The sequence below is a fragment of the Anopheles gambiae genome, chromosome 3, assembly GCF_943734735.2.
Source record: "Anopheles gambiae chromosome 3, idAnoGambNW_F1_1, whole genome shotgun sequence".
Taxonomy (NCBI): domain Eukaryota; kingdom Metazoa; phylum Arthropoda; class Insecta; order Diptera; family Culicidae; genus Anopheles; species Anopheles gambiae.
In genome coordinates this window covers 74178631-74250719 of record NC_064602.1, presented here as the reverse complement: position 1 = coordinate 74250719, position 72089 = coordinate 74178631, and the positions used below count along the sequence as shown (strand labels likewise).

At 44.5% G+C, this 72089-nt stretch overlaps 1 protein-coding gene across 1 annotated transcript; it reads left to right on the top strand.

Annotated features, from left to right (window-relative positions):
* Positions 1-15028: 15028 nt before the first annotated feature.
* On the top strand, positions 15029-60202 carry LOC5668029 (uncharacterized). The gene is made up of 10 exons (XM_061656918.1): positions 15029-15447; positions 15815-16074; positions 38339-39901; positions 40792-41018; positions 41303-41456; positions 41718-41987; positions 43071-43361; positions 44677-44877; positions 55789-55967; positions 56614-60202. The coding sequence occupies exons 2-10, from the start codon at positions 16014-16016 to the stop codon at positions 57130-57132; spliced, it is 3465 nt and encodes a 1154-aa protein (XP_061512902.1). The 5' UTR covers positions 15029-15447; positions 15815-16013; the 3' UTR covers positions 57133-60202.
* The last annotated feature ends 11887 nt before the right edge of the window (positions 60203-72089 follow it).

The window sequence follows — 72089 nt, the reverse complement described above, 5'->3', positions numbered from 1 at the left end:
CACAGCACACAAACACACACACACAGTAGGTAATTTGACAAAGTAACCCAAGTGAGAAATGAGGTTCATTTTATTACTTTGCTTTGGGACAGGGACGAGACTAGCCAACAAAAACACACGCTCACAACCAAGACAACGGCAAAAAAAGACTCCTAACGAAGCAATGGCGGTCAATGAAAGCAATAAAAAAGCAAGAAAAGTGAAACCAACAAAAAAGGGACAAACCACACCGAAGGTGTAGTATAGCCTATAAATTGTGTCCTCACTTTTTCTTCGACGCAGATTGAAAGCGTTCCACATTCAAGGCCCGCTCCATTGTTAATGCATTTAATGTACGGTTCAGCTTCCGCCTTTTTTGCCTAGCCCCTCTTCACAGTTGTCTAATTCGCTTAGTGGGGCTTTCATCCCTTCCATCGAGGCTGCTTTTTACGAAACACGATGAAGAACCATTCAATTTCAGTTCACATTATGTGTTACGGCCGTTACCGCCGTATAAAGCCGTGCACTGATTGAATGTGAGTTGGCTGACATGAATATTGGGCCGAATCCATTTCTTACAGCATTGGAATAATCGTTGCAAAGCAAGCGCTAGAAGCACAAGCTACTTGTTAACAATCGCTGTAATGGGAAGCGACTTATCTGCTGTTGGGGAACTACAGCTTGATGAACCGGAGTGTTGGAATGCTACAAGAACCAATCGGAACGACCTTTCCCTCTGTCGTGTGCTATTAAGCGAACCGGAACAAGCTTCTCGCATGTCGCTGCTTGTTCGATATAGACCGTGTACTTTGGCGGACTCGTTTGGTACCAGAAAAAGCCCCAATTGTAGGATAGTTCTGATTTCTTGGAACACAAAACATGGCTTGGATTTACACATGGCCAAGGGAGTTGTTCTACGGTTTTGTAGGCAGAGGGGAATAAAAACAATCTTGAGTAGTCGTTGCATGTTTTACACAGTGCTCACTGCATGAGTTAAGTTTAGCTCCGTGTTTTGTCACAGTCAATTGAGAGCAGGTCATACATACTAAATATGAAGAACATCGTACAGATAATACTGCATCCAATCACTTTGGCAAACGCTTTTCTTTGCATAACTATGCTTCGGTTGCGTCGGTTCTTTTAAGACTTTTATATTCCACAAATAGTTTCGCCTCTAATAAAACGCAACGGTGCATTGTTGGTGCATAGCACCACCTTAAACACCGCTCCCCATGAACTGCAACGAATCTCCTCCTTCACTTCACTGTGCGAAATATGCGAACGGGTTAAGGCTCCACTGGGAAGGAGCTCCTTTCATTTGTTCGTTCGTTTGTTCCGTCCGGGAACGTGTACAGACGTGCTGCGGCCGCCGCCGCCGCCGCCGCTGCTGCGCTATCATCATTCAGGTGAAATAAAACAAATTTCACAGCTGATGAATTCATTTCCTTCATTCATTTCCTTTTGGCTTGAGGCAAATTTCACACCTCTTTGCATACTTTTTCGCCAGTCGGTGGGGTATGGATTCTATTCACAAACGGTACGGCTAGGTTGCTTGAACGCATGGAATGTATTTTTTAAAAGTAAATTTGAACTTAAACAGGAGTTTTGCTACCAAAAGGACTACTTTAAAAACTGTTTCCTTTGCATGCCCCATGGAAATGAGGCAAAACTTGCTCTAAACACATTTTGATGTACATTTCTATTCCTTAAGAATAAACAAATGGTAATGGACTACACCTAGTTCATATTTTTCCAGGGTGAAGGTTTACTCTTCTGTTTGTTCTATCCTCGCATACAGACCATTTTTACCGTAAAATAAAAGCACTAAAAAGCGTTTGAAGAGCAAACTTTCAAGCGAGATTCTTTCGAACATGATGTCATCTCAAGTTTCAAAGCACCACTTCCAGGTGAAAACCTTGAACGGGATCATGATACGAATAGTTGTTGGACAGTTTTTTGTTCCCATCGACCCACACGTGGTCAGTTTGTGCATTAAACTTTGGAAAAGTCTGATCACACACGAAAAAAACCCTAAAGTAGGGTAAATGTACCAGTATTGGGCAGGTTAGTGCAGCAGTTTCACTAAAACAGCTCGTACACTTACAATGTTTATTATTTTGCTTGAATGTGACATTATTATGGACGATAAACTATTTTTTATTTGCCGTTTCAGATGCATTTTCTAGCGATATTCATGAAAATGCAAAAAATGTTTTTGTTCCTATTTTCGGCAATTTGGTCCTATTTTCGGCAGGCTGTGCTCCTATTTTCGGCAACGCGAAAACGGGTCGGTAAATGTTTTAATTAATGCCAATAGGTAGACAAAAATGTTTACAGCAATTTTACACTCTCACTTTCCTAAAATTAGTGTTGAAAAGTACTTAACTTATTAATTTTTTGTTGCCTATTTTGGGCATTTTGTTCGCAATTTTTACAGGCACTTTGATGTGAGTTACATTCAAAGTAGGCATTGGAGAAATGAGGCTGCCTACCGGCTATAGAGTACGGCTCTGACCGGATCGCAAATTATTATTATTTTCTCAAGTTATTTGATGATTTATAGTGAAATTGGTGATATTTGATACAAGAAATGTCGTTTTATCTGTCGCCATACGCATTGCAGTTCTCTGATAAAGTTTTAAATGAATACAGTGGAGCGCCGTTTATACGGGTACCTTTTATCCGGCTTTCCGTTTATCCGTGCTGTTGAGAAATGACAGTTCAATACAAAGGTGACATTGCGTTATGAGGAGGATATTTAAAAAAGCGGTTATAAGAGCACATTATCATAACAAAAAACACTATAATTCATGGCAAATTACAAATATTATCATGGAAGAAACATGAAGTTAATAAAAACTGGGTTATTTTTATCAAAAAATAGGAATTTTTTAAAGAACTAATCAGAAATTGGTGATTAAATATATCATTTGACTCATTATCCGTGTTATTCGCTTATCCAGTCGAGGTCAAGTCCCAAGAAGCCCGGATAAACGGCGCTCCACTGTATTCAACGAAATCAAAAGTGTGTTTTTGTTTCAAGTTTCGGCAGGAACCAACGGGCTAGAATAACTGCTGCAGGCATAGAATCTTTCATTAAAACCACACTTCAATTGTGTTAGTGCTCTGGTTCTCTTAATAATGAAACCTGCCGAACTATCGGCTGACAGCAAATCTGCCGAAACATGTTGAACTCTGCACATTTTGTTTGATATTTTGGAAAATTTGCAAGGAAATGATGTGAAATTTCGTGTATGAATAACAAATAAGCATATCTCTATTTAGAAAATATGTATTGAGAAAATTTTCAACGCGTTCTTGCGTAATTACACGTTTTTAGTTACACTGCCGAATACTGGTACAGTTACCCTAGTTTTATACTATAACAAGGATTTTGAGGTTCAATCATGCACACTATATTTACTAAACAACGAATGTTCATTTCATCTTCGTCAACGTTCATTCCTGGAAGTCCTAAGGTTCATTTCTCGAACCCAACCAAAAACAGAACTTGCGACTCCGCGTGTGAGTGTGTCACTCGCCCATTCATCTCGTTGTCTCTCACCGGGTGAATAAAAACAATTGACAACTCGCCACGCCACGGCGAACATTCTTTCAATCCATCTCCCGCGTGGCCCTTGGCAACGAGGGGACACCCAGTCAAGCGTCCATTATCATTTCCAGGAACAAAATCATCCCATCCTTCGCTTGACTTACCGTCCCGCAAGCTCCAACCAATGGGCACAGCATTGTCCTGTGCGCTTCACCGCGGGGCTGAAGGTCGCGATTTTTGTTTTGACAAGCACAACCGGTGATGTGCATTTTTCATCCTCGGATAAACTGGCGCTTGCGCCCTACCGAACCCCCCCTCCCCCGCGCTCTTGCTCCACCTTTTCAAGTGCGTTCCCGTTTGGCACAAAGAATCGTTTCACTGATCCCAAGCCTCCGATAAGCAGCGCCAATGATGCGATGGAACACAATATTTCCACTACAACAGCATGCGGAACTGTTGGGGAAGAGGGTTGATAAGCGAAAACGACACCCTTCCCTTGCTTTCTCCCACGAGAACCTTCTCATTTCAGCGCATTTTCTTCCGAGCACAGCGATGGGGGTTTCGATAACTTTGTTTCAATTTGATGTTCGCTGTCCAGCAATGCATAAATCAGTGTCAGTGTTCTTTTAGCAGTAAAGAATAGATTACAGTGAACAGCACCGTAGAAAAGTGATTCCTTTATTCGAGTTTTCAATTGAATTCAATTCTCGCTATCTGATGCATTCTATTTACATTCCGCTCGAAAGAAAGCGTTTAATGCCATTAAGATGGAAGCAAAAAATAGTGGCCAACTTCAGCAACAGCAAAAATGCAAGAGCTCCTGCTGCTTGATCCATCGATTCATCGCTCGCTGTTTGCTTTGCCACTGCTGCATTCTCCCGCCCAACAGCACCGATAATGGGATAATCTAATGAGATGAAAACAAAAGCTCGTCAAGCGAAAGCGAAAGAATGAATCAAATTATCTTCTGCTAGCGAAATAAAACCGTTCATTTGCCAACCTAGGATTGGCACCGCGAGAGCGGTTAACGGTCACTCACAACGCTCACGCACACGCCAACCCGGTCGCTGCGGCACGCAGTTTGAGCAAGAGAGCGAAATTTTCGCGTGCTTTTCCCGCAGAGAGTTCCCGCTGCTCGGTTGCGGGGACGCTCGTGTTTTCCCAGCGGCCTATGAGAAGGTGTATGGGTGTGTGTTTGTGTGTAGGTGTGAGAAGATTTCCAGAGGACACGGCGAGCATCCCGGTGTGGTTTGTTTGAAAACATACAAAACATACTCTTGCTCAAAAATCGACACAACGATTTAGAGAGAGGGAGATAGCGTCCTCTATGGAGAGCCATTCACTGCGCTACCGGAAAACAAAAATCGGCAGAACGCATTCCGAGAGAGGGAAAACATTGGCATTGCAGCGCACGCACGAATCAGTTTCGCAATATCTTGCCGCGAGGAAAGTCCGGTCGCGAGAGATCCGCTGAACCCCGCAAACCGAACACACTCGAACGCGTCTTACGTCGATAATTACCGGACAGCACGCCGGGAAACGCCGGGTTTGTTTTTTCAAGGTAGGAAAATAACGGACGGAAAATAATCATTTTCCTCGAGTAATTGTGTTACTTTTGTTGTGAAATACATTTGGAAACGATAATCGTGAAAAGATTTTGAGGTAATACTTGTGTCCTTTTTTTAAAAGTGTTGTGTTTTCCATGGGAAGCCCTAATCGTGTTGTTCTCTTTGCGTGTACCTGTAACTGTAAAGACCTTTCCAGCATTTTTCAACATGATTACTTCTGTCGGTAAATCCATTAAGATATCTGTTCTTCTTTTGTGTGAGAAAAATAAATGTGAAAAAAAACGTTCGCCATGCCTGGCAGAAGATAAATAGCACGTGCAAAAGGAAACGCGCTGTCTGTTTTCTGTACATTTCCACGAGCGGCACACACCGCTGATGGGAAACTTTTCCACCGATAAGTTTCCGTCTCCAAGGCAAACGAATTTTGTGTCCGTTTCAACCAACACGTGTGTGAGTGTGTGTGTGTGTGTGCTTCCGTATACCATGTGCTTCAAAGTGTCCCTCTGGTAGTACGCAACCCTCTCAAAAAAGGAAAAAAGAAAATGAGTTCAAGGATTAGCGCACTTGATCCTGTTGTGTGGAGCAGCTGAGGGGTCGAATTCTGCCGCTTACAAAACATAACACACACACAGAGAAGATCTCTAATCCTGTGTAGCCGTGACACTGTGCGCGGGTGAATTATTGGGCATCGTGGAGCACTTGCCCACCCCTTTGCATATTTCACACGAAGTAGGCGAGTGAGCAATGTGGTGAAAAGACGATCGTCGGCTGCTATTGTGTGATGTTTTGCACCGAATGGTGGGTTGAACTTTTTTTCTGCTTCTTCCTTTTTTATTTCTATTTCCACTCTAATGCCATGTGCAATTTCATCGCTCGCGGAAACAGTAGTAAGTGTTCGGGGGTGTTGTAGGTGGATGGGGGTGGTGGGTGGGTGGGTGTTGTACCCGGCCACGATCAACGAACCAGCCCGTGAGCCGCCGTGTCTGGCTGTCTCGCTAGACATTATTCTTCGTTTCGATGAAGAATTGCCCCGGAGCGTATTCGGTTTTGTGTGTGCCGGCATTCGAGTGTACGTGGATAAAGCGTAACACGAAGCAAAAAAAAAAGAACCGGGGAACAGTGCAGATCCGGCAGTCTCCAGTCTGTCTCTGCAAAATGTGAATGAGCGTGTGTGTGCGTGTGTGAGTGCGTGTTGCATAGATGAAAAGCGAATGGCGCCACTGTTGAGGATTTGCTCAGCCGGCTTCGCCAGTGGCAGGTCCAAATTTGGGTGAAAGTTTTACCGCCACAGTGCATACCGATGAGTTTTGTGCAATCAAAAGGGCTTCAAGTTTTTCCGGTGGTTGGAGGTAAGGAAACTATGAAACATTGCACAGCAAATGGTCAATGTCGGTTGTCGGAAAACGTTGGCTTTAAGTAGTTGGCTGGCTGATGTTGAACAAATTTGAGCAATCGGTTAGAAGTTTTTTGGTAGAGAAGACAATTTATATTGAAAATGTCAACTCTCCTTTGGGTAGAACTCGCTCATAGCGTAATAAGTGATGTAGGAATGTGTTAATAACTCTTTCTGATGCAATAAATTCATTACAATTTGAATTAAGTTGAGCATTGACATCAATTACCATCCAAACTATTGCAATACGCCTGAAATTATGCAATTTTTTGTACAAATACCACTTTTTAAACGTCAGCTAAAACTGATTGGAACTCGAAAGTTAATCACAAAACCGAGGACATTCATCGTAACGAAAAGTCTGAGTTTAGCGCAGTTTTTGGAACAAACTAAAACAAATCATTTTAAATGCATTAATGTACACTTATTTTTACTCATACAGCTATCTATGATCTCCACTAACCGTAGCATAAAATAGCAACTTGCTTCAAACTCCTCTCAAAAATGTTTGCTTACAGCTGCAGCTTCCTTTCCCAACTCAAACTCTTTAATTAAAACAACTCTACCAGCTTATTTTGAGCACCCTTACTGTTAGAAAACACTCACACACAGACCAGATGCCACTAACTTCCGATGCACCACCCGAAAACCCGGACTCAACCGTACCTTACCCTTCGCCTTTGCAAGCAAACAACGCAAAGAAACGCTTTTGGGGAACCGTGTGTGCCTCGATGCAAGGTTGCATCTTTTGGGTTTTTACCGGCTAACTAACGGTTTCGCATTCGCATCCCAGCCAGCCCGCAAAGTGTCCGAAAACCACCAGACATTGGCACCGGCTGGCCTTGATTGCCGGTTTCCATGCATACGATGCTGCTCCGTTTGGTGTACCGGTGGACACACACACACAGACACGTACATTTCCGGTGCAGCGGGCACAAAACCCAAAGCAAATAATCAATAACAAACAACCCACCACCAAATGCACATGCACTCGTGTGGTGCAGAAAGGAAGCGTTGGCCTCTTTCTCTCCTCCTTGTGAAGTTTTCGGGAGTGCAAACTTTTTGGCAAAGAAATTTTACGACCCCAAAGGCAGTGGAGAGAAGCAAATTAATGTCACCATGTGGCGCTAATGTTTGTTTTGAAATGGTTTTCCATAAATTTTGCTAACCGCTGCCAGCACGCATGCCAGCGGTTATCAGTTATGGATTGACATTTTCTTCACGGATATACATTAATAAAGTTCCTGGTTGTTTGTTGCTTTGCCCTAGAAACTATCGAATATCGTTAGCTGAAAGGTTTGAGGTATGACGTCAAGCAATCGTGCAGTGTGACAAGCATCTGCCATATCATGTTGGTAAAAGCCTTTCCCATCGTGCCATCGATAGACAATAGTTTCAACTTCCAGTCAACGGCGATGTGTGGGATTAAAATTAGTTCTCCTGTTTCGAAAAAACAAACAAAACCGTTAAGCTGTTCATTAACAGCGGTGCTTCACACACCAGCAAGCTGTTGGCCACCGGATGCTTGTCGCGCGAGGGCTTTCTTTTTCTTCACACTTGTCACTGTCATACGTTGCTGCGGTTTGTGTAGAGCAGAAAAGCTACCTCACAATCCACCTTCGTGAATGAGTGACACCCACACGCTGCTAATGGATTTTCGCACAACCTTTGTGTATGTGTGTATGTGTGAAGAGGAAGAGAAGTGTAAACGGAACCTTGAGGCTTTCTTGGGACCGGGTGACATTGCCACCCAGCTTTACAAGTTATAAATAATGTGCCATTACCGTGCTCAAGGCTGGCAAAACCTCCCAACAAACACAGCCCGCCGTCACGGGCGCACGGGCTTGCTGATGACACGCCGAAGAGCGGTGCGTAACCGCGTAACCTTCACCTCAGGCCGATGGGGATTTATGAAGCGGATGAAAGAAAAAGAAACAAACACACACACATACGCGTCCGCTCGAGTTCAAGGATGTTCAAATGTTTGCACATCCTTTAAGAAATGTAGGCTAAACCCAAAACCGCCTCTCGGCCGAAAGGGACCGAGCTGTTTGCAGCGTTTTTTTTTTGGGTGGAAAGTTTCAAACCACATGGGCACACACACCGAATCGGGACAATCGGGTTAGGGTGGAAGGGTGCACCTGGCACGAGGCTTTAAAGAAAGCCTTCCGGGGAAAACATCCAGCCATTTCTCTTTGCATGCAAAAATAAACATGACTATTCCGTATGATAAGCAGTATGGTATCGATTTCTAAATGCTACTTCCAAGAAAAATCGAATCGAATTTTCTGAAAAAAAACCTCTCACAGCACAATCGATGCTTATCGCCGCTGGTGCACAGATTTTTTGTTAAGGAGGGTTTGGATATTCTGAGGGTTATGCATTTTTCGCAGAAAATAAACATACCATATCATGGAATATTTGTAAGATTATGGCAACCTTTACTCGGGTTTCGATGTACCGGGTCAAAGTGCTAAGCAACCATCCCGTGTGCGTACAATCATAACGCAATTTTGACAACTGTCTACTCAATGATCCGTCACTAATGCTGTTTATAATGCGCAGTTCAAAGTTTGAGGAGAATTAATTGATGGAAATTAGGATATACAGTGGAGCGCCGTTTATCCGGGTACCTTTTATCCGACTGTCCGTTTATCCGTGCTGTTGAGAAATAACAGTTCAATACAATGGTGACATTTCTTAATGAGGAGGATATTTGAAAAAGCGGTTAAAAGAGCATATTGTCATAACAAAAGACCCGATAATTCAAGGCAAATTTCAAATATTCTTGTGGAATAAGCATGAAGTTAATAAAAACTGCGTTATTTTTATCAAAAAATAAGATAATTTTCCAAAAATTAATCAGGAATTGGTGATAAAATATACCATTTGACTCATTATCCGTGTTATTCGCTTATCGGTGCGAGGTCAAGTCCCGAGAAGCCCGGATAAACGGCGCTCCACTGTAGTTAAGAAAAGAAGAACTACTTTAGTTCAAATATATTTATAAGTTTAAGTTTAATTAATAAAACAATAGATAAACTAAACTTTTTCAGAAAGAGTAGCCGTCGAATTGAAAAACAACCCTGAATTAAGGTTTTGCAGTAGTAAAGTATCGCTTACGACGTTGAATTGACTCAGGAAACTCTGCTTCATACATATTCAATTACAATTCTACTTCAATATCATCATTTGATGCAACTTTCTGCAAAAACCTCATAATTTAATGGTTCTATTCTGACCTATTAAGCTTATAAAAACAGAGAGCCAATCATCAAACCGAAGCCAATATTTGCAAATAGGCAAACCGTTAACAAACCAGAACCCACCAGCATTACACTCCCTCTTGCTCTCCCTCTTTCTCTCTTTGCGCCATATAATACCACCGGCAGTGTGCTGTAGCGGGCTGTAATTTAATAATTTAATTTTTGGCGCATGTATACTCGCACACAGTGCCAGTGCCAGCAAAACCAGAACACCGTTTAGCAAATTGCTCAATATTTTTCCACTCTCGCTCTGCGTGTATGTGTGTGTTTGGGGGACCAACCATCCAAAGTCCGGCATGCATGCGGGCTGGTCGAATCTCCTCGCGTTTCGTTGCAGTCAAGGTAACGGTGAAGCGAACAACAACTAAAAAAAAGCCCTGAATCCCTGGCATGAGTTTAGATATAAAATGCAGCAAAAAAGGTACGAGTACGAGATATGACACAACTTCCGAGGAGATACGAGAACAAACAAAAAAACACGAATAGAGCCAACCAATATTCCCAGCATGTACGATTGTCAAGGGAACCGGGGCAATCTCCAGCGCTGTCCGGGTTCATGGAGCATGGAATGAAAACATTTTCTATCTAATGAACCTAACCATAACCATCCCAACGTAAAAACGCAAAAAAATGCTGCACCCACACGGCGGCTTCCTTTGGCTGTTCCCTTTCTACGCTTAAAGCTAACATGCGAAACCGGCAAGTTGTGTTCACTCACACGAGACGACGACGACGATGACGGCAACGACGACGACAACGCAAACCGTGAGTCGCGCTGTGTGTGTGTGTGTTTGTATCCTTGCGTCTGCTGCAAGAGGTCCTACCGAGCACGTTAGCGCGGAATGGCGCGATCGACATTTTATAACATTTAAATTTCAATTAGCCTAATTGTTAAATGTGTGTGAGTCTCGTAGCCGCTCTGTCGTTTGTCGTTCAGTACGTTGTTTGTGTGTTTGTGTGTTTTCCATCTCTCTTCCCAGCTCGGCGTTGTTTTACGTGCCTTTTGCGAACTTGTTTTACTCCCCGGGATGCATCATTCCACCTTGATGATGATGATGGTGACGATCATGCCGAAACCAGCGTACACGGTAACAGCATGCTGATGCACTTTAAGCGTAATGGGTTTCATTTGCATCGCTTTCGGGGACACTCGGTCGTTATTTGTGTGTCAGCGTGTCTGTGTGTGTGTGTGAGCAATTTATGAATGTTTCCGGATTGACATTCCGCTTGCCACGGGGGGGAAACAGAATTAAGCTTCGAGGTGTACGGGAAATCGGCTCGATGGTTTTGTGGCGACCACAACCGCAACCCTTCCAAGCGTGTTGGAAGAGAAATTGGGAAGAATTGGCATTCGGAGAGTTCAGTAGGTTAATGGAATTAATCCCAGTATTCGGTGCGATGAAAATCAATTCTTTTGTGGTATCAATCACAATACGGATGAAGCTAAAGGATTTCCAGGTGATTTCAATCCTTATGAAAGAGAATTTTATGGAAAAACCCTCAACTCAATCATGCACAATTGTACATAAAGTACATTGCGGCAATGGGAGATTAATTGTTCTTTGAAATACCAAAGCATCTCTCTTCGTTATGCTGATTGCAGAATTAATCAATAGAGTTTACATGAGTTCAAGCATTTACGTTTACGAATTCTTGCAAAATTACCTCTTCTTCGTCGAGCAAGTATGATAAAAAATTTACTTTTTACCCTCAAAATACGTAGAAAAACTCCCACATTTACTCCAACAAAATCAATTCACCCTTTCTCCCGTTGAACTATCGTGTTCCCGGTCTGCAAATACAAGCTCACAATCACTTCAATATCTGTCCACCTGCTTGTTCCTTTTCTTCGAATAACTATGAGAGTACATAAGAAGAGCGTTATATGGAACAACTTTCAAGACATGTCCCTGGATGTATGTGAACCACTTCTAAAGAAATTTTCAAGTTGATCATAAAAACTCAAGCACATCTTGACCTGGTGGTATTGCTCTTCAGTCCTGCCTATTAGATACGACGCACTCTCAACAGTTCGTTGTTGACATGTTGCTTAGCGACGCTTTATTTGAGGTATAACTGAGGAATACAATTCTTTAAATTACATCACTGTCCTCATCGTTTAACAAGCATTAACAGTAATTAAATGTCGGCAAAGTCATTTCGCCTTCACCTTAGTCTTTAAATTCACCATTGCAACATCCATCAAACTCAACAAATAACGTCCATTACAGATACAGCTTGTAGCCTATCCATCAGCATTCTCAAATTCAGCTTTCTGCCCACCAAAAACCCTCTCCTAATCGCCCCAAAATTTGCAATGCTGACCAAATGCCTCTGGTAAAGGTTGACGAGAAAGAATTGGAACGCGCATCGCCTCCATCCTAACACAAACACGACGAAGGCTCGACCTAGCTTCTTAACCTGGCAGCCACGCTGGTAAGACACGAAAAACAGCACCAGGGGTTATACAATATTCAGCCCTTGCTTGTCTAAATGTCATGTCGAAAGCGTTACACCCAAAACTTCCCCCCTTTCTTTACCCACCCTCTATAGGCAATGTTCATGTTCGGCTAGGGAATGCTTGTAACGGGAATGGTTTAACCGCCTTCAGAAGCTAGCTGGTGGGAAGTGGATGAGAGCGATAAGAAGACTAAGCTCGTAAAGATAGCACACAAAACGCCGACCCACACGAAGTACTAAGCCGTACCGCTTGTTCGTACCGGCCTGGTGTGTATGTTTGTGTCCGATTGTAATAAAATATGAAAGCCAGTAATTCGATTTGCCAGCTAACGCTGATTGTTATGCTGACTGACAGTCGGGCAGCAAGCAGCTGAACCTCCGCACCATGCGGATCCGACCACTTCAGCTGAGATAGTACCTTCACATGGCATGGCAGCGTTGGGAGTGTTTTTGAGGTTAATCAAATAGACCAAAACTATGCTGCCCATTGTCATCAATTTTTGACCAAAAGAGGGAGAAGAGGTTGCCGGATGAGAAGAGCTGACAATTAAGATGAATAAGTGCATTTTTGGTGGTCACTTTGCCAGTTTTGAAGCGACAAGTAGCATGTGCTGGGAAGCGGGAACGTGTCTATTTGCGGTTTGTATTAAAATCAAATACTAAATCCAGGTATAAGACCATGATTTTCAATTCAACTCAACATTGCACGAACTTCCCGTGATCGTTACTCACAATCATTGAACTTTCTCAACCGTGTCCAATATTCTTTGGACCTCGTATTAAAACTTTTCTTCCCCTACATTCATCTTCTCAAACAGATAAAAAAGGCGAAATAAACTTTCCTTCGCCTGCGCGTCAATTGCCCGCCAGACACGTCCGACCGACCGTCCATTGGACTGTGGGTGAAATTAACAATCAACAGCAAAAAATGGTACCGTGACCGCACGCCTTCCCGGGGCCAGGAAAAAAATGACACAAACACGAAGCAACTGGATTTTTTCCCTCCCCAGTCCACTTCGGTGTGCGGTGGCGCTAGAGGCCACCGTGGCGACCGTTTATCACAAAATATAATTAATCACACATAAATTACTTCGCGTGAATAATTACTACCCCGCGGGCAGAGAGCTACGAGGAGACGGCTCCTCCCCAGCGGAAGCGAGCAAACCAGTGTCTATCGCCTTGCCAATAGACCTGCCGGCTCCTGCATCAACTCCCGCTGGGATTGACTACCAGTTTGCTTGCTTTCCTACAAATACCTTTTTCCTTCTTTAAGCATTTTGTTATGTGCGCTCTTCTTTTCTTTTGTGGCACATTAATTGCCTTACCTCGCCGATGACTTGCAGAGGTGCGGCTGTTTTTGGGAGAAGAAGGAAGGAAAGCGTTTTCCACCTTCGACGCCTGTGCCCAATTTGCTTTAAACGTGCTGCTGGCCAAACGCGGTTGGGCGGGAGTAGCCGGCGCCTCCGGGTGCGAGCGATAGCGATTCCGACGAAATAAATCTTTATGACCAGTTTTGTTTAGGCAGCGAATGAAGGTTAATTTGTGTATGCTGATAATTTGAGTTCACAGAATTTTTGACGCACAATACAATTGTTTGAGTGAACAATGAGGCAGTTAGAAACAAATTATTTTAGATAACTCTGAATGATGCTTTCAAGCACCTAATATAGAAAAAATACAAAATAAATCTGGAAAACTAAAATTTAACAACCATAATAATAAAGTTATTCTCACATCTCCTGCATCGATTAAGGCAAAAAATAAACCCTAACACACTGACAACGAGCCGATCTACTCTCTGGGGAGTTTTTCGAAACTGCCCTACAGTGTTGTGTGGGCTTTGTTTTGCTACTGCTTTGGCTGTGGCCCTTAATAACGGATATCGCTTTCGTCCCTCTGGGCCTGCTTTTCGTACCGAAAGCCACAAGCTAGCTAATTGGTTTTTACGCTAGACGAGGGTCAAATTAAGCCCCGGGATAGGTTTAATCTCTGTTCGTCTTCTCGGCAGGCTGCTGCCACACCGACACACCGTAGTAAATTTGCAAACCATGTTAGTGTTTCCTTGATTTTGATAACCTAAACTAATTTTTATTGGCATGTTCTTAACAAACTAATCGAAGAAAATTAATAATTAACAATTAATTTAATGTTAGCAGATTTAATTATTTTTTTATAATAGTCTTTAAAAAAATTAATATAAAACTGTGATTTGATGTGTGATTACCGTTTACACAGTAAATGAACAAAAAACTGTTTGCGTTCTGTTTCATTCCAGGTTTCACTGCTACGGCAACAATTGAACCCTACTAAACAGATGATTATTAAGCCATCGGCACGCTCCTGGCTCATAAAAGCCCCGGCACACCCGGCAAAAAGCCCCGCAACGCGATTGTAATCAAACCCCGCAACGGTTTAGATAGTGATCGATCGACAGAAAGAGACAGAGCTCACTTGTGGTGTACTGGAACAATTGCTTTATCGTGTATCGGGCTAGCAGCATCTCGCAAAAAAGAGCACGCCTAATTAACATCTCAGCTCATTGTGCCGTCCATAGCCTAATTAGAATCAGGCTTTTTTCATACACTCCCACTCCCCATTAGCCCTGAGCGGTTAGTTAGGACAAATTTGCTTGTCCCATTTTCCAAGCATCAACCCTCTGCACGATGATGGTTCGATGGCGCTTGCCTGGTTTGCTTATGATTCCAGCACGTCAGTAAGTCGTTCCGCTGTTGATCAAACTCATCGTCCCGTCCCCATCGGATCACTATCTACATAGTCTCTCTTTTGTTCTTGTCCCGCCCCCCCCCCCCCCCCCCCCCCGTTTTTACAACCAACACACAACGAGTAACAGCAGAAAAAAAACAAGCCAGAAACCCACTCTACTTCAAATCAGAACCATCCTTTGATGCCTGCTTTGCATAACGGTCTGCTGTCGTATGAACCCACACGGACACGGAGATGGTTATTCCGTTTTTCTGTGCACACACACACACACACACACCGACTCACTCACACGCTGCTAATTATGCTCGGGCAGAGTCGTAAAAGTCCTATGCAAACAATTATTTGCTAGCTTTTTTGCCGGCTAGTGCGGCCGGTTGGTTCGGTTTGCCTTCTTGCTCAGTTGTGGGTTCCCAACAGCCGCAACAAACACGCGCTCTACGCCACTACCTTGGGCACGGCCAAACGAAGTGTTAAGATATCAATACGTCCCACGTATCTTCATGGGTAGGTACTGCTACACGCCTTTAAACTAGGATCGCAGCAGCCACACACCTACACGGCTGCTGCTGCTTGTTTGTTTGTGACCCTATCCTACTGCCAGCGCGATAGAGCTGTTCACTTTTCACTAGGCCAACAAACTGCCGGCTGTGCTACAAATAAGGCCAAACTGGAAAAAAGTGAGATGAAAACTGTACGCTTCGGAAGAGAGACGCTTCATTACTGCTTTGCTGAACTTGCGAGCCGGTTGCGCAATTTGCATCAATAAACATTCAGGTCAATTGCGGTGAAGCATATAGTAGTAGGAGCCTCGTTAAAAGAGGGAAAGAAGTGATGTTAAAAAAAGCCTCTGATCTGTGCTGTGATTTTACAGGTCAACATTTTCCCCCGGGCAGCAATGAGGGAGTAGTGTAACGTGAACCTGTCTGGATATGTGTATCAGTGTTTGATTTACGCGCGTTGTGAATGGTGTGTGTGGTATCAGCATCATCCAGATATAAACAACTACAGAAAGCAGCTACAGATCTAGCTTCCGAGCGGCACACACGCACGAAGTGAAAAGGAATGAAGTCATGATACCGAGAGTTAGTCACCGCATCTGGATTATCGTTTCGTGCTACCTTCTGTTAAAATGTAAGTAAAGGCAAAAGTTTTTAATTTCTCCATCCACGCTTTCACTGCCGTGACGCTTCCGCCCGTCCGGGAACGAAACTGTAAAAATATATTTATTTAAAAACAATTAATCAGGCTACCGGGGAAAGGAAAGTTGTGCGCCGAGCGCGCATTAGACCGTTGCATGATAAGAGGAAAAAGTGTGCGTTTTCTTCTCGAAGTTGCGGTCGTCTCCCCGCTCGTTCTCCCGGTCTAGACGCTCTGTTGACGCTCGTAACACAGCCACTCTCGTGCCACCGGAACTGCTTCCCTTTTCCACCCGGCGATAGAATTAATTCCAATCGTAAACTTTTCCCATCATCAAATTTTTAATTAAATGCAAAATTATTATAGCATTCTTTGATCATTCTGACACCATTCGCTGGTGGATTGCGCGCAGGAAGGATTTGGGACAGGGATGGAAGTAAGTCATTGGTGAGATATACCACTTCCTTCCACGTCGGCACGTGTGGGAGGGAGCCAAGGTACTTAACTTTGCTAGTAACGATGAAAAGAATCAACTCAACCTGAAACACTTGATGACGCATTCGTTTTTCATTCATACGGAATTGCACATTAAGCATAACGTTTTTTTTTACAAACGACTTCCGTCATCACCGGTGGTTTCGGTGCTCGTTTTGTCACGTACTTGCTTCAAAGTTTCAAAGTTCAAAAACTTTTGATAGCGTATTAAAAATAGAATTTAGCATGTTGCTGGAGCAATCCGTAAAACAGTATTGTAAGGCTTTGTAGAGCGTAACACTTCAGTAATTTGCATACTTTTGATTTAAATTTCTGTTATGAATCCTCAAAATTGCTTCAAAACATGGGTCTCTTAAAGAGAATCCATTTTACTCGTCCTTAAGTGTCTGTTTTCTGTTGTTGCTTACTTGCTACCTGAGATACAAAACTTTCCGGGTGAATGCTTTTGTTGAGCTTCCGTCGTTTTGCCGCGTGCGTTGGCTTACCGTCTACGAAAGGTTGAGTAAATTACACCTTTTCAGCGCTTTTGTTTTGAATGTTGCAGGGCAAAAAGGTGATGAATCCATACAACGAGAAGCCTTTGTCTTCGGGAAGCAACGTTACCTGTGTTTTAGTGTGATATACATGCAGACGAATTAAAGCCTTGTACAGTCTTGCTTACTAAAGCTCCGAAACAACCGAATGCTTCATGTTACTCAAGCATTCCAACGACTTCAACGGCTAGGCTAATATATTCCTATAATAGGCCCAACCTAACCCCTCCGGATGCTTATCTCACGCTGGCAAACTAAACCTGGCAAATCCGACACAATCGTACCCAATTGTCATCCTCCAAAGGCAATCGTCCTGGGGCCCTGGGGCGAAACCGATTTAGCCCGACGAGACGGGCCGCAACGGACACTAAACACTAAACCCCGACGGATTACAAGGATTGACACCCGATAATGCGAAAAATAAATATATTACCGTCAAATATAATATATCTTAACCCCTGGCTATTGGCCATCACAGACTCCATTTCTTCTGCCTTCCTTTGAACCAAAAAAAAAAACAACATAAACAGAAACGAATAGGGTCACTTCATTCAATTTTCGCTGGAGATCGCTTTTCCCGAAGACCTTTTATCCCAAAGCCCCCAACCCTCGTGGGTGTGTTTTGCATGCTCGTCTGGGGCACACAAGCAAAGCGACACAACGTCAACAAACGGGGAAAGCTTCGACGGTCGGTTACGGTGCTGGGTTCATTGTCTCGTTGAAAAGTTTTTTTTATTCTTCGGTCACTGGTCAGTTTGTAAACTTGTAACGATGTTATATAAATAGCGCCCGGGCCCAGGTTATGGGACGACACGCATAAGAGCTAATCCTTGGGATCGATAGCTTACAGGCGGGAAAGAAAGATTTGCTTGCCTTTACGAGCGTGCTACGAGACTGGGAAGAGTTTTCCAAGGAAACACCCACAAAGGGGCATGTGTGCTGGTAACGGACGCTGGAAGGAAGATGAGCTGCAATAAACTTTCGCCCAGTAACTTTCCGCATGGGTTGCTGGAAAGTCAACAAGGACAGGCCATCCTGAGCAATAAAATTGCTATCAAAATCGATCCCGAACTTGAGCTTAAGTGTGGGCAAAGATGTATTCTCACCGAAGAATTCAACAAAAAACTTCTCCAAACGATGCACAATGTCATCAGCAATGCTGTGAGTTAATTTGCAAAATTTCACCATCATGAAGCTTTCCAAGAAATTGACTCTTTCTGAAACAACACGAAAAACATCTCCACGGCAATGTCTAATCATTCCAACCATGTCCAACCATGTCATGCGGAACATGTCTTCTAATATTAAAATGGTACGTTACATCCCAAATTTCAGTTTGATATTCCAGCAACTTCATACATCACGCAGCCCCGCAAACCAAAGTACAGTGTGCCTAAGCTTCTAAATTTCCAACATCTACTTCCCGCTTAGCGTTCGATGTGTCTCAAAATGTGCGAGCTTTTGCGATGCATTCGCACGAACCATACCACCCATCATCCCACGACCAGTAGCACCACAATTCCAGTGCGCAAATGAAAATGATTCTCCATCGCTGCTCCAGCGCTGGCGGTACACCAAGCCAGGCGGCGCGCCAAACCACGTGCAATCATGCGAAAATGAACGCAAAACCTTGACAGCCTGACTTCCGGTACTGCTGCTGCTGCTGCTGCTGCTACAGCTAGCACTGCAACCACCACTTCACTATTAATGCTCTTCATTACCTTCATTTTAATTCCAACCGAACACCTTCTGCGATAAATTCCAACAAATCTTATCTGGCAAACCCCACCGGAGGCACCAGCTCCATTTCCCGGGCATTTCGCCTTCCCATCCGGCACGCGGGCAACCTTGTCGGCAGACACCGTGAGTGCACAATAGACCCCCATCGGTGGTGATGGTGATGCAGCGTCGGTGCAACTACGGATAGCACCAGCGCACGTTAGCATTACACCTACCCTCCTCCTCGCCACCCACGTTGATAATGATGATAATCTGGATTAGAGGCGGCTCCCGGCCCCATGTACTGACTCTGGGTCTCATTTTCATTACGCTCTCGCGCTCGCTGTTTTGGAGAAAACGGAAGGAGAGTGCAACAGGACGTCCGCGGATTTGGAATCTCATCCCCCACCGCCTGGAGCGAAGCGAGAACTTTGTGCACTGTGTGCTCATCCTGCCTCATGAGCCAGTGCAGTGCGAGGGAATGAAGTGGAACCGGAACTAAAAACCACCGTGAAACGCATTTCAACCTAAATTCAGCAAGACGATTACACGCGTACTGCAAGCGGCTTATCCATTGTGGTGAGAAGGGGGGGGGGGGGGGGGGGTTTAAACCACGCTCTCCACTCCGATCAAGATATAATGCTCCCCAGCCAGAACGAATGGCGACAAAAACTACTCCACAGAGGGGGGAAAAAGAACGACGACGACCACCACGACGATACAACATTTGTGTTGAAAGTATTTATTTCATTATAGATAAATTATCCTCCGCAAGGAAGGAGATAGTGGCGGCCAAATTGTCTGCAACGTTTCTGCACCACACCACGGTGGATGTGTTGCCACTGAAATATGAGTGTAATCCAATTTCCATAAATCAAATCCAGTGCAAATAGTAAGCGCACCGTACACTGCTAGCCAACGCGACGATCGCAACCGATAACCATCCAAGTGCATCTGCTGTTGCGTTTTTTTTTTTTCTTACTACTCAGCGCCACTTCTCGAACCTTATCTTTGCGCCGAGCGCTCTATGGACCTGTCTCGAAAATGCTGTGAAGAGTAAAAGAGTGCTTGCTGCAGTTTGCCACCGTTTTTTTGCTTTGCCTGCTCACCTGAACCCTTAAACATCCCCACTGTTCGAGGTGTTGTTGTGCAAGCTGATCTACATAGAGCGCAGCTACTATGTAGCCGTGCTGTTGACACACTCGCGTCCCGCGTGAACTACATACACACCGTAACCAGCCAACCGTGTGCTCCATTCATCATTTCTGGCCCCGGAACTACGGAAGCTCGTCGCTTTACGTCGTCGGGGAAAAAACGGGAACCCACACCAACGGGGTGTCCATGTTTCTTAATGGAAATTTGTACGTGCTGAGCGAGTGGAACGATTAATCTTCATGCCGAAACTACCGACTGCAAGCCTTTAAGCAGCAGTATAACACTTTGTACCTTTAACATTCCAAAGAGAAAGAGCACGAAGAAAAACAGCGATAAACAGCGAGTGATACGATTAATTTCCCCTTCATCTTCATCGCAAGCAAACACACGGGACACGTGTGCGTACTTAGTGCGGAAAATGCGTTTTGCTCCTCAGTGCTCCCCAAAATCTTGCTGAAAAAAGGACCCTTCCGTCGTCTTCGACAGCGACCAAAAAGAAGGGGTTTTTACTTTATTTATCGCAGCTGACAAACACGGCTTTTATTTCCACTACATTACACACTTCAAGGGGGTGAGTGCCACTTTCGATCAGTCTCTGCGTGTTTGTGTGTGTATGTGTTTTGCCTTCTGCCTCGGGAAAATAATTCAATCTTAATCCTCCCCTGCTGGAAGCGAACGGGCAAGACGAAGAATCACTCTCCTGTAATGATGCACTGATTTATGCTGATCCTCTGACGCCCAAACAACAACGGCGCCGGGCACGCGACTGAACGACGGCATGAAATTGGAATTCATTCGCGGTGGTTTGAGAGTGTGTGTGTGCGTGTTCGTGTGTTTGTTCTGTAGAAATCAAATTCCACCGTTTGCTAACAGGAAAGAGAACTACAGTGAGGTTGGTCTACAGCTACAACTGGTACACACAAATGAAAAGATGGTTCCCTCTAACCGACACGCACACAATAATTGTTTTGTTGCCCCGCCCGCGCCCACTGTATGGGACGTTTCCGGGACGTTCGGAACCACAATTCGCTCGGAATCAATCTCCTCTTTTCTACCATTACACCCGGTGGCTTCTTCTGCACTTCATCAACACAACGCTGAAGGACCTTCACTGAAGGACAAACATGTATGTATGTGCTATTGAGTTTGAGTGTGTGCCTGTGCGTGTGTGCCTGTGTGTGTGCGTGTGTGTGTCGGTTCAATTTAGTGACACATATTTTACTCATTGTTGTCACAACAAGCTGTCCTTCACAGTGCCGCAGTGGAAAATGAAACGATACCGCACAATGGATGACAATGGTTTTCCGTGCCGTAATGTGTTACAATGGCACGTCACAGTTTGCCACTGGTTCATGTTTCACCATCGCAGGGGAAAAGTGAAACAAAACCAGAGGGTACGAGTGTGGCCGGGAGTACGCCATTATCTCCACAGGAATTGCATCTCGCAGCTGGGCGCATTTCAGCTGACTGGTGGAATGTACCAAACGCGACCAAACGATAAATCAGCCCACGCATAACGCATTATTGTTTCGAGCAAGAGCGTCAGTGTTTAAGTTGCATCTTACTGTTGCGACAATGCACTCCTACAATGTGGCATTGAAACGATACAAACGGAGTCGTGCTTTACGCCATGAATGTCCTCGTTAAAGGTTGAACTTCGAGCACCTCCAGAGATGCTGCATTTTCTTTATAATTTACAGCACTTTTTATTTCAACCTCCCGAACACTTTCTGCCCTCAAATCGCTTTGTCTCATCCCTCCAATGTGTGTGTGTGTGTGTGTGTGGTAATCTGACCAAAGAAAATAAATCCAACAAATTACCCTCCCTCGGCACGAGTCGGCATGCAAATTTTGACCTCCGAATGCTGCTCTTAACCAAAGCGGCACGGAGGGGAGCCGAATGGAAAAGTCCTCAATTTCGCTTACTGATCTCACGCTAAGCTGCTTTAGTTAAACCGTTTTTGACACTTTGGGCTGTGGGAAGGGAGATTGGGAAAAGGAAAAGGAGCCACACGCCAAAAACAAAAGCTGAAGAAAATCCTCACAAACTTCTACGGACGGCGGATGGCGGTTGTGGTGGTCGTTTACTGATACGTTTGCTCACAACTTTGCCCGCACATTGAGCATTGATGGGATGCGGCAACCTAAGAATATGGTGGAAAAGCCGGGATGGAGGAAACGTAGAAAGATACCCCGTAGATTGAAGTTATCTACATTTGAAGGCAAAAAAAGCCCACACAGATACTCACACTAACCACCTTGATTTATGACATCATTAGAGAAAGGGGATTTCGGGCCCGTAAGTTGAAGTGTGTTAGGGCCTGCATTCCTTGCAAGAATCCAATAGAAACTCCCACTTCTTTTGTCTTCCTCTTTCTCTATTCGTGCAACGTATACTTCAAGCTTTCATCCTGCAATAAATCCTTTCAAATGCTCCTCACCCAGACACCATGTCCCGATAAGTTGGGAGAGAGCTAGCAAGAAACAATTACCAACATTCCAACCCAATGTGTGTACCAAAAGCCGAAAACAAAATTAAAGCCACCGACAACCTACGCATTCAGAAGCATTCACTTCTCCACCAATTTCCCATTGAGTGTAGAAACTGAATCCGCAAAAGAAAATCAATCACCAAAAAACGGTGCCTCGTACCTGATTAGGCATTCGCGGTTGGCTTGTCAAAAGCTCAGCACTCCGCCACGAAAATGTGACAGGCAACAATGCTGCCAGCCCAACAAGGTCATTTCAGCTCAACTCCACCACCTCCTGTCAAAACAAATTGGAAAGAAATGGGAGCTTGCTTGTGGTCGTGCGCTCGGCTCCTAAATTTTAACCCCTTTTTCGAACGTCTTCCAGAAATTAATAAAAGCATGTTAGTGTCGAAGGATTATGGCATCTTCAAGAGCCATCAAACGGAAGGTTTTGTTGGGCAAGTGCGGGACACGGGCACAGGGCAAAATTGTGTTTGCGGTTAGCTTTGCGGCCAAAGCGCTGCGAAGGGTAAGCGTAATGGAAAACTTCCGTACCTCTTAACCCGACTCTCCAGCGCTAGCAAAGGGGTTTTGGTGCCTGATCTCGAGCGGGAGCCTTCACCCGCGCACGTGTCGTGGCTGTCCCATCGGACCCGAGGAGCACTGTAACTTGATAGACACGGTAAACATCGACGACGACAGTAAGGAAACAATGTTTTAATTAAAATTGATTGATTTTGGTCGATGGTTTTCGGGGGTTCTCTCTCTCGTCTACCGTCAATGTTTGGAGGGGGGTTTTTTTGATTGACGGCGCACGAGCCGCACGGCCGAAAATCGGGAGTCAGCACGTTCTGGGACCGAAAATCTTTGGTGGGTGGGACGATCCCCAAAAACGACCCACAGAGGCTTGATGAATTAATTTGGTTTTTTGAGGAAGCTGTGGAGTGTAATTTTGTTACGCCTATCTTAGTTGGAGCATTCGTGCTAGAGAAGATCTTCCCAGAAGGGTTTACAACACACGCTTTAAAAATGTAGTAAACAACGTGTTTAAAGCTCGTTACATCCTGCATGTGTTTGAGGCATTAAAACAATTGAGGCAAACATAAATTGAACCTTTCCACATAACCAACCAAAGCTACCGGAACTGACAAAAGACTACTTGTCCATTCTCCAGAATACCTCGTAACTTCCCTGTAGACTTTGGACCGTACCTGGGCTTGTTGTTTGCAAGTTTCTATGCCCAGGCCGTCCCTTTGCTCACTTGCCAGCTTAATTGAATGGGGCTCTAAACACTTCCACACCCCAGCGCTGGAGACAAAAAGGGGATGAAGTCGCCCTTACGCTTAACGCACTGTCAGTCTGATGCGTATTCACCTCGCTAGGCGTGCCAACCTTTTCCACCGTGTGAAATGTGTTACCAACTGCTCAATCCATTTGGCATTTGGTTTCTCCAGCGATGCGAAAATATTATCATCAGCTTTGCTCGCAACATAAAAGCATTGCATTTTCCACCGAGCAAACCGAATCGAATGGCAAGAGCATCGAACTTGTCGGCTTCCCTCGGAATGTCGGGTTACGAGGGTTCCACCTGCCACACTGCAACACGATATTCCACGAGCGCTGTAGAAGTGCTATCTCTCCTGTGCCTCTCTGTGTACCGGCATCAATTTAAAGAGAACGGAATCTCCCAGAGATTGTTTCCGATTCTAATAGATTTGCAAGTATCGATAAACCTGTGCCATCCCGCCGTGCTCGAACGGGGTTTTCACTGGCAAAAGGGTGGTCCCCCCGATCTGCCGGAAGGCCTTTAAGCAAACTCATTCATTCAAGCAGTGAACGACGCTTGGGAAATCCGGCTCTACCCAACCTTCCCTTTAACCATACCCCAGCCAACCATTTCAGAAAATCAGGTGCACTCGGTCGGTTCTCTGCCCGAATGCTTCGGAATATATGCTTATGTGTTTTGATTGAGAGTGATTAGTTTCTGCCTCCAAGGGACGAACCAGATTCCACGACGAGTTGCCATTCCGCAAAAGGATAGTCGCTCACGATGGAACTGCACAACGCCATAATACCTGTCAAATGTGCTGTTCGCAAGCTGATTTAGATCCCAAGTTCTGCGCCCTTACATCTCCCTCCCAACCCAACCAAAACACATTCGGTCGGTATTTGTCGACCGACAAAGTATCCGGACGCTGGAATGCACAACCAAAGCCCCCCCCCCTCAGTTTCACCAACCCACGGCAAGGTACGGTCCGCTTAACCCTTAGGCTAATCACATCGATAAGCGAACACACGCTGCTACGTTCGCTACAAGCCGTAATATCTTCGCAAACCGAGCCTCTGTGCCGATGTGCATAAATCAGGCGATTAAAAGCGAGTCTGATTGCATCAGAAAATCCCGGAGCATATAGACATTGGAGTCTGTCTGCTGTCCCATACCGATTCTCCCTTTTCCAGCTGGTGGTACGGTTGGGGGCGGCGGTGGTGGTGCACGCGCGACCATAATGTGTTAGGATTTTGTGCAATTTATCCGATTACTATCTACATGAGCCGATTTGAGGCAATCCATACCGGCAAGCGTTTGATATGGGCATTAAGTAATCCGGGTTTTTTTTTTTGCTTCCACTTGATTATCTGAAGCTTTGACAAATAAACTTCAGCCGAATTCAAATAGTAGTAGTTCACAAAAAACAACAACACCTATCAAAACAGGTAACAAAGTAGCATTATTATTACAACACTTACATCGATTGGTTGATGCTGTTGTTCTACTGAACGATTCCTAGTATCCGGCATGTTTACCATTTATTGGTGGTTTAGTTTTTTTATTGCTTCCGGCGCGACATTGGCACTGAGTTATTCCAAGAAAAACAATCATGATTAAACGAAAACAAGATGTCCATCGAATGTAACGTATCCAACCACTCGGCAGGACAGACAAGGTCATTCATCGATCAATAAGGCACTTTGCCTGAGGCGTTCGTTGGAGTTGGCGCCATTATAAGGTTTCGTCTAGACTGTTGCTGCATAACAACTGCATCAGAAGCTCGTCAAGATTGCAGCCTGTGCTTTGTATTGTTTGTCTAGCCGCATTGTCTTAAAGCTTTTGCAACAAACTTTACTACATCCATAGCAACTAGAATGAAACCTCTGTTTGAAGTTTATTTCACTCGCTCAAATTATTTTTATGCTCGAGTGTTGAACCTTCCACAACATTGTTTTTTCTTATGATGACTCTCGCGCAGGACGATGCAAGTGATTTGCAAACACCGTACAATACTGATGGCAGCAAAACAAAACTTCTGCGCGCTCACTTGCATCGTCACTCTTCGCCAACCTTTACGCGATAAAATCAGAACGAAAGAGTAACGCTAGTAAGTAGAGAGTACTGGCAAACGGTGACTACTACCAAACAAAAAGACGAACCGTGTAAGCAATGGCCAGGCCCACACGCCTTTAACGATGCAGCAGCAACTCCATGCGCAAGCAACGAGTGCACGCCTGGAAAAGAATCCATCGCTTTTAGCTGGTTAACAAATCGGTCCCCGCCGTCGGTCGTCGGCCCGCACAGGCTCTCTAACGACGGGCTAGAACGGGCTAGAACTTTTCTGAAAGGAAGAAAAGGTTTCCAGTTTATCAAACTCACACTTGTCCCACACATACACACACTCACACCCAAACCTGGTGGCGGTGTTGGAGCTTTTCATCGCAGGCCGTGGAGAGGTGTCGGGTCGTGGCAACGAGTTCTACAAAAAGGATAAGCTTCGTGACCAACCGTCGGCTGCTGTATGCGAAAGGCCCGGTAGTTTGTATGGCGCATACAGACACACACACACGAGTATGGCCGTCGCTCCGTAAGCTAATAACAATATTCATAAAATATATTTTATGAGTAAAGCTGATAACAGTCACATTAGATTGTACGTTTATTACCCCGACATTGTGGCGTTGCTCGGGTTCGGTTAGGTGCATGTTGATGATGCTACGTGAATCGTGGCTGTTTGGCCACGGGAGTCGTTTGGCAGGGCGGCAATTATAGTTTCGCTATCTGGCGAGTTGACTCTCTACCATACACACACATTGGCCGGACGGACAGAACGGTTTGATGCAGTTTCTTTTTTTTTCCTTCTCTTGCTTCTCTCCCCTTTTTCTGAGCGTGTGATGAACGTGTTAATTAACATATCTCATAACTGGGTCGGTGCACGGTGGGCCTTTTTGCCGACCGGTGTGGGTTCAAAGATCGGACTATCGTTTTGCATAAAGTTCTCCCCCACTTCCCCACTGGCACTGCACGTCCCACGGGATGCTCGTGACGTAATTGATATGCACCCACCAACATTGAAGCGATCGTATCGGCGATGCGAAAGCCTATGCACGGCGTGTTTTTCCCCGAGCCGGTCTGCATGTATGATTGCCTTATCGTGGGGTTTTAGTACGAAATTTAATGAAATGATCCGAGAACGTACTTTATGGCAGCGGGCACATGGAAAGGAGAGAATGCTGCTAAAAATAAAGTGATTCTAATTTCAATCGTTTCGGCGCTGGTTTTAATCGTTATAAGAAGGTTGATTTTTGCATAACTTTGCAACATTAAAGCTTGTCATTTGTTCTAGAACAATTATAAGAATAAGAAGACCACTTTATTAGTTTATAATGTTTATAGTTTATTCATGCCTATTTATAACTTATTATTTAAAACATTTATTTCGTTTTGCACTCTCTTGTTTAAATATTCATTTTGAACACATAGGGTAAATGTACCTGTAGTGGTGTTAGTACCAACAGTGGTGGTATTGCACTAAAATGCGGTCCATACGGCAAATTGAAAGTAATCAAGTTATTTATGTTAGTGTGAAATGCTCTTTAGTCTTTTACAAAGAGTTTGAAATATTAATGGGGCCATTCCGTTACTTAATGACAGAAAAATCCATTATTTTGTTAAATGTGTCAACATTTTTCCAAAATCCTTAGGATTTCATAACGAAACTCATATTTATGGTAACGTTCTAAATGAACACATAACCACGCAATTACTAGTTTTTCAACATAACTGTTATGAAATATTATTGTTTTACCAAAATTATTTGCCTTTTGACCATATTTATGCATTTTGAAGTGTTTTTTACCATAGTGCCATTATAGGTACACAAAACAGGCATGTTCCTATAGTGGTTATAGTTATAAAATCAATATAAACAGGTCATTTTAGATTATTTTTTGAGTATATGTTTGACATGTCGTACTGTTTTCACTAAAATAAGCAATAGAAATGAGTTTTATGTAGATAATTTACCAAAAAAATGCCAAAAGTCGCTTATATGGCTGGATGAAAAGTTGACTTCAAATCAAGCACACTCTTTCGGGTGTGGGTTGACGACAGGTATGATGCATCGATCAATAGTCAATAGTTTCATCGATCAAATTAATACATTTTTTACGATCAAATTACGCAAGGAATCAATATTATAGCAGCAATCCTTGCTATTCATGCGAAAACAGCTTCGAAACTAAGTTTCACTGATATTACACACTGTTTTGAAGGTATCTTTGTTTACCAGCACTATAGAAACACATTATGACGACTATAGGAACCATACCACCATTATAGATACAACGAAGCAGTCACAAAAATATGTATTTTCTCACAAATTTATCGTATTTCATGATAAAAATGGTTGTAATTGCGAAGATAAAACATATTCCAATTGCTATGGGTTAAAATATTCAGAAATTGTCCTTCCTGGTACTTTAAATCCATTAAAACACATCTGTACCACTACAAATAGCGCCACTATTAGTACATTTACCCTATTTATTTTTTAAATTGTGTGATGTTATTTCATATTGTATTATGTTTTATTTTCTTATGTTCTCTTTTTTTAATGTTTCATTTGATTTTTTCAACGTGTTTGAATTAGTTATGAAAAATTCAATGTTTATAACCAATAAAACACATTCAAAATACAGCATATTACAATTAATATTACGTTACCGCTCGAGAACAGTGAGCACCCAGCCATAAAAATTGTTCGACTTGATGTGAAAGAACTTCCTGAAAAAAAGTTCTATTTTATTCATAATATGTTTTACCCCATTTTCTAGCCCACAAAAGAAACAACTTTCAAAAAAACGGCAACTCTCGTTCGTTCATATTTATCAGACCGTAATTATTTGATGAATATAACTCTTCTCCTCTTGCAGTGTGCTATTGCAATTTTTACCTCGTGTGTTTTTTTAAACGAAACCAAGTTTTTAACGCCCTCCACACATCATACAATGATGAGCGCCCGAGCGCGTACAGTGGAGCGAATGTAGACTGATGATATAATGTTCACATTTAATTTTTACTCGCCTTCAAAGGGATTTTTATTTTCCCGCCGCATATCCCCTACTCAGCTTGCGCTATATTGTGCACCTTTGCAGCACTATGACTGTGTGTGGCTATGTGTGTGAGTGAAGCGTGGCACTATCTGGCTGCCATTCATCAGCAAGCTCCGGGCGGACCTTTTGCTCCCGGCTGTCCGTCCGGCGTCCCATTTGCAACATCGCGTAACAGTCTGACCGATGGACATCATAAAACGATGGCACAGTTTCGCTCGTGTGTTTTGCTTTTTTGCATTTTAGTTTCCTTTTGCTTCAGCAGCTCGCTTTTTGCCCTTGCTTGCGAGCTAACTATCGCACCATTAACAGCATGGATGTTGAACACGGCAAGCACGGCGCGAACGAAGCGCGCGCGGTGGTGGTGAAGCCAGACAAAAAAAAAAACATTCCCATCCAACACACTCACTCTCCCACTTCTATCTCTAGCTGCCACAAAACAGGCCACATAACAAGCGGGAAAGTGGCGGCTAAAAATGGCTCGCTGCAACATAGAAAGCTACCGAGCAAAACAAAGTGCGGCTGTGGCAAATGGTGAACTGAAACAGACAGAGCAAAAACAAAACAAAAACAATCACGCAGCACAGGAGCATAAAACGAGCGGCGGGAATTTCATGTTCAGCGTTGCAAACTACAAGCAATTTACACGACTGTAGCCACACACACACACACACACACACACACACACACACAAGCACATGTGTGTTTCTGACTTTATGCGTTTCCTTCCATCACTCAGCGATGCTCCCACGGTGCTGATGCAGTTGTCATGCAGCGCACCGCGCGAAGAGATGCGGCGAGTGAAGCATATACATCAAATGATCAAATGCCAACACTCTAGCCCGCGAGCCGCAGTTTGTGCATGAGAACCAAGGGGAGGAAAAAGTTCGAGCTAATAGCTGATAGATTTCACCCAATTGCTGCCGGCCCACCAGGGTCCGGTAACGTTTGGATTGATAGGCCCAGGCCACATTTCGTCCATCAATCGAACGAAACGTAAAGCGAATAAAATTGTGGATGAGTTTTAATGGCAATGAAAAATAAGAAAATAAAACAAAGGGTTACTGGGAAGTCCGGCTTGTCTGCCGGCACAGCCGATGATTGTATTGGATTTCTGGTCGGTCATTTTGGTATTCAGCGCAAATATAACGTTGCCTGCGCATTCTTTTTCTATGAAAATGCAATACCCAACTGAAGCATCTATTCAGTGTTTTCAGGCAAATGTTTAGTTCCAGCTAACGAACAAGCAATCGGATGGTTCAGCGATAAGGCCTAGCGATACGGTGGAGGAATAGAAATTCAAAGATTTTCAATTGATGTTTCAATTTTATGCTAATAAACCCCAATACAGATAGATTCATCCTAATGAAGCGGAATTATTTCTTCGATAAACTCAAAATATTCGGCATATTTTAAAGAATTATGTGTCTACAAGCCTCAAATCTCTGTACAATTTTGATATAAAATAGGAACTAAGACAAGGAACAATTAAAAAAGCAAACATAAAAATTTCACCATGAACATTAAACATTAAAAGACAGAGAAAAAAACAGTAAAACAAAATAAATTCCACCACTTTCAACAAAGCTTCCGGCTTGACCTACATAAACAGTAGAAACAGAACAATAAACCAGATCACAGACGCTGATATTTTAGCGCCCCTTCCAAACCTTCCAAACCACATTTCTCGTACCCAGCTCGTCACATTCGTCACGTATCCAACGGTGCGGAAAACCTTACACACTTACGGATTGGATTCCAATTCTTCCTCTCAATCTCTGCGTTTTACTGCCCGCTTTCCACCTCCCTTTTTTTTTTTTGTTGCCACCAACGCTGACCGGAAGTGCTTCCTTTTAGATTTCTTCTGACGATGACGGTAGAATGATCAATCCATTGCCATCCGACTCCGTTCGTTCGGACACTTATTATCCATCATGTCACGGTTTGCTTCTGTGCGGGGCGTACCATTCCACAACCCGGCGCCTTTCCACCTCCTCCCATCGACCGGGCAAGCGAGGCAAAAGCAACCTTTATTTCATCGTCACCGGAGTGCCCGGAGTCCGATGCGACTGGCTAAAGTATGTCACCGGATTCCGGCCACGTTTCGCTGTCCGGTTATGACAAGGTTTCCGCTTCGGTTCATACAGTCTGGTTCCTCTTCGATTGCTCCTTCCAACCGACCGCTCCACCTACCCACCCCCAGTGATATGCGCTTTGTGCTACTGCTGCTGCTGCTTTGTTAGAAGGAAAAAAAAAACCCCAGAACACATTTGGTACACAGCAGCACAGCCGTCTTGCGTCCACGGCTTGACGCAAAAGGCAACACTGAATACCGGGAAGGGAAGGGAGAAGCAAAAAACCAATCCAAGAACGTACTTCGATCGCGTTTCCCTTTACCGATAATTGGAAAAGTGAGCAGAATAAAATTTCATTATCACCTCGGCGAGCAAGCTTGGACGGGCACGTTTGCCGATTGGTGTTCACTTTCGCCAAAGGCGCATGGCGATGGAAAGACGAGATTATTTGCTGTGTGATCGGCTACACTGCCTTGTCGTTTGTGTGTATGTGTGTGTGCCGGCCTGGGTATTCCGCTTCGTTTCACTTCATATCTATTTGACTTTACATGGCTGACAGAGCTAAAAGATTTAGCACCGCAAGCACTTCTTTAAAGAGTTCCAATCCATGAGACTCATCTGGTTTTTGACACTCGGAAGTGAAAATCCGGTTATACGTGTCTTTAAACTTCGATTGTTTTTAGCTTTCTCAAATTTTTTAACCTAAATGTATGAAATAATGGAACAGAAATATAGTTTCATTCACATTCTAGCATAAATCATTATGATTTTTTTGTTCTATTTCCATTCTATTCCAACACCAACTAAAATTATGGAGACGCCCAGTACTTCATACGAACAGTGCATGGAGACGCCTGGTGGCTCAGGAAAAAAGCTTCCCGTTTCTTCTAAAAAGCCAATCTGGAACAGTGTTCTAGCTTCCGAAACACATTACACAAAACAACTCCACACAACAAGCAAACAAAAAGAAACTCCCAGAACAAAACACACACAAACTCCTTCTCTAAAAATTGTCTTCCATTGGTAGCGTCTTCCTTGGCTGCGATTTGGGTGTCAAGTCACGTATAAACATGCCGTTTACAGACTATGACTCCTGCCAGCCAGTTAGTCGTGGCTTCAAAACACTGCTGGCCAGCGCTGTCCTTCCACCGTCCTCCTTTCTAGCCCATGAAACCTAGTTTTATGGCTACTAAAGCAAACGTTTGGCCGTGCTATCATCATTCGTTGGGCAGCGATGGGCAACGCCACGGGGTAGGTAGGGTGCAGCACACTGTGGCAGCATTCACGAGACGACGAGATTCTGTGGCACACGATGATGGTCATAAAAATAAAACCAACCAAGGGAGGCACACAAAGAAAAAAAACATCATGCTGGCCAATGGGTCAACCGGAACCGTTTCCCTTAGCATTTTCCCAGCCACAGCCCAACCCGTACCATTTGGTGAGGCTTTATTGGCTTCAAACAGACACACACACACACGCACAGACACACTTTCGCAGTCGGCACACAAAAGCTACCGACCGATAACGGCTAACGGACTCGAACGAAATGTGGCTCAATGTAGAAGAAACCATTAATTTTCATTCCGCTTTTTGCGCGGGTACGCCTTTACCCTTGACTTTGGGTGGCCCGCTGGTAAACTTCTTTTTTTTTCGCCCCAAGACGAAGCAGATGGACCGGCTGCCCCCGATCGGTTGGTTAAAATGAGGGCTGCAGCGGGATCTTCAACCAAACTTATGGCCGCACCCATAACTGTGTAAAAATATTACTAATTGTATTCCGCTTTTCTGGCTGCTCAAGCAGCAAAATGTTGTCCAATTCCGCCTTCGCGTACACAAAACACGGCCGGCTACTGCCTGCCAACTGGCGCCCATGCTCATGCGTTGCTGTCGTACGAATGAGGGATGAGGGTGTATGTTTTGGGGCGCACAATACAAAATGAATCGTTTACTGTACCCGCCCATTCTTTGTTCTGTTCCGTTCCTAGTTTGATAGATTGTATATCCTACAAAACCAGTTTTTCTTCCCCCTTCGTACGGAACACTACACACAAACGTACAGCAACACACACACACAAGATGGGAGATTTATAAACGCGTATAATTTTCTGCTTCCAAAGCACCCGAGCTCTGTTTTGCTGATTAGTCGAAGTGGAACGTGAAGCGAGAGAAGGAGAGCAGGCAAAAAAAGCAGGCACACATAATGCCCAAGTGCCATACATGACATGCAAGGAGTCGGCCGCTTCTCCTTCCTTGAAGCGACATACATAAAGCGGCACTTCTTCATCGCCACTCAGAGAACGAAGAGCGAAGACGATGCGTTCCTTTTTTCCTCCGGGTGGGTTTTGTTTTTGGGGCAAGTTTTTGCGACCAAAGCAAAGCGATGTGAGTGTGTACGGTACACAAGCGAAGTGGAAGTGGTGGTGAAGATTAATGACGCCAAGAAGGGTAGTATAGTGTATTTCTGCTTCGTCTATGAAGACATAGAACATTTAATAGCTCGCTGAACGTTTGTTTGATCGGATGCCTTGTGTAATAAACTTCCTTCGCCTCGTGTTCGGGTGCATGATTTTTCTTGTTTATGACACGCAAAGACGAAAGACTTAAAAAATGCTTCATGAATTTAAACGTCGGTTTTTCATGCTATTTCAGTTCACAAAACCAATCCTTCCTTACTGTACAACCATTTCATTATAGTCTTTCGCTTTCCAATCGTCTTTTGCGGGCTCATGTTGAGCTAACAGTGACAAAAAGCGACTTTTATCATTTCCACTTGGCAACGTCAAACACGCACTCGCGCAAAACTTCCGTAAAATTCCCATTCCACCATTGCTGTATGTCTGACGCAAACACATGAGAACACACTAGCAGGGGCCATAGAAACACCATCCTATTTATATTTATGGCAACAATTTTTCTCCAAAAGTGTGCCAAATAAATCAAATCAGCCAGAAAATTCGTGATTTTACATGCGCAAGCACGTTCGGGCGGGCAAAGCAGTCTCGCGAGCAGCAGCGCGGTACAACACATTCGACGTTATCCATTTTCCCGGCTCATTCGGAAACCGCTTCGGATGCGTTTGGCTGCTCAATCGATACTGAGCGTTTGTTCTTTTTTTTTTCTTGCAAATTTCAGAAGATGATACTTTTGTGCCGGTTTTTGTGTGCTAACAACACATTGTGCTGATTGTATTTATTCAAACTCGGCGCAAGAAGCAAGGCTTAAACAAATGTATTTATTTTTAAAAGTTTAGAGGACCCGCCGCAAAAGCACTCCAATTAGGGAGCACCAAAAAAAATCACACATTCAGCACAATTTCCTTCGCTTTTGTAGCGTTTGAAGTTTTATCGAGCATGTTTATTTGGCACCAGTTTTGTTTGGCGATAACTTTTCGAATCAATTCATTCACTTGTGCTACAATGTGGAGTGTTGTGCTGTTTGCTCGATCGGTGACACCGCCTGGGCCCTCCGCAGCAAAGTAGACAAAAACGTTAACTAGTCCCCGTTCCGGACTATCATGTCTCCGCTCAGGGGAGGGGGGGACGGGCTTCTCTTTGAGACCCGGCCGGGCTTACTGTTTCGCATAAAATTTCCTCCATCATGCAAAAACAAGCAAAACAAAGCGCCTTCACTGAAGGGTTTCTTCTTCCCATTTACTATGCCCCACAAGGCCCGGGGTAAGCTATTAGAAGTACCGAAGGGATCCCCACTCAAACAAAAGCAAAGCTGCAACAGCAAGAGCACACACACACGCACAAAAAAACAAGCCGACGCCAGCAGTTTTCCGGCCCCACTTCGGTGAAAGATCGTATGAGTATTAAGGGATTAAGGGATGAAAAAATCCTCCCGTCCGAAACCCGCGGTGAACCAATGAGCCGATAAGGGCAGAGTGTATGGGAAACCGCTCCCAACTAAGCACCATCTCCTTTCCCCCGGTGCACGATTCTCATCCTCATCCACACCCCAAAATCGAAAGGGATAGAGGCGAGGTAGGACCGAAACGTTCCATCGTAAAAATCTCTGAAGCTAGAAGTAGGAAGATTTTCCTAATACCGCGACCCCTCCCACACACACCAACGAGCGATCCCTTGGTGCCTTTACCTTCAGCAACGCACCTACACCATCCCGGACCATTTTCGGAAAGTTTGACGCTTCCCATCGACCAACTTTTCCACACGGAGGAGTGATGAAAAGGATGAAAACGGACGGTTGGGATCGTAAAAGAGGCAAAAAATCGGAACGCGTCGCACGGCAGAACGCCGGCAAGAATGATTCTCGCGCAGGAAACTTTCGAAACGGATACGGTTAGATTCGCTTTGCTCTGTTGCTCGCTTTCTCTTTTACTCACAAAACGTGGTCAAAATCTCAAACGAGCCGCCATTCGGGAAACGGTTTCACCAAGTCCACATCAAACGATGGGTCATGGGCACACACACTCACCCATCTACCCGATAAGATATCTCCCAACGAGACTAACGACATGGTAGGACAACAAACAAAAAAAGAACCCCCCCAGAAGACAATACAGAACCGACGAGCCGTCAGGGACACAAGAACTCCCCTTCGTCGAAAAAAGAAGAGCGTGCAACTGAACGTCTCATAAAATTAGATCATCAAATCTATAAAAATAATCAACGACGCTCTGACACCGGGCGTCAGGGAGCGCCAAGACGCCGGGCCCAAACGTCGGGTGTCGTAAAACCTTCTGGAACCTTTCCCGCCCGCTCGTCTCGAGTCAAAGAAAACCTGAAATTTGCTAGCCCACCAGGACCAAAACTGTCGACGGCCATGATCAGGGGCCGTGATAAAAGTCAACTGAGTCATCCGTTTTTAGTGAGTGACTGGTTCGGCTGGGCCCCTTCGGTGCGCTCCCAAGTGTGTCCTCCGTGTGCGCTTCAACCTCTTGGGAATTGCTTTCGAGAGGGATGCTCTCGCTCTCTCACTCTCTCTCCCTTCCCTCAATTCTGGTGGAAAAAGAAAGCTGGCACAGTACAGCTCCAGGTTGTTGATGGTGCGCGTTGCGGTGTCGCGTTTCATTATTGCGTACACTTACGCGGAATGGACTGCTTATTGTTCCCACCGTTTCCGCGGCTTTCCCGCGCCACTTATTGCGCATTGTTTGCCGTGCAAAATCGGAACGACGCAGGTCATACCCTCGCGCGCGCCAGAAAGGAAGCACCCCGGTGGTATGAACGTTTTATGGGATCGTATTCACACTGTGCGCCACACTAACAGACAAACAGGGCAACTTCCAACATCAACGCAGCGTGCCAGGAGCGGGAGAAGCAAAACACTTGTACCGAATATTGCGCACCGAACAGGTTTACGCGCAGCTGTTTCGGCGGTGTCGGCCATGCGCCCGCGGATGCGTTGAAGAAAGATATTGCTTTATTATACAGATTGGAAGATTTTTTTTACTAACGAAAGAAATGGTTTTGTCTTCTGGCTCATGTGACGTCATGCTTTGCGGTGTTGGTTGTGCAGAAAGTGCATTTTCTTAAAATTAGTATGCCTCTCGTAAAAATAAGATTCTTTCTTCGAAGAATTTTATGCTCCGGAAGATTGTAAAAACCGAAAACCATTCTACTCTCTAGGCGGGAACATATTTCAGAACCTCCCATAAATCCTAGAGACGGAGAAATGGAGATTTAATTGGATCTTTTCCTTTACACCAATTAACTAGCATGAAAGATTTCATCGCCTCGATATGGAACTTTAAAAGTAGAATAGATTGTAATGAATATTAATTCCTCTGGGCTCTAAACTAGCATAAGCATAGGAAAAGATGCTTAAGTTGTCGAGAGCAACCTAATTCTGGGAACGTTTAGAAAAGATTACAATCTTGAGGGTATTGAAGACTCTCTTAACTGAGGCTTTTTAAACCAAAGATGAATGGTTCTGAAGGGCTTCTCTCAGTAAAACGCTTAATCCTTATTACTGCCCTTTTCACTGAGCTCTGCTTCACTGGAATCTTCAATTTCCACTTCGTCACATCGGAAATTATTCATATCAATTACACATCAGCATCACCAGTTCAACACCTCACACATTGAAATAAAATAAAACAACGAATGTCTCGAAGAAAATCGATCCATAACATACTCCAAACACGATTCCAACGCCGCCCACTCTCACGGTGTAATTCTGCTAAACACCGACTCATCTGCTTCAGTGACACGTTGAAATTGTATACATCCACTCTGCCGCGCGACACGTTCGTGCCGTCCAACAAGGTGTAAACTGATCGGGCCCTGCCCGTCCCAGGGCCCACACAACACCCATGTCAGTCGCTTCTTCAGGCAAGCAAAGCAACCATACCCTTGAAATAATAAATAAGCAAGGTGCCAGCGAGGATGAGGGCTATCGCCAGCAGCACCACCAACCAGATGATGATGTTCGATGGCAGCCGAACGGTAGCAGCATGAAGCAAAAATCTCTTCACCAGTTTCCTTTTTTTTTGCTCGTGCCATTGAATTGATTCGCCGTTTTCGAGGTGATGAAGCTTGAAGTTGGGGCGCCCGCGCGCTATCGAATGACGATGGTTTTTTTCCAAGAAGCTCGCCCCGTCATGATGTGCGGCACAAGTGCCACTCAGCGCACATTAAAGATTTAACATCTTCACTCTCTCGCTTGGCACCACATTGGGATGAGGTAGAAGGTAATAGGGCAGCCTGGGTAATGGTATTAAGAGGTTTTTTCTCCCCCTTCTTTCTATTGGAACGAAATCTTACACCCGTGATTCCACACTTGCATTGTCGTCCACACATATAACGTATAAGAGGGAGGGGTCCGGGTGTTTGTAGCAATATTTATGGTTTTTTGTTATCATTTACTGACCCCATCAAGGTGAATGTTTTCCATTGATTTTGCACCACAATGAAAGAAGCTGATATTATAAATTGATTTCGCTTTTTTCAACTTTGGAGTTCAGTACTAACAGTGCTTGGTTAGTACCGTAAGTAACAAAGAAACCCTCAAGATCATTCGTTTGGTGCAGATGCAATCGGAGCAATATCTTCAATATCTGAGCAAAGAATGAAATAAAGATTAATGTCTTATTTTCGTCGCCAATAGATTGAATCGTCATTTCACACTGAACATTGAAGAAGCCAGTGCTATGGAGGCATCTTAAATTCAACCCATGGATGTTAAATGATATTTCAATATAAGGGTGAGAAGTCACCCATAGTTCCAAATGTATTGAGAAATAGAAGTGCAATTCTGTAATTATCGCAATTCCTCACATTTCCTGGGTTCTCTAGAATTTCTCCAAAAAAATCTTAAAATTTCAGAAATCTTGAATATTTCAGCAAAATTGATCCAAAACCAACGTCGAATGCAGATAATTTAGACTCTAGCGTACGACAAAAAAGCAAGAATATACAAACAAAACTAATGAGCTTTCCTTTGTTTTCAATATCCTTTCCAGGTTCCTTGGCAAACCAACAACCACCCGCTCGCGGGACGCTCGAAAGCAGCGACGACAGTACACACCCCAACCAGGCCACGGCAGGGCCGCAACCTATTTACCACCGAACCATAGATAGTAGTCAATTCCTCAACACCGCCCTTCGCCCGGATGGACCGTCATCCAAAATAACTGCAAAGCGGAAAGACTCGCCATTATCCATCCCTGCGACACCAGACACCCCAACTACAGCATCCCGTAGACCTAAGAGCAATGTAGCTTATAACAATTTAGATAACGTTTTACATACCGTCGACGAGCCACGGGAGGAGGGCCAGATTTCATGGGGCTCAGAGCAACCCGAACAGCGCCAGCACTACGGTTACACCGTTGACGACCGTTCCAGACATTGGCGCTACCGAAGATCTGCTAGCACTAGTGAACTACAACCGGAAAACTATTCCACGCGTTCTCCCAACGCCAACAACGTGCGGGATGGGAGTGGTTCCTCCCACCATGAAACGGCGGCAGACATTCCTACTGCTCGTGCAACTGCTGTCAATGCTAATGATGGTACCGCAACCGCTGATGCACAAAATCACAGTAGGCACAGCAGCACCGAGCAGCAAGGCCCTAGTAACGCACCAAGCCAAACGCTCCCGACCGCGCCGGCAGCTGTGATCGATAGTTTAAAGGCGAGTAATTTAGATCAACAAATTAGCAGAAACCCACCGGCGGTGGTACCGTCGAAATTAGATCCATCGGCAACTGGCGCACACAAAAGTGTACCCGCCGGAGCAGCAGCAGCAGCAGCAGCAGCATCAAGTCGGCAAAGTTTCCCATCGACGCAACCCCCAGGGAAGACAACGACGCATCCACTTTCACACTTCGCTAGCGGTCCTCCGCAGGAACGAGCAATTACAACGCCAGCCCATTCTTCGGTGACAACTGACAGCCACCATTATTACGGCGTAGAGCAAGAGCAAGCCCGCCCCGTGCCATCCGGTGGCGTTGCCAATATCATTCTGCTTGACGACCGCGTCTACATTACCCCGGTCCGCCGTACCCGCCGGGGCAACCGGACCGCCGACCTGACGCTCGACCCGACCGGTGCCATCTTTGCCGGTCCAAACTTTGACGAACAAATCATCTTTCTCAATGGGCCCGATCTGCTGGAGACGGTGGAGCCGGTGGCGCGCGCCCGAATGGGAAAAGTTGCCCGCAACGCACCGGACGAACCATTAGCGCTGCCGCTCCGGCCAATCGGGCGCGACCCGGCCGACTCGGAGCAGCTGGCGGACGGCAGCGTGGTGGCGGTGGTGTACGCCGACCAGCACGAAACGGTCCGGCTGAACTGCGAGGTGGACGCGGACATTACGACCGGCGTGTGGCTCAAGGATGGCCAGATAGTGCACGCGGCCGACAAGAAGTCACGAACCGCCGACGTACGGTTTGTGCGCGAATCGTTCGGTGCGCTCACCATCGCCGACGTGCTGCTGGAGGACGATGGCGTGTGGCAGTGCGAGGCGGAGAATGCGCGCGGCTTCTTCTTCAACGGCCGGCCAATCAAGCTGATCGTGCTGGGTGAGTTTGTTTTTTTTGTCTTCAGCTTCTTCTGCTGCCAGCGACAGCGAACGAACGTCTCAAAAGTTTCCCTTTGCTCGTCCAGGCGCTCGGGACGGGCGCTCGATTGATTCGTATTGAAACACGCCGAAAACTGGTACTGCCACTTCCACCACGGCCAGAAGAAGGAGTAGAAAGGAAATGAAGTTTCACAGCTTCACTGCTTTGCTCGGCGCCCCATTGCAGCGGAGCCACTTTTTTGGACGAATGCGCTTCATAGACTCTTTCAGTTTTGATTTTCCTTTCCATTGCTCCAACTACGGAGGATCCTTTTTTTCTCTTTTTGCTTCGGCCTTCCTCCGTCTTATCGCACCGGAAACAGAAGAACAAACAGTTTCGAAACTAAATCAATCTCTTGTTGCAGATACGTGCAGTTTCTTTGCTCTTTTTACTGTGTGTATGTATGTGTAAAAGAACGGTTTTACCATCTCATCCACAGAGAACGACTGGGACCTTGAAATTGGATTAAGCAGCGTTGCGGGTTGCGCGGATAAGTGCAAAGTTTTCATATTTCGCAATGATAGCACTTTGGCAGTGTGCCTGTACACTCCGTGGGGCCAACAAAAAAACTAATTCCATTCCACATCATTTGACTTCTTCTGCTGGCAACATTTCACTCTACGCAGAGTTCTGATGGGTTCGATCGAGAACCACTAGAATGATAAAAATAAATCACAGTTTCCCGTGCTCCAGCAAGAACATCCTTCGCAGACAACGCGCACGCTTGCATTTCCTTGCTCCAAAAAGTTGCAAGAAAGGATGCTTTCTGGTTGTACAGCTTTGAAAGATTTCAATCACGACTCACATACCTCCCAAACCGGTACCTCACGCGTATCTCTTCCATTCCACAGATCCACCGAAGGAGCCATATTTGCTGATCGATTCCCGCCGGCTCGATGCGGGCAACATGTTCATCCCGGTGAAGGAAAACTCCGAGCTAACGCTTGCCTGCGTCAGCGAGGGCGGCAACCCGAAGCCCACCCTCACCTGGGAGGTGCTGCTCAGCCCCGGCATCGACCGGCACGCACAGAAACTATCGAACGACGTGCTGGAGCTGCAGGAGATAAGGAAGGATAAGGTTAGTTAGCTCGGTTGTTTGAGTAGGAAGGAAGGAAAGGCAGCACCACAAAAAAAGTTTCTTTGCTGTCACACACACATAAAAAGCGAACATACTGTCGCAATGCTTTGCGCCTGTTTCAACTGTGCTCGAGTGGACTGATTTTTTGTTCACTTTCGACGCTGCGTGTTGTGACATCGGCCTGGTATCAGCCAGCGTGTGCGTTATGCAGTGTGCACGATACTCATCATCAACTCTCATGTCGTGTTTTTTTTTTTTTGCTGTTTGCTCTCCCACCCCAATAGGACAAGGAACCGTACAAGATCAATGCCGGCGCCGTATCGGAGGCACGCCTGCCCGCCGTCTTCCGGGTGCATCACAACGCCCGCATCCTCTGCATCATGGAGCATCCGACGCTGAAAGTGCGCCAAAACGCTTCGATTCTGCTCGATGTGCAGTGTGAGTGGAATTTTTCATTAGTCATATCAATCCCTGGCCCTGATCCTGGGCTCCTCCTGAGCAAGCACACCAGAAAAAAGGAGCCCCACATTGAATCCCGGTTCCGTTTTGTTTGATTCCTCTTCTAGTTTTGCAATATGATTTCCCTCCCTTCGAAACGAACTGAAAGGACTCCCCTTTTTTGTGTCGGGAGAAATTTCGGCGTACATTTTTCGCTAACTTTTCTAATCCCGCTTTCGTTGTTCGGCTCCGTTTCCCTAGACACACCCTCGTTCGCCATCACGCGCACGCCCGGGTTCGGCTATCCGCTGCGGGAAGGCATCGCCGTTTCGCTCAAGTGCGATGTCGATTCGAACCCACCGAGCACGCCACTGTGGCAGAAGGACGATGGTGATCCGCCGGTGCCGCAGACGGGCGACGGCTTTCTCAACTTTAGCTCGATCCGGCGCGAACACTCCGGCTGGTACAAGTGCACCTCGAGGCATCTCAACTTTCAGTACTCGAGCATCGGATATTATCTCAGCGTGCGATGTGAGTATACATCATATCTTAGCATTTGGGGAGGTGGCGGAGGGGATTTCGGAAAGCAGTTCCTGGTATTACCGTTAAATTATCGTTTGAAATGGGTTTTGCAGAGTTTCCAGGAATTGTCGGTGCTTGAGAAAGCTCGATAGTTTCTTGGTAGCGTTAGGTGATTAAATGAATTCCAATTGTTGACCATTAAGTTGATGGAAATTGATAGACGAACACCGCAATTGGTTTTCGGACGATGCCGACTCTGAACGACCTCAACTTCCGATGAGAACGACTTCAACTCTAGTTTGATTCCGATTCGAAGCAACTCCGACTACGGATGACTTCGACTCCGATTTAAACTCTGGAGGACTCCAACTTTGAAGGACTCCAATTTCGGGCTACTTCAATTCCGGACAACTCTGACTCCGGAGGACTTCGACTCCAGACTCCGAAAAATTCCGAATCCAGCCGACTTGAACTCTGGAGGACTCCAACTCTGGAGGAATTCAACTCTGGGGGACTTCAACTCTCAACAACGCTGACTCCGAACGAATTCGACTTCAGATGACTTCGATTCTGATCGACTCTAACTCTGGAAGACTCCGAGTCCAGATAACTCTGACTGCGAACGACTTCGACTCCAGACTTCGGACAGCTCCGACTCCGGACTACTCTGACTCCGCAAGACTCTGACTCCGGACGTCTCCGGATGACTCCGACTCCGATGCGTGGATGTGCTCCAGAGAGCACATTATTAATTATCAGAGAAAGTTTGCACATTTCCTCAACTCTGTAATTAAAGCTTGAAAATAATTGTTCAATTCTCCAGAAAAAGGTGAAAAAATATTGATATATTTTTGTTTACATCCTGAGAAACACACTGTTTAGTATCTGGATAACCCATGTTCCAACGATTTGTTACAGCCAGTCTCATTTAAATAACATTAATTCTAGGTCTACAGCATCACTCAGGGACTATTTACCGTTACGGGTTACAACCATTCGCCTTCATTCCTGGAATGATGCTTTCTAATCAAGCTGTTTATTTTTCTTCTCATTCATTTCCCCCCGAAACCCAACGACTTGCCTTGGACCCAGACGACCCAGTCGACGTAACGTCGGAACCTGTCGAACAGGATCTTTCCCTAGCTCCATCATCTTCCTCCTCCTCCTCCTCCTCTTCGTCCTCCTCTTCCTCCTCATCAGCAGCAGCATCCTCTCCGGCATCGTCCGCATCTGCCGCCTCGTTCGCGCCCACCAACGGAGCGGGCCATGCTGCCGGTGGACCACCCTTCTCCGGAAGTGTACCGACCGGAACAAACTCCTTCAAGGCCGGCGGCCAAATGGAAGTCGAGCTCGGCGGCTCCGTTACATTGCAGTGCCCGCAAGGTAAGGTATGCTTTGGTGCAGGCCAAAATAAAACCTGTGAAGATTAAATTGTTCTCCAAAAGTTTTCCTTCAGTGCTCCTACCCTACCCTAAGCTGCTTCATGTAAAATTGTCAGTCACATTTTCACACACTGTTTTTGCTCTCCCTCTTTGCTGAGAAAAGTCATGCTGCATATGCGCTCACCTTGATAACTCACCGGAGAAACTGACTTGCATGCGAATCGTCTAGTTGCTGCCCCGAGTCAAGTTTTTGGGCCAACAGCCAACACCTCCTATTTCGCTACTCAGTTTCACAGGAGCAGAAGAACAACTTTTGCCTTACACCCACTCCTCGTTTACATTAGAGCTGGCCACCCTAGACGAATGCACGAATCTCCTGCAAACAAGACTTTGGAAAGGCAGCTAAAAATTATGTGACATGAAGCTATCAAGCCATAGCCAGACGTGGGCTACAACCACCCCCCCGGGGATCGCTGCTAGATTGCTTGTCGATTCCGACACTCAACTTTTGCAAGGCTCCCAAATCCCATCCCATCCTGGTCTCTGGAAGAAAGTCAGATGATTTACATACTGATCCAGCACGCCGCGATGCCATTCCAACTAGCGAGAGAGAACGAGGCAAATGGAATCAAAATTACAACTCAAGAGCTTAGCCCTTGTGAGCGGAGAAGTTGCACCCCACGCCCTGAACACTGACGTTGGCATTACGTTAAGGGCCGCCGCCCGAAGCGTCTAGACAAGGCCACACAATTCTAGAGCCACGGTCGATTCGAAGCCGGCTGAGCCGGTAGAAAGCTAGCAAAAACTTTGCAATGATCCGATTTTGAGCTCACTTTTTTATGGTAATGAAAGAAAAATAGTATTACCAGGCCTATTGCCAACCTGGTAAACTTTGCACTCAACCGAGCAACGTGCCTACTGACGGGCCCGTTTTCCACAAAAGTTTGCTCTCGAGTGCTCGGAAATGAACTATTGCAACCGGGGCAATTGATGTGCACGGTACGGTAAGCGCTGGGTCGTAGCAGGCGATGATGGTGGCTTGTTTTGTGGTGTGTATGTAAGGAAAGCTCTGATGGCCTTACTACAGCAACGGTTCAGTTTTTTCAGCTTTTTTTCTTCCCACTTTCCAAATTAATGCTCCAGCCTGAAGTTGGAACGAACGAAACCTGAACTGTTTGCCTTCCACTACACGGAAATCTTTAAATTAAACCATTCTAATTCTATCAACACTCCAAAATCTACCTTCACGGTAGTGGCACGAATTCAATAACTGTTATGCACTATCAATAGCGTTCTTTTTTTTACTTCTATTGCAGGATCGCTTGGCTGCTGGTCGCATCTGGATTCGGCATCGGCTAGGGTGAAGGGATCGGGCGCAGGCCGGCACACCCAAACCGGTCAATTCTCGCTAAAGGACGTCGTCTACCAGGACGCTGGCACGTACAAATGTGTCGGCCAGAGCGGTGCCGGCCGCAAAAAGCTCGAACTGCAGCCGACAGCTTCGGTTGCGATTAAAGGTAAGGAGCAAGAGAGAGAGAGAAAAAACAAAACTGGTGCTACATTCCTACAATTCCTACTGTACACGACCCGTTCCAGAGCAGAATGGGTCAACTGGTTTTTAATTGTGCACTCGAAACAGTTTTTGCTAGCTGTGGAGAGGGCAAACAAAAAAAAAGGAGCGAAATAACCCTCTCAAGCTACTCAAACAAAGCCAAACGATCGCGCTTCGTTTCGGTAGCGTTTCCAAGCTAGTGAGGTTATTGAATATTGGCTACGTTTCGTTCTACCTTTTTTTTTTGCTCAACGACTCTACAAAGCCCGTGAATAGCCCGCGAAATAAAGCGATAAAGGCGCATTCGTTAGCCGAGTGACCTCGCCGACCGGAGCCAATTGCTTTGCCGGGGCCGGAAGCGATACCGAAAAAGAAACCGCAGCACACTCGCACACACAACACCGGCTTCATCCATTCCGGTGCAATTGCATTTCTTGTATGGATCGAAAACGGATAGAAAAAAGAAACACAACAACTACCACAACTGACCACTTTTTCCCTCCTGAGCTGGCATGTGTGGTTCCTGTGCCGGTTCTGGGTCGGGTTGCACACGACCGTGGATGCCGTGTTTCCGTTTTGTTTCGCTTTGCGCGATGCTCACCGGACGCGAAATGGGGCGGATCTGGGTGGAATCGATTGCATCGTGGTTCAGCTACTCTTACGGTTGACCTATGGAACATTGGATCTTGGGGAAGCGACTAAAGACCGACCTTTCAATCCTTCTCGCGGGCTCAGGCAACCCCGGATGGGCAAAGAACGAACCCGATATCTATAGACCCGTCAGCCCATTTGGGCTTTTCGAGGTCCATAGAGGCAAGACTTCACTAACCACCACCACCCTCACTCATCCGGAACTTTATGTTAGCAACACCGCAACGAGCTATTTATTGCTGTCCATTGGACCCAGCGATGTCCCAGACCCCTTTCTGCCCGTTTTGAGGGACAGCGAAGTTATTTGTCCCATCGGGTCGAGCCATTAGTTTGGCTGGCAAATGGCCAAAGGTTCCAGACCATACCTAACCTAACATTATTGTCCATTGGCTCTCCCTTCGTGTGGGCAATCGAGAAATCATTCCCGAGGCTATAAAAAACGGTCTTACACCGGGGCAAAACACACACAAACGCGCGCGCACGCGATCTGCATGCAGTTTTTCGCTTTGTGTACAAGCTTTTTTGTGATTGTAAGGAAAAAAACAGGACAGGAAAAACAACAATACACCGAATGAAACAAGGCACTGTGGAGAAATTGGTCGGCGGTGGTGGTTAACTGGCAGTGGGAGTTTGGTTTTTTGTAAATCCTTATTCTAGGATTCCACGCTCTGTTTTGAATCGTTCGTTCGCAACGATTGCTTACTGTGAGGTGAAACCCGTCAAGCGAAAAATGGTACACAATTGTCTGAATTTCCAATGCATGAAGCAACGGATTGCAATGGATTGGATTGGCATCGTTTACAATCGTCATCGGTCAATGAATAATCGAGTGGCGTTGTTTCAGTCCTTTCAATCTGCAAATCACTACTGTTTTGTCCTCGCACTCAAAGTGGAGTTGTGTTTTATGGCGATCAATTCAATAAGTTTAAAAAAAGAGAGCACCCCCTAATGAACAAAACTCCAACTGTAAGTACCGTCTGGGGGCAATGAGTTTACCTCTGCCATCTTCACGAAAAGCTCCACCGTTGAGTTGAGTGCAGTTGCTTTAAATTAAAGACGTTATCTGAAGATGAAAAGCACCGCCCCTGAAAGATATCCAACTACACTGGCCCACTTCGTCTGGACGGTTTGTTGCAAACTGCAGTCCACGGATTGGAGCCACGCACACAACAACAATCAACTCAAAAAAGAAACCATCAACGTCTAGACCGTACGTTTGACTGCAAAAGCGAAATCTTCGCAGTCGGAATGAAATATGTCTGGAGTGTTGGCAGTAATTCGTGCCGTTTGTGTGCCTGAATAGCAGCTGAACAGCGAGGCGCTGTACACGGCGAATGGGGCCTCGTTTCGCTTGGGGAGATAAAATTGGCGGCAACAGTAAGGCATTTGGTGGAATGGGCAATTCGGCAAAGAAAAGAAAGTCAGTTTCAATTTCTTTCATTCGGGTAGTTGCCGTTTTCCCGAGAAGCATTGCTTTATGCTTATGTTAGTAGTGTGGTGCGCTTTTTTTTGCTTCTTTTTCTGCCCATCCATCCATCCTGATTTCCGGCAAGCCGTCCGCTACTTGCAAGCAGTGATGACCAAAACAAGCCTTACTGCGCTTATTGGAGCAGTTTTGTACGGAGAGTTTCCTTTTCACTTTGCTGTGCCACGTTGTGTGTGTGTGTGTTTATGGAAGTTGCAATCCGTAATGTGAAGTGCATGATGCGGATGTGAGTTGCTAGACTGCTTTTTTTCTGGTTGCTGTGCGCACTGTGGTCGTGGTCAATCATAAAGACCCCGTCCCGGTAAGCTCAAGCCACTGTCCAGCTGAAGTAAAGAAATGATTTTCTAAAGAAGTCCACTGCCTTTGCAGAAAATGAATGTAGTTTGCTTCGTGCCTGGATGCCATTTTTCTTCCCGAAAGCGACTAACTATGTAGTGTGTTGTAGGGAGAGGCGATCGTTTTTATTCCACCACTACCCTTCACTTAGTAGAAAATGGTTCTAGAAAGGTAGCATTGCACATACCATCAACCAGGCGGAAGATCCAGGTGTACCTTGAAATGCAATTGACTTGCAAGAAAAAATGTTTGAAGTATCCTATCTACTACAGAACGCAGAGTTGCTTTTGCTTTATAGGTAGAAAGTTGCTTGCTTACACTGTAATATTGGCTTAAACGTTTGACCATTGGCGAATGTAGTAGATAATGATGCAGAATTTGCTCGTGAGTTTCACCTTTCAATGTATTGTAGTAATTAATGACGTTAAACTTCTCTTTTGAGTTCATTTGAATATATACATTGTCCTTATGCAACTATTTAAACACATAAAGTGTTTCATTTGCGTGATTTCTTAAGTAAATTTCGTAAAATCTACTAAACCCACCCACAAAGCTCTTCATCAAACGTCAAAATAGTTCACAATTCTTGAACGCCAAACCAGTCCATTAAATCACTGTTTCACTGCACATCTAGAAGAGGATACAATATTCATACCGAAAGTGAGTGCCTCAAAACCAAAGTAATGGCTCGATGGCTATCATTAGCCAGTAGTCAAGTCCTGTGTGTCACTGACCCGATGGAAACATTTCCAACCTATGCTTGAAAGGCTGATTATAATGTCAGCACTTTAAGCCATACGCTATTCAGCCATATTGTGTACCTATCGATAATGTTATGCTTCTGTCTTCGGGCTGCCCCAAACAACCGTCAATACCATTACAACTGTCATCTTCCGTTACACACACACACACACACACACACGCACAGAGCACCGCACAGTTTGTACAAATGGTGGCTTCACAATGTTTTATCGTTTAGCCATATAATTTCGAATCAATTACAACCAGAAAGGACGATCGTGACGATTATAAATGCATTACCACCGAGGTTTTCCTGCCAGTCAAGTTGTCAAGAACTACCCCAAGTGGAGATTGGAGCATGTCTAAAGGCTGAAGAGATGAAGAGCAATGTCAGAAAGTAGGACGATTTCCATTTGGAAATGAAATAAAACTCGCCGGACACTTCTTCTGGTCACTTCTGCTCACAATCTTCGTTAATTTCTCGTCAAGACGCGTTTCGCCAAATTTGTTTGACGCTGACTAATGACGCTGCTTTCCTCCGCTTCCTACACCACCCCCCAAAACACTTCTACCCGTTTGTGTAGTTCTTCTATGCTGGGCAGACAAAGAAATATAATGACACAAGAAGATATGCTCCCGCCAGCTGATAAAAGGGGGATTGAAAAAGTAGAACACTAATCATTTTCCCCTCAAAACGGGCGGTGTACCGTGTCTTAATGGACTTTCCCGACCAAACCGTCCCGGAGCCGAAGGTCACCGGACGCTGGACGCGCTGAAGATATGAGTGGAAAATATAAATGGTTCGCATCCGGTGCACCCTTTTTCGCTCGGAAATGATTGATCCCCTTTTCGCACGGACAGCGTCATATATTTCTTCGAACCCTTTTTTTTGCCTTCTGCCGTTTTTGGATACACTCTTGAGAGACACATTCTATTAACAGTGCCGGGGGTTTTATTTCACTTTTTCATCTACTTGCTTTATCGCTTATTGAAATGTCTTAAAACAGCAACGCTATCTTTTCTTGCTCCAGTACTTATTTGGCAACCATAAAGCGGCAACTTTTACTCCGCAAACATTAATCACAAGCGCAAAAACTTCACTTCGAGGCAACTTTGCTGTGTGTGTGTGTGTGTTTCTCTCTTTGCTACAATGTTTTTCAAGTTTTATGTGCCTCCCCCCCCCCCACCCCCCCCGGCTCCCAGTCAAAAGCTCAATGCCAAAACTGATCGATCAACCGAACAAATTGGGCGCGCCCGGAAAACCGAAGCCGAACAATTTGTAGCCGCGGGGCCACCAATTTTTCATCCAGCAAACGGCGGCATGTCCCGTCCCCGTTCCCTCCCCACCCTTAGGCCTTCTTCTGACATTAGCCAGCGCCTCACTTGATGTCAAATTTATTCCGATTTGCTGCGACAAAAGGAAGGCAATAAAATAAGCCCCCACAGCCCGTCCATCTCCCTTGTCGCCGTCCTCAACCTAGGCAAGGGACGCTAGCAAGTACTTCGTATGCGGTGGAGCACCATTTGTTTCCCCCATCACGCCAAACTCATCTTCTTTTCTTCTTCCCATCTCGTCCTGCGTCCCAAGTTTGCCATGGTCGAAGGTCCAGATCCCGAGTTAAATGGTCAAAAACTCTCTTGTGTGCTATCTTTCCCATTTTTGTCACTGCCCGGGAGCCATCTTTTGACATATTATGATGGCGATGGATGAAAAGGACAAACCAGTGGGGAAGGGGGGGGAGGGGTAAAGCGCACGGAAACACAAGAAACTGGGAAGTAAAATCTCCCGACAGCGTCCGAAGCAAAAGTTCTTCAGTTGGTCCTATTTTTCATGCACTGTCCGGAGGCATAAAGGCGCACACTCTTTCCATCCCGCTTGCCACTACCGGTGCAATAATAATAATCATAATGATGACAGAAAATGGACCGAAAATTTACCTATTCCACAAGCCATTTGGTTCCGTCACGCAAATTGTGGCGACCCGTACCCGTAAGAGCGAACCGGTGTTGGACCGTCGGAACGTTTTGGAATACAAATTGGTAGTAGAATGGGCTGGAGCTTTTTTGCATTCTATTTTTAACCACTTAGGACCCGAATATGGAAAGGATTCTCGGTGCTGCTTCATCAAGAAAGCACTTTCCCTGGTACCCTGCATGTGCGTGCTCTTTGTCACCGTTGCAGCGGGATGAAATGTGGGAGAAAATTTGTCACCCAAACATTTGGTGTATGGAGCTATTTATGCTCAATCAACAATAATGAAGGAAAATGCGTCTTCAGTTTCTATTTTGCATAGGTTGTTATTCCTGTTTTGTTACTTTAACTTTCAGAAAAAAGTTCCAACTGACATATTTAATTTATATCGCGTTTTGGACAAATTCGTTGAACATCATATGGACCAAAATGAACTCACTCAGATGGATGCAGCTCAATAGTCCATTGAATAAACGTGCCAGCACCTGCAAGATCAATCACGGTTCAATTCTAGGCAAGATCATTTCACATTCCTTTTCTAAAAACGTCAATTTTAAAGCAAAAACGATATCTAATTGCTAAAAGAATATCTTAAAACCTTGGAAAAGCTACAACGTTCTATTTACCACAAAAAAACAACGACTTTACTTTACTACCCACCACCCCAACTTATGAAAGTCGATATCTTTCGTCGAAGAAAAGGCATCGCCACCTACGATAGTAAACTCTCTCTCTCTCTCTTTTTCTCTGCATTTCACCCTGCGCGTGCCCTGCCTGAGGTTACAAAGCTATTAGGATAATTAAAATATTACCATACCATTTACAAGATTAAAACTACCATCAGAACAAAAGATATGGCGCCCGTTTCAGAGCGTGGGACGAAGAACCTACGAGTGGAAAAGTGGAAAATCAGCTCTGTGATGATGATGCTCCGACTGCTGTTTCTGCTAGCTGAGGAGGATGAAATATTGAACCAACTGTGGGAGATGGAAAAATTCGAGACTTAAAAGCATCATCAGAAGGAGGGCGCCAATTGCGCTCACTCTCCGACACACCCCAAAATCAAATCATCAGAAAGAGAGAAAAAAACCTCCGTATGGCAACCCTGGAAACTGAACTGAAAGAGCAAAAGCAATGCGCTCACGATAAAATTGCTGTGCCTGATTTCAATTAACCTTCTCAATCTTTCCTGCATACTTTTCCATCGATTCTATGATTTGGGCACCGCAGAGGTTTATCAGCGTATTGACAATGGATTCGTTCGACAAGCGGGGACACGATCCAGTTCGAGCGGCAACGAATGGGTTGCAGCATCGCCGTGGCAAGAGCAAAAGTTGAAAATTGAAATCGAAGATAATCACCATAAGCCGCCGAGAGTCGGGGACTCGGGCGTGTGCATGCCGAGCAAATATTGTTCGCGCAAAAGCAAGGGGTTGTTCCGCCGGATGAGCTTAAGGAAGTCAAATCTCTCGTCCTTCCTCTCCTTCACAACCCACCACACGGATGGAATTGGAACGGATCCGGTTATGCCGTGAACGTCATCATCGTTGCAACATTCTCTTTCGACTGCCTTCCCCGCAGCATTTCCAGTGCCACCGGAAAATAATAATAATAATAATAACAGCAAGTAGAGGACCAAGTACAGAAAAATAATCCTTCAATATCCCAGCTTTGCAGCATTCTTCACGTCCCTGCCGAAACCGGGCGATGCACACATCTCAGGCCCCGTGGCTTAAACCCCCCGGACTACGACATGGAAATGATTGAATTAAAATTACTTAAGCTGAGCAGAGAAAAACACATTTCCAGCGTACACGTACGTAGGAAGGCATTTTGGGTGCGATGCAGCACGAGCATTAATAGGGATGGGATATTTGGGGAACAGGTATTTCGTACCCGCTATCAAGCGCAAATGGTGCTGACGTCTAATTTCCCCTGTCAATCGGAGGTTTTTGGACAAATTGAAATTTCGACTTCATTTGACGACGCTTTTCTGCTCGAAATGATTTCTTCTTATAGAATTGGGGGGGCTGGAACTGCAGTCAACTTAATTTTCGGAGTTTATTTGATTGCATCTATTGAACGCTATAAGATGTTGAAAAATTTGAAATTGATATTTAAACTCATTTTATACTATTTAAAACATTACCTTAAAGTTGTTTTCTACAAATACTGTTGCGCACCCAAGCCGTATCCCTGAATGACATCTCACCTTCATCCCGTCTGCTCACTTTATCTCACTTTACCGTACTCGCTACCCACCGTTTGCTCCCGAAACCCTGTTTACTTGTTCGTTATTGTCAACATCATTTCATCTTTTCGTCATAAATGTCATTATCGGCTCGAAGGTTCGCCCCGGGATGCCCGGGGGCCAGAGCCTTTAGAACGAGTTCCGAGAAACTCCATTCAGCCGGATGCTAAATGTATAGGCGCAGAAAGCGAGTTCCCCCATTCCCCCGTTCGTACTCGGATGAAAGCTCTCCCCCCGCTGCCTAAAACCCCGGCCGAAATCGAAATCGGAATGCTGCGAAAGCTTGTCTAAAATAAAATCGAAGCTGGAATTAAGTTAACATGACAGAGCAGTAAATTAAGCTTAACTCGATTCGATTTTTATTGCATTACGAAACGTTTGCTCATTTCAACGTGCCGGCGCACGTGACGTAGTGGAGTGGTAGAAGTAAGCAGATGCCACTACGCGTTCGCTCGCTCGGGTTTGGGCGTGTTGGGCTTTGGTATAGTAAAAAAAACGAAAGGGAAAATATCTATCAACACCAGGCACATCTCGGTGCGACCGTAAACCTTCCCCTCCGGCATGCCTGCAACTCCTCTGTAATACTGAAATCATTAAGATTGACGCTGATCTCCGTTCCGTCCCGTTGTTGAGTCACTAGATCCTTTCAAACGGTGGCAGACTTGTAGCGAAAAAAAAACCGAATTGAACCACGCCAACCATTCCCAAATTGTACTGAAGCAGACAAGAAATAGAATTAGAATTCCAATATCGAACACCCGTCGGGCACGTGATACAATGTGTTTTTTTGCGCGCTTGTATTCTTGTTGACGCATTATGTGCGTTTTCATGACTGTTGTCTGCTTTTTTGTTCGGGGAATTCAAACACTTAATACATCAGCAGTAGACTCGATATTAAAATATTGAAATGTAGATTCAATTATCTTTACACAACACACCACAAAAAGATGGCACTACATGCAGTCCCACAATCTAGGTCGCTGCAATTTAATACCCCCATGAACAAAATTTGTTGCATTCTTCTTTCTCATGCATGTATGCATCCCGCCGTACTCCGAATGGAAAGATATAAAACTCAATTATAACATTTAAATCACTTCAAAACTGCACTGTAAGCTTCCCGTGTTTCCGGTAAGACCTTCCCGCATCCAGAAAGTATTTGATCCGATTTGAAATCAAATCCCTCTTCCAGGTAGTATTCTCACGCAGGGAATGTATAGCTCCAAACAACCACACACACACACACACACATACGCCACCAGAACCGCTCCGGCTTTTTGCATGATGTCTTGCGAGATTTGGTAAAATAATAATCTGCTAATAGTTTCATCCGACAAATTGCTACAACCATTCCAGCAGATAACACAATGCCAGACCGCTACCGGTACCGAATCGTTATACGGTGTAATTCGATCAGATCAGGGGCAGAAAAGGATACTTTTGCTGCCCGGGGAAGGGGGCGTGGGGGGGGGGGACGAGAAGTACAAATACCAGCAAAAGCCCGGTTCAGGTTAGCAAATGTGGAATGCACACCGGCTCGTTGCCTGAGGTTCGCATAATGGTTTGGGAAATGAAACGATTATGTTGGCGATTATATTGATTGCACCCGGCGGCATTGTACCGAAGGCTGAGTTTTGATTCTTTTGCTGCCTTTTTATTCCGGGGATGGCCACAAATGATAGCGCAGATGGTGAATTTGGCTACCTGATTTGTTAGTGCTGGTGAACATCATTCGAGAAATTTCGAATAGCTAGAATTTTGGACTCATATTACAAAATGTACAGAAAATAATGCTTTTTGATGTAGTTTTCTAGGAGTATGCTCATGAAACTCAATAAACTGCAAATTCTTTCACAGAAATATAAATAAACGATTCTACTTCTTTCCTGTATCTAGCAATATTTCATTTCAGTGTTTACTGAATTTCTCTTCAAATATTCAAACTTCCCAACACAAACTGTGATTCATCCGTCTATTCATCATTCAAACCACTACAGCTCACAAAACCCTTCAATGTGGCTCTATAGTGCAATGACCGCACTCAGGAGGCTCAACACCACGAAAATGCTCTCCATCCTGCCGACCATATTCACACATTCCAGTTCGTGACTACTTCATTAGTCTGTCTCACACTCCTATCCAGCAGTTTTCCACTTTTTTGCTGCTACTGCTGCTGCTGCTGTCCCATCCTCCCAACTGATTAAGAAACCCTGCCAGCCCGAACTAGTAATATGCTGCAAAATAACATGCCTCCCGGCCATGATGATGCTGCCACGTGGTGGAGACGGTAAATGTGAATATATGTACACCTTCTCCCTTCTCGCCCACCCACGCCGGCGATAAAAATGCAGATGTGCTGAGATGTATATCAACCGTAATGACATTTATGATGCCCACGGGCACGACGAGTGCGCGCTGTCAAACTGGTCCCGCGCCACATTCTACCGGAACGAACGGGAGCGACGGCAAAACACATTTGCATTTCTGCCTCATTGCTTTCGGTATTGAAAATCAGATGGAAAAAAGGCGAGCACCCATACCCACAGGCGGTCGTCATGGAGATGGTGTATGCTGTAGCATGGGCGATGCGGCGCAATTGTTCCAGCAGTGTACTGGGAAGAGCGAGTAAAGTGAGCGAGTTTTTCCAACGCCCCAACACCGTTCAGGGTGTTTAATATTATGCGACGGTTTTGCTGCGGTGTTTATCAGTTCATAATTGGGATTTTTTGGAGCGAAGGCTTATCTTTCAGCTGAAGCGGAAAGTTTAGACACTAATTTTTAAAATGCCAAAGATATCAAATGTCATTCTCATGATTGCAAACGACTTGGGAAGGTTGTCGGTTAACAACGTATTAAGCAGCTGGAGCCTAGAGCTATATTGGGTTGCGAGAGAGTTGGAATTGTTAGTATTCTGAAGATTTTAAGCAAACATTTCCCAACATCAGGATCTTTGAGAGCATATCCTCTAGCGAGAATCGTAGTTTAATGTAAACTCTTAAGATATCTTCTACATGTATTTCTGACAATCTAGAAACTATGAACTGAGATATTATTGAGATTAACTATATTCACCACATTCGATTATCATTCGACGCTTTGTAGAACACAATGGGCACCAATGCCTATAAGAGTTAATGCCTTTTTAGTGGTTTACTGGAGGAGAGATTGAATCGGACTAAGCAAGAGATAATTTTAACTGGATCAAATCCCAATGCATCAATCAATTCCGATCAATTGTCTTCTCCAACCAAAGATCAAGAACAAAAACCAGCAATCGGAATTTTATCTCGTGAATTCTGACGTATAATTCAACTAAATTAGGTTCATTTAATTGCAATTACTGATATGAAACCATCGGAATATCCATATCTTACAGCTATTCCTTTGAACACCACCAACAGATCTGTTCTAAATTTCGCTCTATATCCAATTCTTGCAGGCATTCCAAGAGTAACAGCCCGTAACTCAACACCTGCAGCAATGGCAGGATCCCCGCTGCACCTTTCAGTAGATTTTTGTGCCAGTCCACCTCCTTATGCCGCACGATGGCTTCACGGTGATCGCATCTACACGCCCGGAAGCCAGTACGGTGGAGAAGTTATTGCTTACGGATTTACGGTAAGAGACCTAAATCAAAGCCAAAGCTTCATCCAGCCCAACGAATTCCTAGAATGCATTTAATATTATTCTTTTTTTTTTTGTTTAGTTTTGCTAGACATCTTCAAATAAAGTACCTTATTCACCATGAGAGTGCACATTAAGATGTTTGCAATGCATGCTGATTGCAACGTTAGCAAAATGTTAGTGACCCGATCATTTCGTGCACTGGGACATGATTTATTTCACCCCGGCAAGCGCTCGGCACTGAGCGTCTAGTGTTGGGGGTTTGACGAACAGCCAAAAACCACTCTCATTGCAACTGATGATTACGCACGTGACCACATCAAGGTGGAACGTGAACCTTTCGCAACCTCATATCAAAATGGTTCCATTTTGAGGTTTCCTTTCCTTTATCTCTTGTTAGTTTTTTCTTTCTTTTCACCCTGCCGGATTTTCCCACACGCTATGCCGTGCTTTGGTGCTTCGCTATCAAAATTCAAACTCCAGCCCTCCATTGCCCTGCCATTATCCGGTCCCGCTGCTACCCACTCCCGCACTGGTTGCAATTGCAACCGAAAGCATCCGAAACGATTGCAATATTCTCATTTGTGCCTTTCTAACAACACACACACACCCACGTACGTACCACTCTTTCTCGACACAGGATTTGCCGACGCCACACTGCAAGGAGGCACGTCTGACCTACGTGCACATGCACGAGAAGGTCCCGCGAACGTTCTACTTTGTCGTGTCCTCGCCTGCCGGTGTCGCCGAAGCCGTCTTCAAAGTCAACTACACCCAGCGGCACAAACCGTTCACCCAAACGACCCACTCCGGAGCGGGAAACTCGTTCTCATCGTCAGCCACCTCTTCGTCCTCCTCTTCTTCCTCCTCCTCCTCCAGCAATGCCGTGTCGAACATTAACGGTGGCCTGTCGGGGTACAAGCTCGGTCCCAACACCATCAACACCGTGCCGGGCAACGGGCTGGACGATGACGAGGAGCTGATGGAGCCGGAAGAGATTCATTTTCCCATCTTCGGATCGACCGGATCCACCGTAAGGTTGCAGCCCGGCCACCGCCCGCTCGCTGCATCATTGCTCTGCATGCTACTGCACTGGGTAGCCGGATGGAGCCGCTTCATTCTTGGCCCGGCATCTTGGCTGGCACGATCGACACTGTAACGCTGTGTCGCCCGCTTCGGGGCGTAAAGCGCAGCGTTTGCTGCTGTGTACTGTTTAATGTCTGTGCTGTGTTTTGCAGCCTTAATGCAGTGCACTCGGACCGTCAAGGTGACGGCATAATCGAATTTAAGCCGCTCGAATTCGCCCCCGGGACCTCCCCGGGCAGGAGAGAAACAAAATGACCGGAAGTGATTGATTAGCGCTCGACCGGATATTACACGTTGTTCATGTTGCTTGTTTCGGAGCGGGCAGGCGCGTCTTAGACGCTCCTGCTCAAAGGCAGAAGGGGTTGGCGAGGAAGGGAATAGGAGCATTCCTCAGCAAGTGTGCCACATAAATCATTTTGAGAATTTTCCTTTTTCGCTCTACAGAGGTTCTCCCCGTCACCTTGCAATGTGTAAGGAGTATGTTTCTTTGAGCGAGAATTAGAACCGTTACATAGCTTAGCTTCGTCAACGTATTGTACTAAATCATTTTGAATAATTTGTTACACATCATCTCTACCTAATTTAATATCATACTTCGTGCATGTTGGATAGTTTTACACTAAAATATAAAGCTCACGTTCAAAAAGCTCTGTAAGCAACAAGTTCATTTATCAAACAATGCTGTACATAATATATTACCTTATTTTTCGTATGTACATCAACAACAGTAAAGAAAGTAAAACTAAACCCGGCAAGAGAAACCATCTCCTATTCGATGTAAAAAGCGTTTACAAAAATAACTGTTGTTCAATTTATGTACGTCCTCCTCGCACAGGAACCGGTACCGTACAGGATCTTTCACCCAAGAAAAAAGCTCGAAGCGATTTCATCGATTCAATTAGGAAGCGTTTCGCGCATTCACGGTTATTAAATACGCAATTTTTAAATAAATCAAAAGTGTTGTAAATACTGTTCGTTTTCGTGCTTAACTGTAGGACGACCATCTCATTCTATCTGGTGTGTGGTGTAGCAAGAAAAAACAAACATGTTGAGCTACTGGTTTCTGTTCCGAAAATGTGTAAATGATGCTGTCTTTGGAAGTGTAAGATGAAACATCAATTAAAAAAAACAGGATTAAACCCACTCAAACGAGAAATGGTGCGAACAAAAACAAAGCTACAAACCCATTTCGAGTGTAGATAAATACTGCTATCGATTGCTTTGTATTGGTTAAATTTCTCTCTCCGCTATTGTACGTTTTATCGCTCGCTCGTTAAGCTCTCTAATCGTTCTTACTTACAAACTGGGCCTTATTGATGGCCACTCCACTCTTACCTGCTAAATGGTAAGGCTCTACGCTCTCTCGTACTACAACCTTCGTACTACGAACGTGTCTCCCCCTTGCGCAATGTAATTACAACAGTCAATTTAGGTAACAGCTAGTAATAAAACAATGTGCCAAAAACGAATGGTAGGTGTGTTAGGTTAAAAAGCGAAACAAAAACGACGACGATGCCAAAACTAGTCAAACGTAATTGCATAAACTTTCCTTGCCTCTATGTTACCATACAAACTACACACACACACATCGACCATACACCGTCCCAAACATCCACTTTTACAACTCTCCAAAGACAACTCCTGCTCGTGATTTCCAGATTGTCTGAACTATAAAACAATTATCACGACCATAAGCAACATCTGCCCTACGCAGAAGAGAAACGAATACACGAAAACGCCGTTCTCCTTCGCGCGAAAGACACTTTATCGATCCGGTGCCACAATCCCGGCTAGGCTAAATCCTGGTGCGAATCGCGACATATGCCTCGAACCTCGGCAAAAGGACACCGTTCCGGTCGGTATGTCGCGAAATTTGTAACCTGCGAAACCTGTTTCCAATGCGCCCCCTGTCGCCGCCTTCTCAAGCATTTGCATTCGGTGGGCTCAAGCTTGGTCGGGGACTGTTGGAAACCCGTGCAAGGTTATGAATAATTGAAGAGTATGATAACGATATGTAAAACTGTCTAGCAGGGCAGCTTCACATTTTCCGACTGGGAGGAAAATGCTGCAGGAGGGGGAGTATGAGATAGAAACATTTTACGACAATTTTAAATTTGTTTTAAATTTGTGTTGTATGCAAACAAAGAAAACCCGAAATAAACCAATAGGAAATAAAGTTTTCAAATAAAGAAAACAATTCCATTTGTAAAATAGATACAAAATAAATGGAAAAAAACTAACACAAGAAAAAAAAACAGAAACAACTCTCTATTCATGAAAACTCCCCCCAAAGTAAATTGATAAGAATGTGCTTAGCTAAAAGAAGAAAACAAATCTCCTTCTCAAATTTTCTTCTCTCTCTCTCACACACCCACACAAAACGTTTCAAGTTGTATGCTACCGATCCTAAACGAACTAAACTTTGAAACAAAGTGCCGAACAAATTGTGACAAAACAAAAAGAAAATCAAAACAAAAACAAAACAAACAGTTCATACAAGCCCATTCGAAGCCCATCGTTAGGCAAAAACGAACACCCGAAAGTGAAGACACATTTAGTGCACACGTGTTCGAGGGAAAATAAGACTGCGAAGGAGAGAATAAAGAGGCAGACAGAGGACAGAGAACGTAGCAACACAGGATGGTTTACGGTTAAAAAATGAGAAATAATTGTAAAATGAAACAAAACTTTATTTGGCAATATGTTTGTCGTGTTGTTGACAGGTGGTCATGAATGCCATTTCCAAACAATAACATAAAACAAATAAAACACGAATAAAAAGATAAACGTAAGCGAGAGAGAGAGATAGAGTGGAACAAAGCGATAAGTGTTAAATAAGAATATTAAATTAATAAACAAAACGGAAACAGTAACAAAAAAGCAAAGAAAAATTAACCCATTTTGGAGTAACATATTGAAAACGATGCCCCAAATACAGCCCTCTGAGCGTACGAACGAGGGGCATTTATGCATTATAATGTTGTGTACACTGGTAAGTTGTTGCAATAATCTTCGCCACAGTCACGATGAAACATACAAGTCAAGTGGATAGAGGAAAACACAAGAAGCAAGCAAAGAGAACAGTGTGATTTTATACAAAGCTGGATTAAATAAATAAAACCAAACCTTATTGAAAAACAAAACGGCAGTTGAATTCCTTCATCTCGATCTCTGTTAGCAACCAATTGAAGCAAATGTGAGCTCAATTTCCGTACATCACACCCCATTCATCAAGCAGTTAATAAATTATGCGCAAGTTATCCTTTCTTCACAGCCAAAGCATATGTCTTCACTTCATCGCACGCCCCAGTGACCTGGAGTTGTGTCGAAATATCTTTTAATTCTCGTTCCCTTTTGCAGTTGCCGGATCCCTCCCGCCACTTGAATGATTGTCTACCAGTCCACGAACTTACCGCACAGGGGGCAAGGGATGATTATACTTGGTAGCCCACCATTACACCATCTATAAAACTGTTCCCGTGGCCACGTAATAAATGCCACCGAGGAGAGTTCTTCGCTAAATTAGCCTCGCAGGACTCTACTGCCGCTACCACACACTGCCGCTGGTCGATAATCCGGTGTATTTCCGGTGGTGGGGCGAGGTAAATTTGGTTGTAGCTTTATTTCCCCCCTACCGAAAGGCATCGCTTGTAGTGTGTTCGTCGCTGTTCATCGTTTTTGCTTCCATTCGCTTCATTGCACAAAGGGATAAAAGAAAAGCAAACATTGTCCGTACGGTTTGAACCCTTGCGATTGAACGGCCGAACGGTCGTCTTCGGGCCAGAGAATGAAGCAGTAAACAGGTACTAACGTCTTGGCCCTTGCACGACCTTGCGACTGCTGCCGAACACACTAAGCAAAGGCGAATAAGTGGTCGAAAGGGAAGCAGTATCCGAAAAATTACCGGGAAGTGGTGGAAGGAGCGGGAGCATGACGAAGGGAAATAAATTAATTCTATCAGAATTAATTGGCCTCAAAGCGGACGGATGGAGCGAGCGAACGCGTTTGTGTTGGTGGGTAATGAGTGCTGAAACTGGAACGGGAAGGAAGGAAACGAACGAAACACTTGTGCCTGATGAACTGTGAAGGGAATGGAAATAAGTTTTCCCCTCTTTTTGTTTCATTAGAAGCGTCTTAGATGGTAAGCAATGAAGATATTTTTGTTGGCTGAGCACATGCTTAAATGCGACTGTGTACAATTATATGTACAGAATGTTATCACAAACTCAACCCAACTCAATCTCTCTTCCAATTCCGAAATACTATACGCAACTGAAAACGCAAACCCCCCCCCCCTTTTTGCGTAAAACATCTTATAACATCTTGAATAGATACAGCAAAAGAGTATCCTCAAATCGTTGTGGCACGGCTCAGCGGAAAACAGCGGGCAAAACCACATCAAAGTTCTTCCTGCACAAGCTACTTTTCCCCAACCACACACAAAAAAAGCGTGTGTGCTGGCGGCGCATCCGATAATGATCCGCTTTTGGCCACACTCACTCAAGCACACACACACACACATGCGCCTCAAAAACACCGTGGCAAGAGCACATGCGGTGCAATCAATTTAGATTAGCAGCAATCAATTCGTATTGCTGGCGATTAATCTCATTTCCGATAAAATTTCACCCACAATCGGCTCCCCCCGTGGCGGAATCCCCAATGATGTTGAATAGGTCAATTTTCATACAAAAACGCCACACATTCCTGCGCTGCCGTGCATCGGGAAGGGTGGCACGAACGAACGCGGCAAGCAGAGGCCCGTACCATCATGCTGCTGTTGGAGTTTGCACCCCAAAACGGAAGGGAAAAGCTGGAATGCCTACATCCCCCCTGCTTCCCCGGTGAACATAGCATGATGATTGCACTGATGAAAGTTTCGCACTTTCGCTGACAGCTCATCGGGGTTTCGGTTCGGATTCTGCTGGGATTTGGAAAGTTGGTTTGGTGGAATCGAGGTTTTTTTTTTGCTCTACCCGTGTGGGCCTCTCAACCCCACCGCTGACAGGATTCCGGTTCCCTCTGCGAGCACTGCTGATGACATGCATTCTGTGCATACTTTAGCGGCATATTGATCTTTGACGGTAGGGTTGGCTCAGCCGCATGACCCAGCAATTAGCGCACGCGTTACAACAAATCGGTGGTTGGAGTGCTGGCAATCAAGTTGGTGGCCGGATGATGTGATGCTGTTTTCTGCTACGGATGATACGGCGATGCTCGGAGATCGGTGTCAGAATGTTGCCTGTTGGTTAAGCAGCTAACGTGGTGTTTGATCACTTTGAGTGCATTTAGCAATTTCTTTAATGCACACATTTTTCTTACGATGCTTGATAACACATTTCAGAACGATGCAGCAATTCTAAGGCGTTGAAACTTTTCAAACATGATATTTAATCAAATATCGAAGGGTTCTGAAACGGAAACTCTGAAATTGCAATATTTTTATTGACTCTAACCGCTCAAAGTTGCTCTTTGTTAGGCTCCAATAACTCAAATAACTAACCTAATGCTGCGCATTGAAAACAATCTAATTTAGAGGGTAATTATTTCTCATCATATTCATTCCGTAAGCGATATTCATTGGACTTTTTTTTATTTCTTGCTGTCAAATGATATCATGTTTGAACATCTTGGATACTTAATAGTAACACAATTAGTGGCATTTCCTTTAGTCAGATACCTCTCAGTGCTCAGTGCTGTATGTCTCTTCGAAGTCTACCTTATAGATAGAGTTTAGATTATACTCATTTTACCAAAATCTTCAAAATTCTTGAAATATCTTCCTGAATTCCTTCATCAAAAATAATTCATTTCGTCAAATGTAAAACCATCAAACCTGCGCTTTAGGTTATAGGACATAATAGGGCCCTTCACGATTCTAGTCAGTTTTTTATATGGAGTTTAACAGTTGGAGCCTGAAATCATGTAAACACTACATACAAAACCGCACACAAAACTAGCCTGCAATTTTCAGTTTAGATTTTTCTAGCCTCAAAGCTAGAACTAGATTCGAGTACCTGCTCGAATAAATGGCAAAACAAGGTGGTGTTTACATCCCAAGGTACATTAAAGAGATCTGGTGATGGAATCTAGAATCAAAGTGTATGTCGTCCTGGCAGTCTCATAGCATCTTTTGTATAACAAAATTTAAACATCTCTTTTTGGCAGGATGGATGAAAACTATTGCTCAAACAAGCTTTCTGGAGGGTTGATGAATACACTAAAAACACTTAAAATCTTTGTTTATGTTGTATTGTTTAAAACTTATTCTCTTTATTTTAAACGCCACACATGAAATTCACTTTTTAACAATTAAATAAGCGTAGCACGCACGTCTGACCCTTATCGCGGTCCGTAGGAGAGAGCGCCCGTTCGTGTATCGATCTCTTGCATCATGCAGAAGACCGATCACCGATTATCTCTCCCGATCGGCACTCATCCTGTCGGCTTCCAGGGGTAGGCGACCTCTTTTGTCGCACACAACAGTTTATACATAAGAGTTAGGATCTGCGGATGAGGATATTCGCAATGCTATAATTAGAGAGTTCTGCCACAATCAGAGAATTAATTATAGCAGAGTGCAATTATTTGGCGGCCATCAACGCGTTGGTTGGTGTGCGTGAGAGGGCAACAGGCGAAAGGTGATCGCCCGAACAGCGGAAACCTTCTTCCACGAACGGCAATGGCAGCGATCGGACGCGCGCGCAATCAGCCTAGTTTTTAAGTCATTCGTTAAAATAAACTTATATGTAGCAAAATAACGCAACGTCCAACCCTAGACTGATCAATCTTCACTCAGAAACAGAAGCGATAAAAATCAGCCTTCTAAAATAATACACCTTGGGATAAGCCCATCTGTATGTTATACCCACTTAGATAGCTGCTCGACAACTGCTATACAATGCAAACAGCTGACAGGCTGAAATTTCAGGCTACGAACTAAAAACAGAAAGGGTCCCAATATTGGAAAAATATGTTCAAAAACTAATTACCGGTAAAATGGTTGCCAACTTATCTGATAGAAGACCTGGAAATGCATTTCTTGTTTTTGTTTAATCATCACATATTAGAACTTGAAATATTCTAAAACAACTTGTACAATATGACGAATGGATGAATATTACCATACTTTTCGGAAACTAACAGTTGGCATAAGAACCAAGGGCTCATCCACAAAAACTTAACATTACAAAAACCAAAAACAAACAAAATAAAAACTGTAACAAAACAACAATAAAACATCCGGAAATAACACTAAACAAACTATTTATATTTCGCAAAAAAATTGTAGAGACAAAACAACGATCATAATAAAATCAAACAACATGTACCAAAGGACATAGGTATAAGACTATAGCATGGATTAGATAAGGAAAACAACAAATCACAAAATAAAGGGCATAATACAACTAGAAAAAAGGAAATTTATGTGAGAGATGAATAACTGAGAATGAAAACGAACCAACAATATACTTATAACAAAAATAAAAACTGTAATCTCTCAAGTCTATGTTATCGACAAGATGGCAACCCAGCACAAGAAAAGAAAAAAGAGGAACAGGCTGCTAAGCCTCCTCTAAACAACAGATAGTCAAGTCTCTGACTATTTTCAACCGACACATTAAGCATATGAGGGACCAAATCTAAAAACTTACAGAAGAAAAAGTTCTGTACAACCTCACAGAAAGTCGTCAACATAACTTCACTGCGCAATGATATGTATTTAGATCTTGCCTTGCTCCAGAATGTCACCCACAGTGTAAGCAGTGAAACCAGCAGTTTGATATACTTTTTACCCACCAACATTATACCACTCTCCTCACACTCTTTCGTACTCTAATTCGCTCCAAACTTCATTGTCACGTCACCTTACACCTCACCAAAAACCCGTATCAATTCAGTGCTTCACCCAACCCGATTGGCATGAATTTTGAATCGACTGACAATGGGACGATCCTTTACCACTGCAAACCTACCGAACCATGCCCTTCTATTCACAGACACATACACACCTCACCCGGTGCAGCGCTCAATAATGCATGCGGCTCGATCGTCTTGCATTAATTATGACAAAGATAGTCACCGTAGGGGCCCGCCCGTTCGAGTGCAGTTTAGGAATAGATAATAGTATCACGACCACGGAGGAGCCGGAGCAGTTCCTGTCCGCGCGGGTTTTGCTAATGATACTGCCAATACCTGAAACGCGCAACCAATTGATTTTGCGGCAATGAAAAGCAAACAAACCGGCGCTCTGTACCCAACCTCACACCTTCTTTCCCCCCCCCCTCTAATGGATTTATTGTGTAATTATGTGATAACTATTGCAAATGATCAATTATTGCAAAACGAGCCAGCGCGTTGTTTTGTGTTTTTGCAGTGCTTTGCCCGTTCCCTACGCTCCACACTCCATTGTTGTTATTGTGCGATCTTCCTTGCACCAACGGCACAAATCACACAAATACAGCGCTAACCGCCAGACGCACACCACGCACTTCCCCTGCCATTGTTGCCCGGTTGAGTGTGTCAACACGCGGAGTGCACGCGCTTGTTTATTCATTTGCATCCTGCACCGGTTGCTGCATCCTACCGCCCTTCCCTGCAACGTTTGCCACGAGTTTTGCTATTTTTGATGGATTTGATTACAAACACATTAATTATGAATTCCACATCCGGTGCCGCAACACACTGGTGCTCCTCCCTCGGATGGTAGTAATGGTCCCACTTTGATTCGGATTTTCATTGATAGTGCACCAAAATTAGCCACCGCCTATGTTTGCATGCGTGTGAAAGTACATGAAAAGAGTGGCAGGAGTGTCTTTTTTTCGCATTCTATTTGTTGGAAAAACAATTACCATATAATGCAGCGTGCGATAATCGTGTTTGCGTTGCATTTTCCTGCCTGTGTGCCATGCATGCACCATCAATTTGCCAGTTTGCAGTTGCTTAGGGGGTTTCCACGGGTCAACACAAAACCTTAAATCTAATCAGTGCGAAATTGGATCAAATAAATACACAACAAACGAGGCGATTGAATCACGTATCATATCATCAAGCACCGACCAGCGTTCATCCGATTAATCTGTCGGAAGGCATGCTTTTTTGTGTGAAACCGGTTTGAAACACGCACTTTGATGTCTCAATCGATAGATTTTTATTCAATGTTGATGTGTTGATTTAAATGTAAATTAAAATAAAACGCTTTAGCTAAAACCTTAACTGAAAGAGTAAGTTAAATATTCGCGAGCTTAGACCATCAAGATCCAATAACAGACAACCATGAACCGAAACATCTGGATTCAGCAACGGAGTATCAAACAGTAGTTCCCAAGAAACGTACGAAGCGTATGTATTCCACCACACACAGACAAAGAATCATCATTTCTCTTCTGATCCGCCCGCAAAACTTCATCGCTTCCATTAGTGCTGCTTAGTGGTGAAAAGCGGAGCAGCACGGCGTTTAGAACGTTCCCACTACCACAAGTACCACGATCACTTTGTAAAATTGAGGCAAAACATCCAGCAGCATTGCCCTGTCGTCGCCACTTGGCCCAAACCGCGGGTGACTGTGCGGCGGGTGACGAACCGCTTTTTCTTCGCGTTCGGGTGTGTGATCCCACCCCGACAGATCCGATTCGGCAAACCCTCGACCCTCCGAAGCAATAATCCAAATGGAATCAGCTAATTTGGAAAATGGTCCCTAATCTAGCCCCGATTCTGACAGCCGAGCGCGCGATGGCTTCATAGTTTAGCGCTTGCAACGGGTTTCTCCGTCGGTTCCGTGCAGGTCGAACGAGCGGACGCGCTTATGAGTGGGATAAAAATTACAGCCACAGCTTTGCCGAAAGTTGTTTCTATTTCTTGGTGGAAAGGAAGGAAAAGGCAAAGAATGAAAATGGATTAGAATGGAAAGCTCCTAAAATTACCTCCAATAAAGCAAATCGGTTGAAACAGATTGTTACAATGCATTTTGGGGAATGAACAGAAGTTCGCAGCATGTCGCGCGACGTTGGAAGTAGTAGAAGATTTTTTGTCTGAATCCATTTGATTCTCCAACTTGAATAAAATAGCAAGATTTTGCTAGAAAAAAAGCTCAAGCAAATTAAAGTAAAAAGGCTTCTTCTAAGAAACATACAAATACCCAAAAATTAGACTTTGCTTGTGAACCTATAACGATCATAATCATTTGATCGCTTTTTCCAAGCGAAATGCGCCCCGAAACAAAAACAATCAAATTACAGAACAAAAATAGAACATTCTTACCCGTCCGCCCACCCATGGTACCCTTAACGGCAATCGCGTTAAATCATGTTTGTTTTTATACTTTGCAAATCTTTATCGCCCATTTATGCATCTTTTTCTATGAACCTTTTATTCCACCAAGCCCCCATCCCGTTGTGTCTTGAAACTTGCAAACGATCGCTAACAACATCGACAAAAAGCAAAGCAAACCCTGCGCTTGCTCTCTCCATCTCGCTCGCTCACTCTCCCCATCTCTGTCTAGATGTTTTTGCAGCCCTTCACGGGGGAGTTATGCTCATCCTTTTGTCCGCTTACGAAGTGTTTTCATGGTCTGCCCGTTATCTGCCCACTCCGAACAATTCACCTACACCCCGGCCCCAAGCACACCTTCGCACAACCTCCCAAAAGGGGCTCCCACCAGGCCACGTCGCTGGCAAGATGGGCCACATGCATGTTCTTGCGATAAAAGGCACCGCAATGTTTGCTTTTCTACGAGTGGGTGTGTGTGTATGTGGGAGGGGTTTTTTTTTTTTCTTTGTCTTGTTTTTTTGCTCCAGTGTTTCGGAGGTCCCTGGAGCTTGGCATCGTTGGCCACCGCAAGCGAGGATAACGAGGACGACAACGATGATTGTCCTAGTGGATACTCGTGTGTCATTTGGCTGTCTTCTCGCCTCTTCCGCTGCGAGAAGGCCTATGGACGATGGCCCTTGTTGTGAGGGTGTGTGTGTGTCACCGTAGTTGTGGTGGGTAGTAGTTTTTGTTCTTAAAGGAGGCTTGCCCGCCTGCGTCCCACACAGCACACTGAAACCGAGCCTTAACGAGCAGAGCGCACGAGTTTTGAATTGGGAGAAGATTATTTGTTTTTTTTCCCTTTTTTGTACACCCTCTCTTTCTCCCTTTCTCTTTCATTCAGTTTTACAAGCGTTTTTCGATGCTTTCTTTGGATGGTTCCCACTGGTTTCACTTCGTCCTCCTAACCATCCCCACGAGTGTGCTATTGTTTTGTTGCCCGTGTTTGTGCGCCGTGCTTTGTTTGCCGCTTTTGACACTCTTAACCAGCAGTTGCGTTTTCTTACCGGGAGAGCCACTCTGGGCACGTGAGGACCCCCACGGGGGGAGGGGGGGGGGGGGGGAAGGGGTCGGATCCTTACAACCGAGCCCCATTCATTTTGTCATTCTATATGCCTTGTTTTCTGGCCAACTTAGCGGCGTTGTTTGTTTGCTTTTTTTAGTGTCTGTGCTTGGTGAATATGACAGAACCGTTTAATGGAGTGTTTTTGCTAAAGAAAACGGCCCCATTTCATACATCATGTATTGTGCTTTTGCGCGATAACTTTACTGCTTGTAAGTAACGGAGACAGGCCAGCCGCAAAGGCAACTTCATTTGTGGGCGAGCTTGTTATCTTTGTTGGTAGCCTGTCAGGCTATTGGAGCAGTAGGGGGTATGTATTTACTGCTTCATTTCATGGATATACTTTTATGCAAGACATAGACGATCAGTATTATAAATTTGTTAATAAGTGAGTAGACTTCAAAATTATTAATTATTAAATTATTAATGGCAATTATTAATTGTACCTTTGCGAGCGACAAGCTTTTTCAGCCTTTGAACTATATCCCAGCCTCATGGGAGTTCAAGATAATGAGAAGATCTTCACCTGCAGGTAGATTGCTAAGAGGATGGAAAGTGTTACAATATTAAGCTCTTCTACCACCTTCAATTCGATAAAGCAAAGATAAATATCAACGTCACAAGTGTAATAAGCGAATTGCTCAGAATTACTTTTACAACTCGTATTACTAGTGTTACAAACTTCATTCTAGTTCATTTTATTACAAGTGCAACAGGTATTCCGGAAATATACATAAATGCTTTGGTGCTTTATAATTTATTCCAGGATGCAATATCTCAAGTAATCAGTGTAATTGGTACCACTATACAGTAGGAATAATGCAATAGAAGGTTTCCACGAAAACATTTATCCTTTCAACGATCGCTATTTGGATTTTGCCAGGATACACAAACAAAAATTCATGTTTGTTCTACGAAAAATTGAACTACTCGAGCTGTTTCCAACAAACTTTAAACACAAACCAAACGCATGACTAAAGCTACTCTAAAACCATCCTCAATATACAGTTAAAAACGCTGTATGTGCTGCTATCTCTGTACCGGTGCTGAATGCTTTTTTAAACCAACTTTTCCAATCATGTACACGAACGATAGGTGTGCATTCATGGTGAAAGTTTCCCCTTAACAAACGAACGAACGTGAAATAGCGATGCAGAAATGCATTGAAACGAACAGCGATCATCGACACCAAACCAGCGATGCCTTTAGTATTGCTGCATGCGATGCTCTAGTATTATGGGTCTCTCTTTTTAGTTCCGAGTTGGAAATATTGCGCTCAATGCTATGGTTGGTGAACCTGAATTGGTGGTAGCGTTATCTTTTGGCGGCTTTTGCACCGTTTGGTATGACCCAGCAGCTTGTAAATCCGAATCATACCAGATCTATCAATAGACAAACGGAATTCTATTACCAGCTGTACAATAGTACATCCCGAATATGGAAATAAATCTGAAAAAAACTCATACACTAACAAATTAAAGCACAAATTCAAACACACATCACACCATTGGAGAGTTGAAAAGTTTAAAAATATAATAATAAATTCAAGCACTTCAGAACCCACCTTTTGTTCCACACGATTAGATTCGAATGTGTCCAACCGACGCTTTTAACTGCGATCGTAAGAAGCGTGTTGTTGATTGTCGCCGCAAACTGTTTCTCTTTTGTCCAGCTGGGTCCCCTATCGCGTGCTAGTCGCGCTACGCGAACGCGTTAGCACGAAAGTTTCTCGCTCCAGCACATCCTCTTCATTAGTGCAGCAGCATACGATGCTCTGAGGCGAACCGCAACCGCCGAAAAGAACGAACGAGTCGAGTGCATTGCGGCATTGCATTGTGCTGGATGCGTGAATTGCATCGAACGGTCTCGGGCTCGAGCCGCTGTTACCCGTCTGTGCGAGTGCAAATCTTCAATCTTGAACGCGCGCTTTTGCTTGCATTTGGGGTTCACAGCACAAGCGGGAAGAGAACCGAAAAACCAATAAACGATCAAACGTCACGGACCCGTAGCTACGGATACGTTGCTGACCGCATGCACACATCGACATCGACAGGACCAGCGAGCGCTGGGATGTCAATTTCAGGCAACTGGAAATACTCCAGAGACACCAGAAACACTAGTCGTTCGAGTGTCCTTCTCTCCGATGGTGACCACACCTCGCCAGCTGTGATCTAGCGCTACCAACATAAAACTAGCGTTACTGATTCTGTATTTGCTTTCCAAACGAAGGTCCGCGGGGTCCGGTACGTAGTACGAGTTTTTACAATATTTTTGCATTTTTAGTTCCATTTTTTTAAACCCTTGCCACCATCCGAAGCAATCTGAATACGGTTTATTTTTTGCCTAATAAAACAGTATTTCAGCTAGTAATAAAACTTTCTCTTACAATAATCCGTACAACACTCGAGCATTTATCAACACGCAATCGCGCTCTCAGGGTAAGGCAAAAAACAACAACTTGTTTAAATCCAATCATATGATAATCGTGTAAAGTTGTTCCCACAATTTCATTTCAATTACGCTCGCTTGTTTGTGTGGCTGTGTATTTGTAGCAAAAATGGTTTTAATGCATTCATTGCTGTTATTTTTTTTTTTTGCATACTGAACCGAATTCTCGGCAATCCAGTTTTACATTCCACACGTAATGCGCACGAATGCGCTGCTACATCGAAATAGTTTTAAATTAGTTACAACAGTTGCCTAGAAATGCAGCCCTGCTAGTGGGGGTAGCGGTGGTTGGGTACAGCAACAAAAATCAAACAAACTGTTTAAAAGCGCAATTAAATGGTAGTAAGCTATGCAAGTGGTAAAAAACAACAGCACAATTTCAGATGCCACGATGAACGGCGCATTACTTCCGTTCCCAGCGGCCGTGAATGTACTTATGTTTGCAAATGAGGACGTATGTAAAATATGAATAATTAATGAGTTTTTGCGATGCTTTCAACAATATTAACAGGAAATTTTGATTGACATATTGATGCCAATCGTTGCACTTACCATCAATGCTAAGCTTTGTGTATACAGTGAAGAATATAAAGACATTCGAAAACGAAAAATAATAATTGTTACGAGCATTAAAATAAATCAATCTGATAATCTATTCCGTCATTGGGGCCCTTCACGATTCTAGTTAGTTTTTTGTATGGAATTTGACAGTTGGAGGCTGAAATCATGTAAACACTCCATACAAAACCACACATAAAACTAGCCTGCTATTTTCAGGCTAGATTATTCTAGCATCAAAGCTAGAACTAGATTCGAGTACCTGCTCGAAAACACGGTGTTGTTTACACGTACCCCAAGGTGCATTAAAGAGATCACGTGGTGGAATCTAGAATCAAAGTGTATGTAGTCCAGGCGGACTTATAGCATGTTTTTCAAACCAAATTTAAATATCACTTTTTGACAAGATGGGTGAAACCTTTTATTCAAACAAGCTTTCTGAAGGCTTGACGAATACTCAAAACACTCTTAAAATCTTCATCCAAAAACAGAAGCGATAAAAATCAGCCTTCTAAATTCATACACCTTGGGATAAGCCCACTTATATATTATACCTACTTAGATAGCTGCTCGAAAACTGCTAAACAATGCAAACAGCTGACAGGCTGAAATTTCAGCCTACGATCTTAAAACGGAAAGGACCCCATTAGTTC

Excerpts from the sequence above, each read along its gene's own strand:
- LOC5668029 (XM_061656918.1), top strand. The coding sequence starts at position 16,014 with ATGATACCGAGAGTTAGTCACCGCATCTGGATTATCGTTTCGTGCTAC. Across the intron at positions 44,878-55,788 it reads AGCTTCGGTTGCGATTAAAG|GCATTCCAAGAGTAACAGCC; the intron begins GTAAGGAGCAAG and ends CAATTCTTGCAG. Across the intron at positions 55,968-56,613 it reads TTATTGCTTACGGATTTACG|GATTTGCCGACGCCACACTG; the intron begins GTAAGAGACCTA and ends TTCTCGACACAG.